The 72,089-nt window shown below is 39.7% G+C and overlaps 2 protein-coding genes and 1 long non-coding RNA gene across 4 annotated transcripts; 2 read left to right on the top strand and 1 right to left on the bottom strand.

Annotated features, from left to right (window-relative positions):
* The first annotated feature begins 19,901 nt into the window (after nucleotides 1–19,901).
* LOC104096305 (glycine-rich domain-containing protein 1-like) lies at nucleotides 19,902–26,353 on the top strand. 2 transcript variants are annotated; one of them, XM_009602661.4, is made up of 9 exons: nucleotides 19,902–20,063; nucleotides 20,619–20,798; nucleotides 21,368–21,485; nucleotides 21,580–21,834; nucleotides 22,316–22,771; nucleotides 23,358–23,896; nucleotides 24,324–24,522; nucleotides 25,234–25,389; nucleotides 25,475–26,353. In XM_009602661.4, exons 2-9 carry the CDS (start codon nucleotides 20,620–20,622, stop codon nucleotides 26,135–26,137), a joined length of 2,565 nt encoding a protein of 854 aa, XP_009600956.1. In that variant the 5' UTR covers nucleotides 19,902–20,063; nucleotide 20,619; the 3' UTR covers nucleotides 26,138–26,353. The 2 variants fall into 2 exon arrangements, with proteins under 2 accessions (XP_009600956.1, XP_009600957.1); XM_009602662.4 differs by having other exon boundaries at nucleotides 19,924–20,067.
* Nucleotides 26,354–29,181: 2,828 nt separating this feature from the next.
* Nucleotides 29,182–30,863, top strand: LOC138905646 (uncharacterized). Its single transcript, XM_070194169.1, has 4 exons — nucleotides 29,182–29,212; nucleotides 29,268–29,396; nucleotides 29,469–30,055; nucleotides 30,129–30,863. The coding sequence occupies exons 1-4, from the start codon at nucleotides 29,182–29,184 to the stop codon at nucleotides 30,861–30,863; spliced, it is 1,482 nt and encodes a 493-aa protein (XP_070050270.1).
* Nucleotides 30,864–60,947: 30,084 nt separating this feature from the next.
* LOC104096304 (uncharacterized) lies at nucleotides 60,948–62,000 on the bottom strand. The gene is made up of 3 exons (XR_686291.4): nucleotides 61,762–62,000; nucleotides 61,425–61,512; nucleotides 60,948–61,231 (listed from the first exon to the last, which is right to left on the bottom strand). It is a non-coding gene; the product is annotated as an uncharacterized lncRNA (long non-coding RNA).
* Between the last annotated feature and the right edge of the window lie 10,089 nt (nucleotides 62,001–72,089).

Genomic DNA, 72,089 nt, shown 5'->3' with positions numbered 1-72,089 from the left:
AAAGTCCAAAACTGAAAGAATCTTCAAAACCCTTGAATTTATCTTCTGTCCAAGCATCTCGTACCTGCGGTTCACTTAACCACTTCTATGGTCCCGCAGGTGCGGTTCAACATCCGCTTTTGCGATTTCTCTTAAGAACCCTTACCTTCGCTTCTGCGGACCAGACTCCGCTCCTGTGGAGTCGCACCTGCACCCTCGACTCCGCTTCTGCCCCTTGTAACATCCGCTCCTGCGCTCCACTTCCTGCATCTGCGATCACTCAGATGCAGACCAAAACTTCACACATGCGCATCGCTCCAGCCCCTGCAAAATTCGCACCTGCGATAGCCTGACCACTTCTGTGGTCTCGCACCTACGACCAAATCCTCACAAGTGCGATTGCACCAGACCTGCAATTCTTCAGCATTTCCTCAACTCCAAACATTAATCCGATTTTAATCTGAGTCACTCCCGAGGTCCCCGGGACCCCATCCAAACATACTAACCCATCCTAAAATATCATACGGACTTAGTCAGACCCTTAAATCACATAAACAACATCAAAAACACAAATCACACCCAAATTCAAGCCTATTAAAACTAATAGATTTTCAACTTCTACAATCGATGCCGAAATCTATCAAACAAACTCTGATTGATCTCAAAATTTTCACACAAGTCATAAATGGCACAACGGACCTATTCTTACTTTCGGAACCAAAATCTGAGCCCGATAACAACAAAGTCAACTCTTGGTCAAACTTCTCAACTCTCCAAACTTTAACTTTTCCAACTTTCGCCAATTCAAGTCAAAATGACCTATAGAACCTCCAAATCAATATCTGGACATATTCCTAAGTCCAAAATCACCATGCGGAGCTATCAATACCATCAAAACTCTATTCTGGAGTCATTTACTCATAAGTTAAACCGGTAAACTCTTTCAACTTAGGCTTCCAACGTTGGGACTAAGTGTCCCAATTCATTCCAAAATATCCCCGGAACCAAACCAACCACCCCGGTAAGTACATAACAACAAATAAATATAGAATAAGTAGTAAATGGGGGAACGAGATTACAAGACTCAAACAGATTGGGCGAGTCATTACAAGTACAATGCCTGAGCCAGTTGATGCATTGCCCTAAGATGTCACACATGGAGGTTGCTATTAAGGTGATTAAGTATGCGAAACATTTCCTAGACTTGGGTATTTTAATGTTAGTATAAGCTTCATCTCAAATTACAGCAATTTGTGAGGTTGATTGGGCCTCTTATCCCAACACCAGGAGATCTATCACTGGGTATTTAATTAAATTTGGGAGCTCACTGATTTTTTGGAAGTCAAAAAGGCAGGCCACCATATCTAGAAGTATCGAAGCTTGGCATCAATAGTAGCTGAAATTATTTGGGTGACCGGTTTATTTGAAGAATTAGGAGTGCATATTCAAAAACCTGTGTCCATATTATATGACAGTAAATCTATCATACAAATAACTGTCAATCGAGTTTTTTACGTGCGAACAAAACATATAGACATTGGTTGTCACTTCATTTGAGAAAAGGTGCAACTTGGACTTGTTCAACTTTTGCATGTTTCTTCTTTAGAGAAGCAATCCACATTCTCGCTAAAGGACTAGGTGTTACACAACATTGTTACCTACTGTCCAAGCTAGGCATGAAGAATGTCCTCATATTACCTAGCTTGGGTGGGGGTGAAGGAATTGGAGTGTCTTACTGTGCACCGAAGTCACCCGTAATTAGTTAGTGAGTTGAGTTAGTTAGTAGTTAATTATATAGTTAGTGAGAGTTAGGTGTACAACTGGCAATAACTGTTAGTTAGTTAGCAGGTAGTTGTTCACGGTATATATGTAGATGCTAGCTTACTCATTTTGTACCCATTTTTTATTTTGTAAAGAAAATCTTTCTAAGCTCAGCATGTGCTCTCAATTCTCTATGCTCTGTTCTTCCTCGTTTCAATGGTGATTGGAGATTCGATGGACTTTATCACGTCGTCCCGTCGTCAACTGCCAAACGGAAAATGCTTAATATAATTTTGTTAAAGAACCAACTTCGGACATTTCCTAATCGACCTTAATTGACTATTCATTAATTAAATAGACTACCTTCAAGTACTAATTAGTTATGGTGACTATTTGCATTGATTTATATCTAATTGGTCAGATAACTTATTATTTGAATAAATTAAATTAGTCACCTGGCAACTATATCTTTCTTTGTTGGAGTTTGGGATTAGTTATTTCAAAACATTACATAGACAAAATTTATGGTTGTTAAATCTTAGCATCTAAAAAATTAGAGTTATTACAATCCAAATTACGTCAATTTGGGTAAACGACAATCATAATTCTAACTTCTAGTACAAAATAAGTTCGTCATTGTTAAATTTAGTAATAAAAAATTGAAATATATTAGAAGTTGAGAGAAGAATAATAAAAAGAAGGGTTTATGTAATTGTTTTGACCCAGGTAACAAACATATGGTTGGATCCAGTAAGTGGATCGAGCTTAGACCCATTTTTTTAAAGCCTGAAATTGTCACGTGGCTCAGTAAAAAAATGCCCCCATCACTAAATTCAAGGCTCACCAATTCTCCCTTAGATGTGAGGGCGAATTTATTAATAAAATTAACGTCGTGCGCTTTTTAGGATGAATATATGGATGGAGGGTATTTGTAAACTATTTAACAAACAATAGTGGCAGTTTTGACCCTTTTTCGTACTTAGATAGACATAGCTAAACGAAATATACCAACTGAATTGTAACGACCCAACCGGTCGTTTTGAGCTCTAGCATGGCATTCGGCGGTTTGAGGCCTCGGGTAGCTTCAATTCATGTTTTATGACTTATACGTGTGGCCGGAATTCAATTTCGAGAAGTTCGGAGTTGATTCGGAAGGAAAATTCTCAATTCGGAAGCTTTAAGTTGGAAGAGTTGACCAATGTTTGACTTTTAAGTAAACGACCTCGGAATCGAAATTTGAAGGTTCCAATAGGTCTGTACGATGATTTCGGACTTGGGCGTATGTTCAAGTTGAGTATCGGGTGGTCCGGGAGCATTTCGGCGCTTATGATGGAATGTTGGCATTTTGAAGATTTTGGAATTTCCTAAGTTTAGTTTGAAGTGGACCTTGGTGTTATCGATTTCCGTTTGGGGTTTCGAGCCTTGGAATAGGAATGTATCGTGATTTATGACTTGTACGTAAATTTGGCGTCATTCCGAAATGTTTAGAAATGATTCAGACGCGTTCGGTAAAGTTTAAAAGCTTGAAGGTTGAAAGAATGATTTTAGCATTGATTCATAGTTTTGATAATGTTTGACGTGATTTGAGGCTTCGACTAAGTTCGTATGATATTTTAGGATTTGTGGGTATGTTTGATTGAGGTCTCGAGGGCCTTGGGTAGATTTCGGATGGTCAACGGATTAAAACTTTGACTTTGAAGATTTTCTTAAGTTGTTGATGTTTGTGCTTCTGGTTTCCTATGCGATCGCGAGTGGAAGTCCGTGATCGCGCAGAGTTGTTTGATAGTACTCGTACTATACTTCTACACTAAATGTGCAAGATATGAAAGGTTCATTTGGTGGTCATCTTGGCGCATAGGCGCAACTGCCGAGGAGACTTTATGGTGAGCTGCATTCCAGGTTACACATCGCATCCCACAAAGTCTCTATTGTATTATTTACTTTATCCTGTCTAAGGAATATTCCAGACAGTTGTTGTATTATTATTGTACTTTTTAATTACTCATGCACTTGTAACACCGGATTTTGGGATGTTCTATAATTTGTTTGTGGTTTTGCTTAGCATTTATACACTTTTATTAGCTATTCTATTTAAACGGTAAGTTTTCATGATTTTAATGCATTAACTTTTTTATCTAATAAAATTCACGATTTCAAAAATAATAAAATAAATAATTAAGTTGATAGTTCACAGTTGTCTTGCCTAACGGTGACGTTGGGCGTCATCACAACCTATAATGAATTTTGGGTCGTGACAGCTTGGTATCAGAGCTCTAGATTCACTTGGGTCTCACGAGTTCTCACGAGTTATGAGCTAATCTAGTAGAGTCTTGTGGATCAGTACAGAGACGTCTGTACTTATCTTCGAGAGGCTACATGGTTGTTATGAGCACTTCCCTTCTTGATTCCTCGTCGTGCGTTTTGATTTCATTGAAGCTTATGCCTTCATTTCCTTCCTACTCATTCTTATACTATGTTGAGCGTTCGTTACCAATTAAGCATCGAGGAATTATAGTGGTGCTGCAGATATGGTGCAGGATGTTTCTCCCTGCATATTTGAGCGGGCTATTATCGTCGTCTTGTGGAAGATTGCTCTGTTGTTTCAACCCAATGCTAGTGTTGCCTACAGCTTTGAGGCTATGCATAGTGTATTATGAGGTTCATGCGTTGCTATCGCACAGGTACTGGTGTAAATGGTAGAGTACTTATTTATATGCGCGGCGATGAATGATTCTAAAAGAGGATTACTCTGTTCATGGTTTAGAGGTTCGACATTTAATTTCAGCAGAGGAGAGGCAATTGGGCTATGGATGTTCAGGCCTTGGTTGACGGAGTAGCAAGACTTGATATTTTTGAATGAGGTGGAATTCTCATTTGTGACGTGGTGTCATCGTCCTTGTTGAAACGTATTAAGGCTCCTCGATGTTATGGTCTCCATTGAATTTCCTTTGGGGCAGGGTGTTGAGCTTCTGATAGCCCTCTCACATTCCTCCATTCACTAGAATCTTAAGCGATAGTTATCTGAGATGGCGGTGCATGGCAGCTTCAGAGTCTAATAAGGGCTTCTAGTGTTGATGGCTCGAGAGAGATGATCTTTATAGATGTAAGGCCCCGTAAACCTTTCGCCAAGGAATTCAAGTTTTGTGGTGTCGAGGTTGGGTAATATGTACGGATGTAGTAGTAATTATTTGTGGCGCGCTTGCTCGCAGCGGTACAGACTTTTTGGGCTGCAAAATGCATCGAGCTGTTGGTGGAAAATTTGTGCTGAAGGGCTAGTTATGTGATCAGATTCGCAACCGCATATCCATTCTACGGGCCACACAACCGTCGCAGAGTTTAGCAGAAAAATGGTTGAATTTTGAAGGTCGTTTTGCGGTCCAATCTGAGATCGCACATCCACTTCGCGGTCTGCATTTTCCATCGCAGATTTGGCTTGAAGAATTTTGTTGGATGATTCTGCGGTCCATTCTGCGGCCGCATAAGTGGTCTGCGAACCGTAGACCTATCCAGACCATTCTAGTTCTGGGCATCCATTTTGCGGTCCATTTTGCGTACCGCATATCTGTTATGCGGTCTATTCTGCAACCGCAGAACTGAGTTCGGAGGGTCCATTTTCTTATTTTTATAACCCGATCCCATTTTAAAAATAGCCTTAAGGGCTCATTTTGAAGCAAATATCTGATGATTTTAGAGAGAGCTAAGAGCATTTTAGAGAGAGAAGGAGGAAACCTACCATTCTAATCATCCAATCTTGCACCAACATTCAATAATCAAGGAAGTCACTCACTAGATTATCATCTATCCGGGTAAGTCCTACTCCTAAGCTTTCATGCAAGAGGTTATGAGTTCTAGTGTGTTGTGGGGTTGGAAATAGACCATTCATGTGACAATTAGTTGTATTATGTGGGGTTAATAAACTATTTTGGGTAGTTCTTGTTGAAATTGGTTGAGGAAGGAAAGGATTACCATTGTAGAGCTTTATAGTCTATTTTGCATACTAGGTGTTTGATAAAATTCCTAAGAGAGTTACACCATTAGAATTTTTCTAATTATTAACTGATTTTCGCTATCTTCCTATAGATTGTTATTGCTAGAAGTGTTGGGACATTGTAGTAATTTAACGAAAGCTTAAACAAGGTATGTTAGCTAAACTCCTCTTTTAGAATTAAACCCCACAATGGCCTTGTAAGTCTTGTGTTGCTCATTATAAATTGATTATTCTGAATAAGCCTTGTGTCAAAAGATATATGCGTTCAAATTGTATTCCAAACATTCTTGTATGTTGAGTTACTATTTGAGAAGGTGATTAAGCATGGGCTGTGTGTTAATATGTTATGATATAAAAACGTGTTTATAATGAAAACTAGCATGTCGAATTGTGTAAGAAATTATATGTGCCTAAGACCCTTAATTTAGTTGGTTGCTCAAATGTGTACTTATAATCTTGAGTAGAAATGCCTTGTTGTTGATAATCTATAAGGATGTTTGAAAGTGAAAGAAGTGGGTTGGAGATATAAAGTGTGGCCAACGTGCTAAGAATGGAAGTTATACTTGTGGTCAATGGTGTCGAGGAAATGAAATGATGTAAGAAAGGTTATGAAATAGGCCTTGATTCAATTGTTCCAAACTGACTTCGAAAATAGATATTCCTAAAACTTATGTACCCAAGTTATGCCTAAATATGGCTGTTTTAACTAATGCTATGCTTTGTAAGTATTTCCAATGTGTTTTGAGCTCTTATATCTTCATGAGTTGAAATTGTATATTGCCCTTTTAGGGAAAATTATTTCAAGAATAAATGATGTGTTACTCGTTTATGATTTTAACTTGTGCTTCAATTGTCAATCGTTTTACTCCATTTCTTGGAAAGAAATCCATTGTGTTTAAAGTCTTCGTTACTAATAAACCTAAAGTTGTGATTTTCGGAATATACTCTTTGTTGATATTTATGATGATGATCCATGAAAGTAAAGAAATAAAAATGTGGAATATGAAATACGGTCAACGTGCCATGAATGAAGAATCATAAGGGCTAAGAGAGCCAAGGAAATAACGATGTTATGAATAGTTGAAAGTACGAATGAAAGTATTTATAGTGTGCAAGATAATAAGGTAAATATAACATATGCTAGTATTTTTGTTTCCCTTGTGTGCAAAACAAAATATTTTTGGGAGTATCATTAGCAAATCGAGGAAGGGTGGGTCGTAAAGCCCATACCCGAAACTATACGTGCCGATGTAGGAGTGGATTGTGATTATTCCTCTTATTAGGGATGAGAATGAAATATTTATGTGATTGTGATTAATCCCCTTAATTGGGATGAGATTGTTGATAGCTCTGGATTTAATGTCGACTCACACGACATATGTGGGGAGACGACCTAGCTGGTCGGGTGGTGATCGGACACCATGTTGTGCACATGGTGGTACTACTCTTAGTAACACCCTTTTTCGTATCACATGTCGAACCACATTGTTCGTGGGGATATGGCCTACCCGATCGGGCGTGACCGGACTCTATGCTAAAAACATGGTGGTATATCGGTCCTAATGATCTCCTAACCAAAAATATATATTATTTTCGTATTTTAAAAATTGTTATGTTTTAACTAGACATTTGGATATAGTTGATTGTGACTTGTTGTTTCTATGGTTTTCCTTTTTCTTATATTGTCATTATATTTTGAAAGAGGACATTTAGCTTTACATACTAGTATTATTCCATATGTACTAACGTCCCTTTTGCCGGGGGCGCTGCATCTTCAATGGATGCAGGTGGTTCGTCAGCGGGCAGTTTTGATCCTCGTTAGCAGTTACTCTCTATTCAGTAGATTTTGGTAAGCCCTACTCTGTTCCGAGATTCATGTCATTTGACGTTGTACTTTATGTTTTGAGGTATAGCCGGGCTTTCTCATCGGCACTTTCATACTACTCTTCTGTTGTACTTAGAGGCTCTGTAGACAGGTTGTGGGTGGTGTTTGATATTGGGAATTAAACTAGTAAGTGTTGGTAATTGGGCAAACATGTTTTTTATCATATCTATAAACTTGTAATATTTTGGAAATCATAAATGAATATCCTTTAGTAAAGGAAAATATTACGGAACACTTGATTCTTCTCATGTCTATCACCTGACTGGTTCTTATATTGTTAATGGGCAAGGTTGGGTAGAAGGCATCTAGCAGGCTTGCTTAACCAAGGTATCTCGGCTGAACGCCGGTTGCACTCCCCGAGGTCGAGGTGTGATAATGGAGGCACAAAATTGGTGGCAATTTATCCGTTCGGGAGCTACAATGATGATATATGATTTGAGGTAGTATTTTGGCAACAAATAAGGAGGAATGACATGGTGGGCGGTGTCTCACGGTGGTTGAATTACTAACATGTTCAGTATGAACAATAGAGACTGAGTAGTTGCTTAAGGAGATGGTTTAACCGAAGTGGGAGTGGCAGAGTAGCATATGCATTTTGTGGTATGATAGCCACATTCTTTGAGAAAGTTTAGAGCAAGTTGGGGATCATGGTGGACAATGAATGAGTTTATGAATTTCATTCGGGATGGTGGCTCATGTACTGAGGGAGTTTGAATATGGCTGAAAGGAGTTTGCTTGGAATGATGAGGGAAGTGAAGGCTTGATTATCATTTTGGGATGCAACATGACTTCGAGTTTTGGAACGTATAGTTGGAACTTCAGTTGATTCTAATGGGGAGTGGAAAGACTCTTACAGCAGGTGGACGAGCATGGGCTCAGGAGGGTTTACTGATTTCGTGGTAGTTGTAACCAGGGCAATGTCACTGGAAGGTGTCGATCTGGATTTAGGTGATTGTAGCTTGAAGCTAAGTGTGGGAGCCCACCGTCAACGATGGGGTCATGTGGTTATGTGCCTTGGCAATATCGGGTTATCAGTTCATTGGTGGATTAATTATGACTAAGAAAAGAAAATATCAAGGGAAATTAGGTAAAGAACTTGATGAATGTGTTCTACATTTTGCCTTATCGATTCATGTTTCGATTTTGGGAAGACTCAGAGTTTATGCTTATTGTGGATGTAATGTACAAGGAAAAGAATTCATCCGGTTGCTTCTTTAGGAGTGTTCATATGCTAATAGAGCATTAGAGTTTGGTTATATTCGGGACCAGGTCATAGTGGGTGACTCACAACAATGGTTCTAATGGGTTCAAAAGTTAAAGTGTGGTATCTAAGGATTTTGGGTTCGTTATGTGGCGAAGGATTAGGTTTTGCAGTAGAGTGTGAAGAATACTTGGGGAATTTCTATGTTATCATCGGGTCTATAATGTAGTGTTAGAGAAATGGGAGAAACAACTTCGGATTCGCATGAGGTCTTTCAGGACGAGTATACTAGTTGGGGATACTATTGTGTGCATGAGGAGGGTATGAGATGGTTCATGGGTATTGAGACGATGTGGTCTCATGATTTGGGTCACTTGAGATGAGTGTTGTTGAGTTTCGTTATGTTTTTGAATGGAGCTATTATTATTTTGAAGGCAAGTCAAGAGTAAATTGGAAGAAGTTGGGTCAGTTAGTAATGGTTTGAATCAGGATGGTTGTGAAAATGGTCAATTCCTTCGGTGTGTTAATCTATGCAGGTGATTCGTGGTTGTACATGCGGTTTTGATAGCCACCACAATTTGATTGATTGGAGGTATTTGGTTCTTATGGCCTTGTTATGTGTAAATGGATCCAGGAAGAGTTATGGTAGTTTAGACCACGACTTGAGTTCTATTTCTTTTGCGGTTATAAGAAGTTGGTTGGGTGTTGCGATTTATCTTTTGAAATAAGTGGAGTGAAAGGACTCTAGCTGATGAAGTGTTTATTCTATTGGTGGTTCAGGGGTTATGATGTAATTTTTGTACTCTCACGTAGCGGCATGATAGGTGCAGTGAGCGTTATGGAAATTGGAAGTTGAGGATCAAGGTTGCGATTCGGTTTTGATGAGAATGTCACGAGCTTGGAGGAGCGGGGAGGATTTCAGATGTCCGAAATATGCTGGCACTATTTTCGGACAACTTGAGGACGATCTATTTGTGGAAAAAGTGTTGGGTATTGGAATGTGGATGCTTGACTAGCACTATAGAAATAGCATGGTTGATGACCATTGGTGTTCAGATTTTACTACCTGGTGTAGAAGGTTGTGGGAGTATATCCCACGAGAAGATCGTATAAGTATGACGTATTAGTCATTCGATTGTTAGAGATTAAAATTAGGTATGGATATTTTGGTACTGTCGCTAATGGGAGAGGTTATGACTGAGAGGCGCTTTATTCCTTTGGTTGTGGATTATGGGAGTTTGTTCTGGATTTGACGACTGCTTGTATGTGTCACAAATAGGGTTATTGTGGATCCTTGAAAGGTTATTGGCCCGGTATGGGATGATTGGAATCGTCTTGAGGTCCATTAGTAGATCTAATATGAGTGCATGCTCTACATCAGGTCGGATGTGTTCGTTCAGCATAACATTGCTTATGGAGGAGTCTTCGGGTGTTGGATGTTATTCTTGTCGTCAGTTATTGTATGTAATACTCTATTATGCCATGTGGGTTGTGAGACGACTTGATTATTCACACATGTGTTGTGATTCCGTGTAGCTTGTGGGTTTATATGAGCAAGATGGCTCTATTGATACAGGTCGTTTATAGCACCTTAGTCGTTCTCTAGTTTTGCAGCGCATGGAGCTATCTGTCTCCCTAGAGTTGTATTTATGCACTTGACATGCTTGTGATCGATATTTGGGCATTTTGTGGGTTTGAACATTATGACTTGATGTTTATTTCCTTATTTATTGTTATGTGTGGATCAGGTGGCACACCGCCACATGTATGTTGTTTGGATTAGGTTGCACGCCGCAAGGTGTCATTTTTGGATCGGGTTGCATGCCGCAACGGTGTCATGTGTGGAACAGGTTACACATCGCAACAGTGAGATGTTGAGTACGGTTCCTTATACTTATTTGTGTGCCTTATTTCTCATCTCTGAGATAGGTTCATAGCATCTGTTCGGCCGTTTTATTCATTACGTGGGTTGGGTAGTTCCTTGCCAAAGTTCATTCTTCTTTATGGGTCATATTCGAGTTGTAGCTTGTTGGAACATTGATGGTGTCATATGAGATTTTAGACTGTGTTTGGGGTGGCTTATTTACCGAGCATCTTGTACTTGGTGAGACGAGGTTATTGGACCTGAGATCCGTGCGATCGGATTCATGTAAGGTATATTAAAGAGAAAATACCACCATTCAGTTCAGAATGAGGTAATAGTTCTTGTGGAGCAGAGAGGCTCCATAATTTATTGTTTTGGCAGGTGGTTATGAGCTTCTACGAGTCGTTTTTGTCGTGGCAGTATTGCGAGAGGTGGAACATGGTTTATATGCGTTATAAGGTGTATTAGGGGCATCAGATTCGTGAAATTTCAGCTATTGTGGTTGGGGGATGTTATTATGGGCATACGACTTGTGTGGTGCATGGTGTGATTTCAGCATGGGTGTATGATCATGTTGTGGTACAGCATGTAGAGATTGATACGGAGTTCATATGTTAAAATCACGCCTCGTAGTGAATTCTGGATGCTGGAATTTGGTTCTAAGGCTTGTGGGCTAAGGTAGTAGGAAGGATCTTCAGTCCGGCTCGAGCAAATGTGCTCACATGGGTTGTGGTGGCACAAGCAGGTGCACGAGGTGTTAAACAATCATTTTGGGCAACTCCGGAACGATCCTTGGCACGTTCGAGGATGAACGTATGTGTAAGTGAGGGAGAATGTAATGACCCGACCGGTTATTTTAAGCTCTAGCGTGTCGTTTGGCGGTTTGAGGCCTTGGGTAGCTTCACTTCAGGTTTTATGATTGTAAGTGTGGTCGGAATTTAATTTCGGGAAGTTCAGAGTTGATTCGGAAGGAAAATTCTCAATTCGGAAGCTTTAAGTTGGAAGAGTTGACCAAGGTTTGGCTTTTTGAGTAAAGAACCTCAGAATCGGGATTTGAAGGTTCCAATAGGTCCGTATGATGATTTTGGACTCGGGCGTATGTTCGGGTTAAGTATCGGGTGGTCCGGGAGCATTTGGGTGCTTATTAAGAAAGGTTAGCATTTTGAAGGTTTTGGAATTTTCTAAGTTTGGTTTGAAGTTGACCTTGGTGTTATCGATATCCGTTTAGGGTTCCAAGCCTTAAAATAGGTTCGTATCATGATACATGACTTGTACGTAAAGTTGGGCGTCATTCCAGAATGTTTAGATATGATTCGGATGCGTTCAACAAAGTTTGAAAGCTTGAAGGTTGAAAGAATGATTTTATCGCTGATTCGTAGTTTTGATAGTGTTTGACATGATTTGAGTCTACAACTAAGTTCGTATGATATTTTAGGACTTGTGGATATGTTTGGTTGAGGTCTCGAAGGCCTCGGGTGGATTTCGGATGGTTAGCGGATTGAAAATTTGACTTGGAAGATTTGCTGAAGTTGGTGATGCATGTGCTTCTGGTTTCCTTATACGCGATCGCGAGTGGAAGTCCGCGACCGCGAAGAGTTGTTTGGGCGACTGGTGAAATTTTTCTATGCGGTCTCGAGATTAGGCATGCAATCGCGGAGCTATGGTCAGTTGTACTACGCGAACACGAGGGTTGTGCCGCTTTCGAAAAGAAGTAAGGAGAGGTGGCCTGAAGCTACGCGTTTGTTCATCGCGATCGCATGAGGAGGTGTGCGATCGCGAAAAGTTGAGTCCTTGTGCATCGGATTCGCGCTTGGGTTTCTGCATTCGCGATGGGTTAATTTTTGGCAGCTTGCATTTTTGTGCTTCGCAATCACGCAGCATTTTCCGCGATGGCGAAGAAGGACCTGGGCCGACCTGTTTTTAAGTCGGGATTTAGCTCTCATTTCTCTTATTTTGCACTTGGATGGACAAATTTGGGGAGCTAGTTTTAGGAGTTATTCATCAAGCAACACGAGGTAAGTGATTCCCACTTAATGCAAGTTAAATGCATGAGTTATATATAGATTTAAACATGGAAATTTATAGAAATTATGAAATTTTGGAAGAAAATCTAGAATTTGATATTTTTGTATTTTGACCACGAAATTGGACATGGAAATGGGAATAAATTATATATTTGAGTTTGTGGCATTATGGATAATGATTTCCTTCAAGAATTTTCGGAATTTGCGCACGTAGACCCGAGGGTTGACTTTGTTAACTTTTCGAGCGGAGTTAAGAATTATTATAAATTGATTAATTAAGAGTTTTTGGGTATATTTTGATTGGTTTGCACGTTGTTTGACTAGTTTTGGATCGATGGGCATCGGTTTGAGGTGTTAGAGAAACGTTTGAGCCGGTTATCAGATTTTGGAGTAAGGTAAGTCTCATGTCTAACCCTGTGAGGGGGAAACTACTCCTTAGGTGATGTATTTGATATGTGCTACTTGTTGTGGGGGCTTTGTAGAGCTAGATTCATGTTATGTTCGGGTAGACGTAGGCTTTTATTATGTTATTACTTGCACTATTTGAACTCAATTTGCTAGTTTAAATTGCTTGAATTAATAAATAAGAATTTGGTTAAAGATTATGTTAAATCGAGCTTCATTATATAAAGACTTGGCGGACTGTTAATCATTGATGAGAATTTATATTCTTTTATGGGTTTACCTTAAAGTTGTAAATATAAAATTCGCAAATCCGAAAAGTTTCTCTATTCCTATGGATCAGGCTGAATGCCTCGGCGATATATATATATATATATATATATATATATATATATATATATATATATATATATATATATATATATATTATTATGGGATGCATCTATGGATCGGAGCGTACGACCTCGACAGAATATACACGACTATATGGATCGGGCCGAACGACCTCGGCATAATTCATGCGTAAAATCGCTAAGTGTCCGAATACCCACGATATTACCCTCTTAATTAAACTTGGGAATTATGTAACATTCTCTTTATGATCGGAGATCGGATAGCTAATTGATGGTTCTTATTTGTTGAGATGGCAATATGGCCCTGGGGGCATTTAAACTGAAAATATTTATTAACGGATTTCGTTATCTATTGTTCCTTATTCTATTGACCATGTTGTACTTCATGCCTATTTATGATTCATGTACTCTATATATTGGACCACTAATAAGTGTCGATATTGACCCATCGTCACTACTTCTCCGGGGTTAGGCTAGATACTTAATGGGTACACGTTGATTTACGTACTCATGCTACACTTCTGCACTAAATGTACAGGATCTGAAAGGTTCATTTGGTGGTCATCTTGGCACGTAGGCGCAACTGCCGAGGAGACTTTATGGTGAGCGGCATTCCATGCTACATATCGCAGCCCAAAGAGTCTCCATCGTATTATTTACTTTATCCTGTCTAATGTACATTCCGAAGAAATATTGTATTATTATTGTACTATTTAGTAAATGCTCATGCACTTGTGACACTGGGTTTTGGGATGTTCTATAATTTGTTTATGGTTTTACTTAGCATTTACACACTTTTATTATCTATTCTATTTAAACTGTAAGTTTTCATGATTTTAATGCGTTAATTTCTTTATCTAATAAAATTCACGATTTCAAAAATAATAAAATGAATAATTAAGTTGGTAGTTCATCGTTGGCCTGCCTAACGGTGACTTTGGGCATCATCACGACCTATAGTGGGTTTTGGGTCGTGACATGAATAAATTATCAATATTGATAAACTTTAGGTTTATATCATGATGTGTGCAATTATCAATAAACTTTAAATTTATTATGATATAATTTTTATATCAAGAAACTTCTACCTTATTGTGGCTTTCTTTTATTTGTGTAATACAAACTAGAGAATAAAATAGGTAGCTTTTTACATACATATTACCCTGCGACAAGTTGTAGTAATAGCAGATATTAAATATTTCTTTTATTTATAATCTCAATATAACCAACCGCTTTCGCGAATATTTTAGTAACTCAATAAGTTTCATTGAGACTTACCACGATACAATACCTTATTGATAATCAATTTTCTTTATCCAAAATAGTATAATTGGCTCTTCCAAAGCTCTCAATTAATTTTGTACTACCACATATTCATCAACATTCATATGGTGAATATCTCTTTAAAGGAGAAAGTTATACCATTATAGTCATGGTCAAAATTATTATAAGCAAGATATATTTCTTCCATTATTTTTGCCCTGTAATAATTACATTGCCATAATATTTTGGCATAATCACAATGGGTAAGTGATCGATAGCCATTCATGCCATAATAATTAAATTATTTTCTTATTTCATCTCAAACTTCCTTCTAGATGTGAGTGTGGCATATTTACTACCACTAGCACGTTCATATTCTTCCAAAAATGAATATGTATTTATAAATCATACATCCACATCATCAATAAACCATAATCATATATATGTGATTTACAAAATCTCATGTCTAATCGATGGCAAATATTACTCTCACAGAGTGAAAGATTATTCTAAAAATCCTTATTGTTCTCATTACTACAATGATGACAATTATAATTTCATCTATTGCCACGTCAATATCCATTGATACCTTTACAATAATAATTTTATCTTTTTTCAGACTTATTACATATTGCTACCACATTCTCTTAAGGAAACGAGAATGAAGCAAATTCAATGGGACGAGTTTCCACTTCTTTTGCTCACAATCATACATGAATTTGATCATAGTAAGACATAGAAATTTTATCACTTCGGGTAGTTATAATTTCTTACAAACTCTATTAGAGTTATAATCAAGATTTATTGTCTTTGTTTGTATTTAAAATCAAATTATAGAATTTCAAGAATTTAAAAGAGAAAATAAGGTAAAATACTTACCTTAAATCCAGAATTTATTCCTGAATGAAGTTTATGGAGCATTTGACAATCATTATACTCAATATTATGTACAATTGAGCACCATGCACATATCCCAATGTCGGATGACCAAATCAGATGCCTAGTATAGGAATATCGACCAATGCATTCATGCAAGAGCCTCACACAAATTCCTATATTTTTTCTTCACGGGTGATTTAATTTCTCAAACATTAGACAACTAATTAATAGTATATCTACAAATTAAAGCAGTCACCCTTTACTCAATTGGTTAGAATTTCGTGCTGATAACTTATTATAAAACAATAAAAGAAGAAGAAGAATATTGTAAAGAAAAGTAGAGAGAGAGAGAGAGAGAATTCTTATTGATTTTAGATGAATTACAATGGAATAGAACCCCTCTATTTATAGGGATAAAGTGGCTTAGTCACAAAATAACAAACTTTAAAATCTCTCTAAAAGATAGACATTCACCACATATAAAATACTATTCATAACAAAAATATTATTTTCTTTTTTCCTCCCAAAAGGGAGTCTATTTTGAATTGTTCACATTCTATGTAAGCATTCCCCCCGATTAATATAGACTTACCTTCACATTTATTTTACATAACTGTAGAAATCAAATAAAATAGTTTCTTAATGACTCCACGTAAGCCGTATTTTGAGAGAGTCCATTATTCAGATGGTCACTCAACTATCCGAAATTATCTACCAAAATCATCTTTTTTTGATTGTAACAACAAAGTCACTTAACTATGCCTATAGCAATTAGAAGATCACTCTACTAGATTTCTCAAACTTTTGATCGCAACATACATATTTTACCCTCTAAATTATCAACTTTTATCTTATTTTTTATTTTTTTAGATTTTTAAGATTATATTTTTCTATCTTTTTAATTTATATTATGGACTTACCTTAGAATAAATAAATTTTATTTATAAATTTAAAAAGTAAAAATAGTACAACAACAGTAACATACCCAGTAATATCTCACACTGTGGGGTCTGAAAAAAATAGTATTTAAGCATATATAATAATGGAATAATAAATATTGAGCATAGTAGAAAGTTACTTAGAACAAAATGTTCGTAACAATAGTTTTGATATTAACAACAAAAAATTCAAAAAATTATTTACACAATTGAGAATGAAAGAAAATAATTTTAAAAAAATATATATTCCATGCATGTACTATTGAAAATAATTATTTAAAATAAAGGTATTTTTATAATATACTTTATATACTCTTGATAATTTGCAGGACCTTACTCCACCAGCCGCAGACAGCCACACTTTGACCACATCTACCGGGAGGCAAACGGTGCAGCAGACGCCCTGAAAAAATATAGCATACTCCTAACTCCTTCTGAAGGCTAATTGCAGTGGAGTCCCATACATTTTATGTCTCCCCCACCCTTTACGTTAGCTGCTTTCAATAAGGACCTTTCGGACGCTACTGTACCACGATTGGTCCCCCTTTGTAATAATGTTATTGTTTAGCTTTTAATATAATCGTATCCTTATTAGCAAAAATAAAAAGATAATTAGCTCAATTATATTATTATTATGACATTATATATGCTAGAAAATTAATTTTTTATTTTTAATTTTTAAATAAACTTTATTTGTTCTATCGGTAAGTCTATAATATTGATTAAAAAGAAAAAAATGATAATATTGAAAAAAAAAAATGAAGAAGATAAAAGTTGATAATTTAGAGGGTAAAATATGTATTTGACAATCAAAAGTTTGATAGGTTGAGTGATTTTTTGAGTGTTATAGGCATAATAAAATAATTTTTCTATTACAAACAAAAAAAAAGATGACTCTACAAGACAATTTTAAAAGTTGAGTGGCCATTTAAGTAATTGACTTTATTTTGAGATATATCTTAGGTAGGAAATTAAAAGTGGACAAAGGCAATTCGTACATTGTGAGAATTCAATTTCTCACCAACCGGTGCTGAATTACTTTATATGCATTATATTTGTGCCATTAATTTACATTAGTTAACTAGCTAATTTTATTCCACTAAAGAAAGATAAGGTGCAATCGTTTCTTTCAAAAGTCATGATTGTCCATTTAAAAGTTCTAGGCTCTATTATTCCTTAAGGTATGTACTTATGATTAAAAGGTGCGAATAATAATAAAATCTTGATAATAGTTCATAATCAAAGATTCAAAAATTTGAGGGGGGCGTCTGGGAATACATGGGGAGATTCAATCGTGAGAAGATCACTATACCTAATATATTGTACGAGAAACATCTGCGCTAGTATTGGTGAACTAATCGACACATTCCAAATGTAGTCAAGTGGCCCAGAAAAAGGAAGAAATCTGCTGACCTATGGGATATATCAGCCGAACAATAAGTTTCTTTAAATATTTCACGTGGAATCGTATATATCCTAATTCCTATTCCTGGCAAAAGGAAGGGCAAAACTAAGTGAAAAAACAATCATTCTAATCTCTCTTGTAGAGTCTTGAATTATATGTCTCTTGGTTGAATATTAAAGATTTAATTTAGTTTTGACTCTATCTTCTAATAAAATTATATATATCGGATCTTAAGCATAACATTAGGATCAAAACCTAAACAAACTTGTAATTAAGTAGATAAATTGAAAATTCTTTCAACAGGAATCGAACCTCCATCTTTCCCAACGAACCCACAACCTTTACCATTGAACCAAGACCCCTTTTGTTATTTGGTTCAGTAGTATATATTTATATAAATTTAGTAAATATTTCAATACAAATACAGGGTTCCGGAAAAAGTCACTGGGTTTGCCCGAACCCGCACCCACTATTGTAGATCCGCCACTAACGGTAACTAAAGATTGGTGACTCCATTTTCCATTTGATCAATGGTTAGCTGAGTGATCCCTGGACTTAATTAGGATTATAGCTGCTGCCGTACATGCCTTAATAAGAAATTATAGGGCGATCTTCTCTTGATTCTTGAATGAGGGGGATTTGTGAAACTAGTAGAGGAGGTTGACATAATAAGATGACTCATAATTTTTGGAAACATGCTTATTTCGTGTATTGAGTGAAGGCTGGCCACGGAACAAAACAAACTCTTCATTATTATTTTGCTTGTGCAGTCATTTACGTGAGCGAGTGTTGGGTTGTACTACACAAAACACAATGTAGTACAAACACATACAAAATGAGCAATAATACTTTTCGTATTTGCTTCTTCTTATACTTTCACTAAATTGGGAGTACTCTCTCCGAAACTGTAGTACTACTAATAATACTTGGATAATGTTAATGACGTTTAGTGTGGGCCTTACTTGCGTGTTAGGTGAAGGCGTGTGAAACTAAAAAAACAGTACTATCTTCGTTTCGATTTATTTAAATTTATTTTCTTTTTGATCCGTTTAAAAAAGAATTATTTTTTTTTAAATTTGAAAATAATTTTGCTTAAACTTACCATTCTACCCCCTTGATGACAAACTTTTATAACCACACAAATACTCTAGACCCCCTTTTTGAATTGTTTAAAATCACAAATTCCAAAAGTCTTCATTTTTTTCTTAAACTCCGTGCCCAATCAAACATGTTCACATAGATTGGGACGGAAGGAGTAATTAATAATGATATCATCATACAGTAGGAAATAGAAATAATGAAATTGAGCAATGAGCAATTAGCATGGTCTACCACCGAGGTTATCCACTAAAATTTACTAGTAAATGTATACAGTTTCTCAAGGTTAATTATGAACTTTGATTTATTCTGGTATTGATGTTCTCTTTGTATTTTATTTAAGTTGACTTTAATTAAACAATAACAGTTTTTTGTGAAAAGATAATACATTTCATGCATATTATTAGTTTTGTTTTTTGAACATATATCAGTTATGCTCGTGTAAGTTTTCTTTTGATTCGTATTGTTTCCACATCGTTTTGCTATTTCGTTTAATTTTTTTCTTTATTATTCAGAAGAGACAGATCTAAGATTTAAACTTGTGGGTTCGACTTTTAAGATTTTTAGTATTGAACCAATTATATTTTAAAGTTATAAGTTCATATCTATTATTTTTATAATTTTAATAAATTTTTACTCCGCATCAAAAGTTAAGATCCGCCCCTAATGTTCAGAACCAAGTAATAGGAATAAATAAATATCTAAAGAGGTCATTGTCAAACTTTTCTTCAATATCCTTGGAAGAAATTTCTGCTTGGTTTGTAAAGGGCAGTTTTGTCCGAACACAATATATATTGTAATTGGGCACGTCACTCTCAACTGATATCGTACACTTCATCGCACTGGCTTCGTCGCATATAAATATTCTAACTTCAAACCTGAACGATCATACAAATTGCTCAGTAAAACATCTTGCATTTCCCATTTCCACATCACAAAAGACGTTGAAACTTTAGTAACTAAATTAAGAACTCGCCGTCTCAGGTGGAGTTCTCCGGCGATCGTCGTCTCTTCCGTTTTCCGGTCAGTAAATAGACATAAACTTTTCTCTTTCTTCTGTCGTTGTTTATCTATCTTTCCGATTTGCTTTAGAGTATAATTGTTTTCTATTTGAGTCCTTGGTTTTACTATTTGCTACTCGAGATTCTTCCTAAGCTCTTTATCATATTAAGCGATTATACGCCTTTTTCTTTTCCTTTTTGCTATTTTTGTTAAAATGTCTCTCTTTTTCCTTCTGTTTATCTGTGAAGTTTTTCGCGAGCTGTTTTCATTTTTGTGATTTTGTCACTGAACGTTTCTATGAGTTCATCTGGATATTCAACAGCTGTGAAATTAATTTTAGTGCAGCGTGAAAGAGTCATCCACGTAATATAGCAATCATTTTAACTTGTAAAATTATTTTAAGGTATCCTTAAAATAAATGGAGAAACACTAGGAAAAGTAACCGAGTTTCTAATAATTTGAATTTATGTGCTAGAATTTGAGTGCTTTGATGAATTAATCCAAAACTTTGTTCTGTATTTGTTATACTTAATCCTTTTGATTTTGATACATCTTTGTGCTTCGATTTGGCAATAGAATGGTTATTAGCGAAGAAAGAATGGAGATGGAGCAACAGTTAGAGTGGAATGAAGCACAGAAGATTGTGATAAATGTGGACCTTGTTGCTGCAGCTAAAGAGCAGCTCAACTTTCTTGCCACCGTTGATAGGAACCGTTGGCTGTATGAAGGCCGTGGTCTGGATAAGGCCATTCATAGGTAATACTTAATTTGTATGTCTTTCTCTCAGGTTACTTGTTTTCTGACTATGATTACTGACTATTTGGAATGTTTACTTTATATAAGTCAATAGCGATGCCAGGAATTTGAGTAAGGGGATTTTAAAATGTAGAAATGTCACACTTAAGATTTGAACCTATGTTAAAGGGATTCAATAGTTTATATACATACAAAAAAAAAATTTAATTTTTAACCCTTTTGCACAATACAATTTTTATGCAAAGGGGATCAATTGAACCCCCTTCACCAAAGGTAGTTCCGCACTGTTATATGTCGTTTTTATTTTCTTCTGGTCCGAGATAATATTACAAGTTAATGTTTCGTTTCTTTAGAGTATTATGTTATATGACACTATGATAGTTACTACTACTATCATTTTTAGATTTTTCCCACACTTGCTTATCTTATATATTTGCCTATTGTCGATTTGTTATGTTGTGTGAACTTCAAAAAGGATTTGAGATTCTTTCTGCATCTAGGGAACTTGGGGTGGCTCACTTTATCCTTTTTCTATTTAGAGAACATGTATTATAAAATTGCAATTTCAGGTACTACTCATGTTGGCTACCGCTGTTGGCAAAACACTCCGAGTCCCCCTTCTTTGAAGGACCTTTGGTTGTTCCTTTGGATTGTGAATGGATTTGGCATTGTCACAGGCTCAATCCTGTAAGTGCCTAAACTAGTGAAACATTTGTTATATAACTTCTGTGACTAAAAGATTTTAGGTACACTTAAATGTCCCTTCTCCCTTCTTTTCCAGGTTAGATACAAGACTGACTGCAAGAAATTATATGGGAGAATTCTTGACAACCATGATGTTGTATCTTCTGTGAAAGCGGAATCAAAACAGGATACTGAAGAGCTCTGGCAACATTTGTATCCAAATGAACCTTATGATTTGGACTCAGAAAGAGCTCTTTTCGAAGATATCCATGTGAAACCTATACAGGCTGAACAGTGCAGTGATTATGACCTAGTCTCTGCTGTTAAGAGGCAATGCCCTTTCTTCTACCAGGTGAGCAAGAGGATGCTAACGCTTTTGTTTTGAGTCTAGCACAGGATATCAGCAGTCAGACTTGTAGAGTTCACTAGCTTCAGTTTTTTATTTGAAAGCTTGAGAACCATTTGGTTTATGCCGAACAATATGAACAGAATGGTTTAGCACACATTACGAAAGTGCTTAATAGGGAAATCCAGAGCTGGAAAGGTTAGGGGGCATTCCTTTTGCCTGTCATCCCATCCTTATGGTTAATATATGCCTTGGAGGCCGGAGAAAAAACTTCAGCTGTTTTCCTGCCAATTATTTTTAAAATCATATTATCCATGCGTGATTTTAGTGGCATTCATTTTATTATCTACTCCATTAAGCAGCAACATAGAACTCCTTTTTCTTTATATAGTTGCTTCAAGCATGATTCCTTTGATTTGAAATTTGATAAGGAGATCTAAGCAAGTAGGATGTGTTATTTTTAATTTTGCGTTATTCTTTCTTGCAGGTGTCTAGACCACACATGAACAATGATCTCTATCTTGAAGGTGCTGTGGCTCGATACAAGGGTTTCTTACATCTGATCCGGAGAAACAAAGAAAGATCGATTAAGAGCTTTACTGTTCCAACTTATGACATAGACCTTATCTGGCACACTCACCAGTTACATCCTGCTTCTTATAGCAAAGACCTTGTTGTCATTATGGGTAAGGTGCTAGAACATGATGATACTGACTCAGACCGAACGAAAGGGAAAAAGTTGGATACAGGGTTTTCTCGAACTACAAAACAGTGGGAGGAAACATATGGTTCAAGATATTGGAGGGCAGGCGCAATGTATAGAGGAAGTGCACCATCTCCTCTTAGGAATACTCATTGCTTCTCCAGAACTGTAAGCAAGAAGGAAGATACTTTGCACGAGCACCAAAAGATAATGCATTATCCTGGGATGGAAGCTGTGGAAGTAATTCTCTGCATCTTTCTACTTTTGTTTTTGTCTTCTCGAGATCGTTTATAATTTGAGATTTGATATTAGTGATATATTTGAGATGCTTACGTATTATGATTTCCGTTTCCAGCTTTATATCTGAAGTAATCAGTGCAAGGATGAGAAATCTGGAGTATGTGCTGAAACCTAATATATGTATGTTAAGAATGATCGTTGTTGTTCATCAGCATGCTGGTAAAGCTAGAGATCATAGGAGCCATTTCACTATATATAGAAAAATTTAAATCCAGTGTAGAAAGTTATTACAACTTTAACCCCTACGATGACATATAAAACAATCATTATCTGTCTCGTTTTTTGGAATGTGGGTATGGTGTCAATGCATTTAACTGTACCCTTGCCTATCTTGAGTGTTGCTGCTCTCTGTTACAAAAGACTTCAATGCGTAGCCTAGATTTCTAGATCACTGATCACTTAACAGAAACTACTTATTGCTTACAATTACACGGCTTCCATGTTTCTTGTTGAAGTGGTTTTATATTCAAATTAGTCACTCTTACAGTAATTTGGAACTTTTATTAACTTCTCTAATTATTTACAGGTTATGTTAGAGTTTGTAGATATCAGAAACTTACCAGAAGGGCGCAAGGGAAGCTTCTTCGTCTCATTTAGCAAGACTCAGCCTGATAAAATATTCAATGCAAAGAGGAAACTTACTATTTTGTCTATCAGTGGGGAAAAAAAGGTTGCTACTTTCCAGTGTGAACCTAATGGTCATCTTCTTCTTGATCTCATGTTCTACTCATCTTCTGGTTTGCCTATTCTGAATTCTGTGAAACCTATGGGTTCTGCTAAAGTCTCTTTAGAAGATTTAATTTGCCCAACTTCAAAACTTACAATGGAAAAATGGGTGGAAGTTGTTCCAAACTCTAAAATGGAAACACTAAAGCCAATCTATTTACGAGTAGCAATCTCAGTTACAACGCCTATACCAGCACCATATGTCTTTCACTTTGTTCGTTCTCGAGCATTCTCCAAAACTTCTTGCTTTTTCCCTCTTCCTGGGAGGATTCAGTATGCTAAGAATTGGACTGGTGTCATCGATGATGCTGGTGATGAGGTCATTAGCCTGCAAATGAGGTACTTAATGTTAATCATTTTATGCTGTCGATGCAGTTCTAGTTAGGGACTTTAACATAAATGTGCCTGTTATCTATACACTATCTGCTTTTTTTTCCGCTTGTATTTGTGATTAAATGTGTTTTCATGATAATGATTTCTTGTGGCTTCATCTGACATATTTGCGACTGTGGTGTCACCATCAAATTCTTCAGAATGCTTTTTTCTCTTTTAAACGAACTTGGGTGTAATCCTTTTATGAACCTAATTCAGTATTGGGGGACCTGTCTTATATTGAAAATGTGCGAGGACCTTTGTTTGTTGGTGAAAGTTTTAACCAAAACCGATAATTTCACCAAACATGTGGAAGTATGAGAAGTTAGGAAACTGTCATTACCTTTCCTCCTTGCTGCTTGAAATTCTGTTGAACATCATGGTTCCACTGTAGGGATTCGACGAAATCAAAGGGGAAAAATGATTCTACATTGCACAAGGAGGTGATTGGCATAAGCAAGTCTTGCGAGGTACATTCTTTTGCTGAGTTAGTAGGGAAAGAGTGGTTGCTGCTAGATGCTCAGTGGTCCCTTCAACTACAAAAATCCAGCAGTGATGATGGCCACCTTTTGGAGTTGGCTGGTCACAGGAATGTGAGTGTTTATCTGTTACGTCTTCCTTTTTTCTAGGGTTCAAAACAAGGGGAAAATAAGATTACCACTCTCATTTAATATCTACCATTGTCACTCTTACACTCATCTATTGAATGACTAATTTCCTATGAGATATGTCGGAATGGATCTTTGCTGAAAAACACCAATTATCTGTCATATTAGATTCATCTCACGTTCCCATTGGCTTTTCCTAGGAACATGGCTTTGCTGCTAACACTCTGTAACAGAGGCTCTACCTCTAAGTTCTGCTTAGATGGTTCCAGCCATTGTCGTGCTATTTTTTTCCTCGAGGAAACATTTTGTCGTGCTATTTTTTTCCTCGAGGAAACATTTTGTGTTTGGAACATTACAGAGCTTAGTATATAGTAAGTTATTGAATTTGGTAGTTGTTCTTGCTGCTGCAAAATGCTATTACACTAAGACACAACAATTTCAGTCACCGTAATAGCTATACACTTAACATCATTGTTGTGGCCTCTCAGCAATTTCAAGAGACTTTTGTGTTTATGATATTATGAATGAGTATTGCGGTTAAAGTTCTCTTGTACAGCTTCTCATTTACTCACTTATTTCAAAGTCATGAAATAGCTAAATCTGTTGGCTGATACCCATAATTCGTAATGATTCCAAAAGTTTACATTGTTCTGACTCTCCATGACTTAACAGTTTCCGCACTCATATGCTGTACAGGTGAAGTTCTTCCCTGGTCAGAAGCTGGATTATGAGCACAAGCCTTGCACAAAGCAAAGGAGTCCTGATGATTTTTTGACAGCTATAGAGTTCTCTGCACAGGACCCTTATGGGAAGGCATTGGCATTGATTGACTTAAAATTTGGAGTTATCAATGTAAGTTATTTGTTTATACTGGTGTTCCACTTTCAACTCGCGGAATCACATCTATCTAAGAAATATAATTTCTTTGTAAAATCAGGTAAAAGAGGAGTGGTTCCTATTGCCTGGTTCTATAACAGCTTTTGTACTTTGTGATACTTTGAGGAAGGAAGGGTATAGTAGCCTGGTAGGCAGTGCCAAACATTCCAAAGAGATTGATTTTTCAACTCAAGAAACTGACATGAGCCATGAAGAAGGCAACAAAGCTAATCTAAAATCTGAGTCAGAGAAGGGAATGCTGTTGGACCTGGAGGCTACCAAAGGAAACATTGCAGCACCAGCAAAAGGAGCAATTAGTGGAGGCTGCGGCAGTGGTTGTGGTAGTGGTTGCGGTAGTGTTATGAGGAGTGGGGCCTGCGGCAGTTGTGGTGCTGGTTGTGGAAACAAATTGGAGAGTGGTGGTTGTGGGGGGTGTGGCAGTGGTGGCTGCGGGGGAGGCTGTGGAAGTATGTACGAAAGCAGTGGGTGTGGTGGTTGTGGGGGCTACGGGGGCTGTGGTGGTATTGGTGGTTGTGGGTGGGATTCTGAAAGTAGGTCGAACAGCAGTGGTTGTGGAGGCTGTGGCGGCGGCGGCTGTGGTGGTGGTGGTTGTGGAGGAGGTTGTGGAAATAGGTTGAAAAAAAGTGGTTGTAGCAGCTGTGGTGGCGGCGGTGAATGTGTTGATGGTTTGGCATCTGGCAAAGCTGCTGAAGTTGATGCATAAATGACATCCCAAAGGAGGCTAATACTTTCATGCTTTTTATGTTTGTGGAACCCTTTTCCCATTAGTACACAATAAGCACTTCATGATACACCAGTGTCTTGTAATAAGGATTTTCAGCTGTTTGGCAATGTTTGTTGATATGCTGTTGTATTACTATGAATGTAAAAAGTAAATAAAGTGTCAAGGATGAATATAGTCATCTGGTTTAATTGGAAATCTAGATTTCTATATCGTACATTATAGGTTGTTCTAGTGACTGATTTATGTGTTTGTCTCTTATTACTATTACGGATTACGGAACAATGAAAAGGAATGCCGTTTCCCTCTCTTTACAATGCTTATTTATGCGCAAATGACTATTGCTCTGAAGCTGAATTAGTTGGTAAATCAATTATCTGCTAGTGTTGGTGGCTCGAACCAATCGATCTTAGATGTCAAGTTAATGATGCACAAGCTTCTCTAGGTTTTTCTCTGATCCTTTATCTTGTGGAATCGAATTTAAGAAACTAGCTCTGAAAAGCTGAAGAGAAACAAGAATCCTTATTGCTCCATATGAAGTGGTCATATTCTCATTTGACAGAATGGTTAATACGCAATTTCTCACATCATCTGTAATTGTCTCCCATTACACTAGTGATTACTTTGAAACAGAGTCAAGTAAGAAATATGGGGCCATAACTACTTGTTAAGGGATATCTGGCTGGAACAATTCAACCCAATAGAAAGTAGGCACACATTTATTTATTATGAGGTAATCATTGATTTTGTTAACAGCTTAACTGATGCGTAGAATTCATATGATCAGGTTACTCGAAAACCATCTGCAAGTAACTTTTTACAGTAAAAAATTACATGAAAAAGAGAATTGATAGCCTGTTGGAGCAGGTCAAAATCAAATCACACCAAGAATGTGAATTGTTTTTACACCATCATGATAAAAAAAATAACTTGAATTCTTCTGTGTCTGTTGATTAATCTCCATTTAATTATTTGGAGTCCAGTGTAATGCATGCCTCATGTATTAAAGGGTTAATCAAGGAAAGGTTCTCTTTGGTGGAACAATGTGGAACTACTCCTTTGTTATCACGGATAAATATTTTTTGCACAATTATATGGTTTACTTCATGAGTATATTACTTGGTAACTTCGGGTAAGTCTCCACGTAATGAGCTTTTCACGGACTACATTACGTAAATCAACTCGATTTTCCGCACTCAACACCTGAGAAGTCCATAGGGTTAGTAAATCCAACGCAAGTTAAAGTAAGTTTATGGCCTAATTGAATCTTGTTTGGGTAATTCTTTAGTTATGGGGCTTAGGGTGAAGGGGAGGTCTACTCATCACGTTGAAGTCCCAACATGTCTGCGAGGCTTAAAGTATTTTTCACATCAAATCAATATGTGACGTGTGTTTATCGGAAAAATCGAATAACGTTAGATTTTGTGTGTGGTTCTAAGGATATGCGATACGATTCGATATAAATCGTGTAGAGAAATAGAGATACGTATATTCTTGACTATGAGAATGCAAATAGTGGGCAATAACAATGAATGAGATAAAGTAAAGCAAACACAAAGGGATATCTTTCAAGCTGAAAAGTGATTTTTTTATCTCCGCCCTTTAGCTTACAAGGATTTTCCCTTTTATAGAAGAGGGTTATTACAAAAAATAATAAAATAAAACATATAGTGGAAAGCTCATGATGACTTGTCTCTTCCTTGATTCCCGCCAAGATTATCTCTCTTGGTGCGGTCGCAACGGCTCTTGTCTGTGAGCTCGATACTGGCTCGAGCTCGTTACTGGGTCGGGCCTTTCGGTCTTGGCTCGAGTCCGACCTTCGAGATGGGCATCGCGCATTTCCGACCTCGAAGCAGTGCCTTGCGGATCAATTCGGTCACAGGCTCGATAGAGTTATCGAGCCGACTCCTCGATCGACCTTCGGGCTCGACGCTCGTTAGTACCGACTTCGGAGCTCACTCCCAAAAATCTAATTCCAACTTTTTAACACTCGAACTCGATCGAACGTAGGAAAGCCGAAATCTATTTCGACCGTATACAGATAGTCTCCTCGTTTCTCACAAAGGATGCGGTGAGAATCGACGTGATTTTTGGTAGTTCGATCGGGTCATAAGCCGACGTTTTCACAGGGATCATTTATGACGTATGTGATAGCTGTCCTATCGATTCAACCTTTCAAGGTATTTAATGCTTGTCAGATGGCGGTCGGCCACCTGTGATATTGAACCGTCACGATATGAGCCTATAAATAGCTCTTCCATCTATCATTTACTTCATCCACGCGTTCACTCCCCCAAATTTTCTCATCTTTTCTTCCTTTCTTGCTGCTACCAGAGTTTTGGTGTCGTCAATTTTTCACTTTCCTTTGTCTTTCTTCTTCCCATATCAATGGCCAAGACTTCGAAAACTGTGCCTCAGAAGGAGAAAGTTTCTTCTTCACGGCCGTCCGGCGATAGGCGCCAGTGAAGCCGTCCACCTATGACTATATCCCCGGCCCGTGTACTCTAAAGATCGATTTTAAGGTTGAGAATCCTTCATCCGTCCCGGGTCGATGTGAGCACGTGTCGATGTATATGTTCTCTATAACGGAGGGTCATCTCGAGGCCGTTAGAAAAGACTGTAACTAGGGTTCCGAGGTTGTGTTGCAAATTCCATCCCCCGAAGAGAGTGTGGTCACCCATGTGGAGGGTTTTTTAAGTGTTTACATTTATCCCTTCACATTGGGTCCGGTCAACCCGGTGATCATCGATTTTTGCAAGAGATATCAAGTCACCCTAGGTCAGATTCATCCCTCTGTGTGGCGTATAGTAATCCTACTTCGCTTCTTCCCCACCAAAGCCGGGGGGCTGGATTTTACCCTGAATCACCTCATACGGTTGTATCGGCCTCAAATCTTTCAAGGATTAATCATACTTCATAGTCGGGCATCGAAGGCTTTGATGTCGAGCATCGACAAAGACAAGGATCGAGGTTGGATGGGGCGTTACATTCGGGTGAGGACCCATGACCTTATTCCGGAATAGAAGATGTCGTTCCCCGAGGAATGGAATTTCGATCGTAAGTTGTTTTCATAAATAAGAATTTTTTTTTGATGTTTCTTCCCGAAATACAGCTGCCCCTTGGATGCCACAAGCGGTGCCCGACCTCGAGGATTGGGTTCGGAAGTTAGCTTCGACTTCCTCTTATGCCGAACGCGCTTGGCGTGATTTGGCTAAAGGCAGATGGGAAGCCAAGAACCATGGTAAGGTTTTACTTCTCTTTTCCTTCGAAGCGCTCTTTGTGCTCCATTCGTTACCGATTTCCTTTCATGCAGGCGTAACCAAGGATGCCGTTTTGAGGCCTTCGAGCGGTGAAGAAGGAACCAAGTCCCCAGTCCCAAAACCGGGGAAAGACAAGAAGCGCAAAACTGCCTCTCGATCAGAGGGCCCCAAGCCCGAAAATCGAAGGGTGAGGAGGAAGGCAATTTCCCTTTCGATTGACTCGGTCCAACGACTGAGAGAAGAAGAAGAAGACAAAGAAGAAGAAGAAGAAGAAGAAGAAGAAGAGGAAGAAGAAGGAGGTGCCTCGGCCTTGGTGTCCCGATCTGGCAGAGCTATCGAGGTCACCGAAGCTCCTGAACCGATGTCAGCTGTACCAGTCGGGGTTGATTCCGGGATCCCGAGTCTTGATCGGAACGCCCCGAGTGATTCACTTGGGACTATGACAGTGGGTTATTCGCCTTCTCTTCCCACCTTTTTTGAGGAGGCGTTAAAGGAATCTCGAGAATTGAAGACCCCCGATATGGGCGGAGGCTCTAGTGCAAGGGATCCCTTTCGGTATTGCTTTACCGGAGTCGGTGATGCTTCCGATATCGGGGACGCTTCTCTTCTACTGGAAGAGGCCCAACGTTTCATTACTCGGGTAATGATTGTACTATACATGGTTTCTTTGTTCTTTTTCCGAATTTGACTCGTGTTCTTTCCCTACTGTGCAGGAGGTCGAGCTTCAGAATGTCTCGGGGGAGAGAGACGCCTTGCGGCTTCTTTGCAGCCAAAAGGACGAGGCTATAAAGGACCTCCAAGCGGATTTGGCTAAGGCTCACGAAGAAGAGGTCGAACTTGACAAGCAGGTGAGCCTCGTTCTGTTAAAGTATGGGTTTGACTCGATTGTGGAAGTTAACCCTTCGTTGTCTCAGCTGCAGCAAAAGGTTGAAATGATCGGGTCACTTCAGGAAGAAGTCGATCAAATCAAAACTGAATGTAATCAGTGGAAGGAGACTATCGATTGCCTGGCTGCAGAAAAAGAGACCATTTTGACCAACTTATTATCGGCCGATGTCCAGCTTCGAAACGTTAAGCAAAAGAGTTCGGCTCAAGCTAAGAAGATCGAGGAGCTTGAAGCCCAGCTTGCCGAGGCTAAGGCCGAGGTTGAGTCGTCGAAAATCTTGGCAGATAAGTCCATTTCCGTGTATCGGGCTGATGCCGAGGCTGCTCAAATTGAGGCACGAGAGGCGGCGGATACTGCCGACACCCGATCACACTGGATTGCTGAACTTGCCAAATGTAGGTCTCGGAGGGAGACCCTTGAGGAGATACATGTTCGGGGTTTCGACCTTACTAAAGAAATAAAAAAGGCTAAAGAGCTTGAAGCTGAAGCCTTGGCTTCTGATGGCGATGATGATGACGATGACGGTAGCAAGAGCGAATCCGAGGGTGATCAGGAAGATTAGTCCATAGTTATGTTTGTAATCATGTAGAAATTTTTGTATATAGACAACTTTGGCCGATTTGTGCAGACTTTATGCGTGCCTTTACAAATGTTTTCACAAGGATCTTAACAATTCAATCAAATTTGGACTTTATAGTCTCTATTATTGATTTGTTCGAAGTGACGAAGCCCTTGGGCTTACTAGTTGAGCTAGTGATTCGATCTTGAAGAAATATAATCCGTAGGCGTAATAGTTGAGTGAGTGCTTTGCTTGAACTTGAAGTGAAAGTAGCCCGTAGGCTTTAATCGTCGAGTGAATGATTCGAACTCGAAGTAATGTAGCTCATGGGCGTGATGGTCGAGAGAGTGATTGCTCGAACTCGAAATAAAAGTAGCCCGTAGGCTTTAGTCGTCAAGTGAATGATTCGAACTCGAGGTAATGTAGCCAGTGGGCGTGATGGTCGAGAGAGTGATTGCTCGAACTGGAAATAAAAGTAGCCAGTAGACTTTAGTTGTCGAGTGAATGATTCGAACTCGAGGTAATGTAGCCCATGGGCGTGATGGTCGAGAGAGTGATTGCTCGAACTCGAAATAAAAGTAGCACGTAGGCTTTAGTTGTCGAGTGAATGATTCGAACTCGAGGTAATGTAGCCCGTGGGCATGATGGCCGAATGAGTGATTGCTCGAACTCGAAATAAAAGTAGCCCGTAGGCTTTAGTTGTCGAGTGAATGATTTGAACTCGAGGTAATGTAGCCCGTGGGCGTGATGGTCGAGTGAGTGATTGCTCAAACTCGAAATAAAAATAACCCGTAGGCTTTAGTTGTCGAGTGAATGATTCAAACTCGAGGTAATGTAGCCCGTGGGCGTGATGGTCGAGTGAGTGATTGCTCGAACTCGAAATAAAAGTAGCCCGTAGGCTTTAGTTGTCGAGTGAATGATTCGAACTCGAGGTAATGTAGCCTGTGGGCATGATGGTCGAGTGAATGATTGCTCGAACTCGAAATAAAAGTAGCCCGTAGGCGTGATGGTCGAGTAAGTGATTGCTCGAACTCGAAATAAAAGTAGTTCGTAGGCTTTAGTCGTCGAGTGAATAATTCAAACTCGAGGTAATGTAGCCCGTGGGCGTGATGGTCGAGTGAGTGATTGCACAAACTCGAAATAAAAGTAGCCCGTAGGCGTGATGGTCGAGTGAGTGATTGCTCGAACTCGAAATAAAAGTAGCTTGTAGGCTTAGCAGTCGAAGTGAATGATTCGATCTCGTTTGGGATAAAACCGGTCTAAGGGAAAAAGAGTGCAACGCGTGCTTCCAAGCGAAAGATCCATTTTAGCCCTTGTTCGGACTTCTGCAGGGGTCAGTTTTAAAATATAAACGAATATGGAAAGATCGTACCTTAGTAGTAGTACCGTTTTAGATGTGATATATTCCAGCTGCTTGATAGTTGTTTGCCGTTTATAATGCCGAGCCTGTACGATCCCTTTCCGATGTTCTCGAGCACCTGATATGGTCCTTCCCAATTTGGTCCTAGTTTTCCTTCGTTCGGATTTCGGGTATTGATGGTAACTTTTCTTAACACTAAGTCCCCATGCTTGAAATGGCGGAGCTTGGTTCTTCGATTATAATATCTTTCGATTCGCTGCTTTTAGGCGGCCAATTGGATGAGAGCAGGTTCTCGTCTTTCTTCCGATAGTTCGAGGCTGGTATTCATAGCCTCGTTATTTGATTCTTCCATCGCGAATCGAAATCTGGCACTGGGTTCACCAACTTCGACTGGTATCAATGCTTCGGACCCATATACTAAGGAGAATGGGGTTTCCCCCGTACTAAATTTTGACGTCGTCCGATATGCCCAAAGGACTTCGGGCAGGATTTCTCTCCATTTTCCTTTAGCATCGTTCAACCTCTTTTTTAAGTTTTGAATGACAGTTTTGTTCGTTGATTCGGCCTGTCCATTCCCACTAGGGTGGTATGGCGTCGATAGTATCCTTCTTATTTTGTGGTCTTCGGGGAATCTTGTTACTTTGCTACCAACGAATTGTTTTCCATTGTCACACACTATTTCGGCGGGTATCCCGAATCGGCATATGATATGATCCCAAATAAAGTCTATAACTTCTTTTTCTCTTATTTTCTCGAACACCTGCGCTTCAACCCATTTAGAAAAATAGTCAGTCATAAATAAAATGAATTTGGCTTTACCTGGGGTCGATGGCAGAGGGCCAACGATATCCATTCCCCATTTCATGAACGGCCATGGGGATAGGACTTAGTGGAGTTGCTCTCGGGTTGATGGATTATTGGTGCAAACCTTTGACATTTGTCATATTTACGAAAAAATTCCTTCGCATCTTTGCCCATATCAATCCAATAATACCCTGCTCTCATTATTTTTCGAACTAATGTATCGGCTCCGGAGTGATTCCCGCAAGTACCGTCGTGCACTTCTCATAGGATGTAATCGGTATCTACCGGACCCAAGCATACTGCCAATGGTCCGTCGAATGTTCTTCGGTACAGCATTCCGTCCGAAGCCAACGTGAATCGAGCAGCTTTAGTCCGTAGGGTCCGATGAGAGTTTTCCGCTCTTTAAGTATTCAATATACTTGTTTCTCCAATCCCAGGTTAAGCTAGTAGAATTTATCTCGACGTGACCTTCTTCGATTACCGATATCGAAAGTTGAATAACATTCCCCGAGCCCAAGTCATCTACCTCGACCGACGATCCCAAATTCGCAAGCGCATCGGCCTCATTATTTTGTTCTCGTGGAACATGCCGTAAAGTCCATTGTTTGAAATGGTGCAAAGTGACAAGTAGTTTATCTAAATACCTTTGCATTCTACCTTCTCGAACTTCGAAGGTTTTGTTTACTTGACTCACCACCAGCAAAGAGTCGCAATTGGCTTCAATGACTTCTGCTCCCAAGTTTCTAGCTAGCTCGAGACCTGCAATCATGGCTTCATACTCGGCCTCAATGTTAGTCAACCTGATAGTTTTAATAGATTGCCTAATAGTGTTACTCATGGGTGGTTTCAAAACTATGCCCAGCCCGGGCCCTTTCACGTCCGAAGCCGCGTCCGTAAAAAGGATCCATACCCCCGATGATGTACCTAATTTCAACAGGAGTTCTTTTTCGACTTCTGGTACGAGGGTTGGCGTGAAATCGGCCACCAAGTCTGCTAAAATTTGAGACTTGATGGCCGTACGGGGTTAATATTCGATATCGTGCCCACTGAGTTCGACGACCCATTTGGCCAGTCGGCCTGATAACTAGGGTTTGTGCAAAATATTACGAAGCGGGTGAGTGGTTAACACGCATATGGGATGACATTGAAAGTACAGTCTTAACTTTCTAGAGGCGCTTATCAGTGCAAGTGCCAATTTTTCTAGGAGCGGATATCTAGTTTCCGCTTCTCCTAAGGTTCGACTCATATAATAAATGGGGAATTGCGTATCTTGCTCTTCTCGAACTTGGACACCGCTTACGGCGACTTCCGATACTGCCAAGTACAAACAAAGTTTTTCGTCTATTTTTGGAGTGTGAAGTAGTGGTGGGCTTGATAGATATCGCTTTAGTTCCTCTAATGCTTGTTGGCACTCCGGGGTCCAAGCAAAATCGTTCTTCTTTTTGAGTAGAGAGAAAAATTTGTGACTTCGATCAGATGATCTTGAAATGAACCGGCCTAAGGCTGCAATCTGACCTGTTAGCCTTTGTACAGACTTCACGCTATCCACAACGATGATGTCTTCGATGACCTTGATTTTATCGGGGTTAATCTCTATTCCCCGATGTGACACCATAAAGCCGAGGAACTTGCCCGAACCGACCCCGAAAGCACATTTTTCGGGGTTGAGCTTTATGTTGTATTTCCTCAAAATTTCGAACGTTTCCTGCAAATGGGTCAAATGGTCCTCTGCGTGCAGGGATTTAACTAGCATGTCATCAATATAAACTTCCATTGATTTTCCTATTTGTTCTTCGAACATTTTATTTACTAGGCGTTGGTAAGTAGCCCCTGCATTTTTTAGCCCGAAGGGCATCACATTATAACAATATGTTCCATATTTGGTGACAAATGAAGTCTTTTCCTGGTCCTCCGGGTTCATCTGGATTTGATTATACCCGAAATAGGCATTGAGAAAAGTGAGGATCTCGTGGCCGGCCATGGCATCGATCATGCGATCGATGTTGGGCAGCGGAAAGGAATCTTTGGGGCATGCTTTGTTCAAATCCTTATAGTCCACACATATTCTAAGTTTGTTCCCTTTTTTAGGCACTACAACTACGTTGGCTAACCATTCGGGATATTTCACCTCCCGAATGGACCCTACTTTGAGAAGCTTGGTTACCTCACAATCGATGTTTTAGTGCGTTTAAGCACTAGTCCCTGAGGGGTATCGATGCCGCCGATGATAATGTGAATGACGTGCTGCCGTTCTTCTTGCTCATTTTGCTTGCTGAAATCCCTATTTTTAAAATCGTTCTTCGCCCTATCACTCAGAAATTCCCGAAGGTGCCCTTTGTTAAATAAGCAGGCTATTTCCTCTCTTAGTTGCTTGCAATCTTCCGCTCTGGGGCCATGGGTATCATAATATTCGCACGTTTGATTGGGATTTCTTTGGGCAGGATCGGTCTGCATGGGTTGAGGCCATTTAGTATCTTTGATGCGTCCGATGGCCGACACGATAGCGGATGCACTAACGCTAAAGTTATATTCTGATAATTGAGGTGTTTCTATAGGATCGGCATATTTATCAAAGCCGCTCTTACTCATAAGTCCCCGAGAATTTTGCCCTCGATCAATCCTTCGATTGTTCTGAACTTTATTGCGTGCTGAACCGTTGTTCACCCGATCTGTGACGTACGGTCGATATCGGTCTCTGTTCGACCTTTGTTCTCTATCGATCTGCTTTTGGTTTTTAGTAGCTGTCCTGTTTTGATGCACGGGTCTGTACGGAGCTCCCAACTGATCATCCTCGACCCTAATTTTCGATTGGTATCGGTTGTGTACATCTGCCCAAGTTATCGCTGGATACTCGATCAAATTTTGTTTCAGCCGATGTGATGCTGTCGAACTTAGCTCGTTCAACCCTTGGGTGAAAGCTTGTACGTCCCAATCATTTGTGACCGGTGGTAATTTCATGCGTTCCATTCGAAATCGGGATACGAATTCCCTCAGCATTTCATTCTCCCTTTGCTTTACTTTGAAGAGGTCTAATTTCCTTGTTGCAACCTTTATGGCACCATCATGTGCCTTTACGAATGAATCTGCTAACATGGCAAAAGAATCGATGGAATTTGGTGGTAAATTGTGATACTAGATCATCGCTCCCTTCGAGAGGGTCTACCCGAACTTTTTCAACAACACGGATTCGATCTCATCGTCTTCCAAATCGTTACCTTTGATGGCACATGTGTAAGAGGTGACATGTTCGTTAGGATCGGTCGTACCGTTATATATGGGAATTTCGGGCATACGAAATTTTTTGGGGATTGGTTTTGGTGCCGCACTCGACGGAAAAGGCTTTTGTATGAAGTTTTTCAAATCAAGCCCTTTTATTATTGGTGGAGCCCCCGGGATTTGATCGACCCTGGCATTGTATGTTTCTACTCTCTTGTCGTTGTCTTCGACTCGTTTTGTGAGTTCCTAGAGCAATTTAGTAGTCCCCGATTCTTGCTCGTTTGATTTCACTATGGCGAGCTCTGTTCTGGGCGTGACTTCTCGAAGTGGATTGGAATCCGGCCTGCTTTGTGCGCGAGTTTGGCTCTATAACTGAGCTATCGCTACTTGTTGGGCTTGTAGCATCTCGAAGATTATACGTAAGCTGTCCCCGATTTCCCCCGCATTTTGGGTGTCTCGGGCTACGGATCGAGTACCGCCCTGAATGCTTCTTTCCGGTTCGGAATGTTGATTCGCCTCCAAAGCTATTTGTGAATTGACATCCAATGGTATTTTGGCTCGAATTTTGGGTACTTCGATTCGAGCCTCGGTGCCATCGTTAATTGGCCTTTCGGCCCCTGGTGCCAAGTTGCTGGTTTCATCTTTAAGGCCGGCTTCGTGGTCGATAAGTAAAGCCATTGCTGATTTGAAGTTGTAAGCTGGCGTGTACTTTAGATTTGCATCAAACGATCACTGTTACCCTTAGCCCCACGATGGGCGCCAAACTGTTTACCGAAAAAATCGGATAACGTTAGATTTTGTGTGTGGTTCTAAGGATATGCGATACGATTCGGTATAAATCGTGTAGAGAAATAGAGATACGTATATTCTTGACTATGAGAATGCAAATAGTGGACAATAAGAATGAATGAGATAAAGTAAAGCAAACACAAAGGGATATCTTTCAAGCTGAGAAGTGATTTTTTTTGTCTCCGCCCTTTAGCTTACAAGGATTCCCCCTTTTATAGAAGAGGGTTATTACAAAAAATAATAAAATAAAACATATAGTGAAAAGCCCATAATGACTTGTCTCTTCCTTGATTCCCGCCAAGATTCTCTCTCTTGGTGCGGTCGCAAAGGCTCTTGTCTGTGAGCTCGATACTGGCTCGAGCTCGTTACTGGGTCGGGACTTTCGGTCTTGGCTCGAGTCCGACCTTCGAGATGGGCGTCGCGCATTTCCGACCTCGAAGCAGTGCCTTGCGGATCGATTCGGCCACAGGCTCGATAGGGTTATCGAGCCGACTCCTTGATCTACCTTCGGACTTGAGGCTCGTTAGTACCGATTTCGGAGCTCACTCCCAAAAATCTAATTCCGACTTTTTAACACTCAAACTCGATTGAACGTAGGAAAGACGAAATCTATTTCGACCGTATACAATGTGTTTTTCACTTAAAGTTTTATAATGTCAGTTCAATTGATTACTTATCATAGTATATTAAGATTATTTTGTATAAACATAGAGTGTGAATAAGTATTTCCGCTGCTAAACAATCTTGTTAAGCGAGTAAATCAATAAATTGGGCCACCCATTGAGTGATGCTGGATGGTGGCTAATGTACAATCATGTGTAGAAATTATTTTATTCACGTCCAGGAGATCTTGGTTGTAACGACCCGATAGGTCATTTTGAACTTTAGCGCGTCATTTGGCGATTTGAGGCCTTGAGTAGCTTTACTTCATGTTTTATGACTTGTACGCGTAGTCGGAATCGAATTTCGGGAAGTTCAAAATTGATTCGGATGGAAATTCTAATTTCGGAAGCTTTAAGTTGGAAGAATTGACTGGGGTTTGACTTTTGAGTAAACGACCCCGGAATCGGAATTCGATGGTTCCAGTAGGTTCGTATGATGATTTCGGACTTAGGCGTATATTCGGGTTGAGTATCGGGTGGTCTGGGAGCATTTCAGCGCCTATTATGGAAAGTTGGCATTTTGAAAGTTTAAAAATTTCTAAAGTTTGATTTGAAGTGAATTTTGGTGTTATAGATGTTCGTTTGGGGTTCGAGCCTTGGAATATGTTTGTATCGTGATTTATATTTTGTACGTAAAGTTTGGCATCATTCCGGAATGTTTAAGTATGATTCGAACGCATTCGTCAAAGTTTGGATGTTTGAAAGTTAAAAGAAGGATTTTGATCGTTGATTCGTAGTTTGGATGTTGTTTGGCGTTATATGAGGCCTGGAGCAGGTTCGTGTCATGTTTTGGGACTTGTAGGTGTTCGGACGCGGTCCCGAGGAGCTCGGATGAGTTTCGGGGTGGTTTCGGACCATTTCTAGGTTATTTTTAATTGCTGGTTTTTTGCTACAGCAAAGTGCATCGAGATCGCGGACATTGGATTGCGTTCGCGAAGAGAAAAATGGGAGAAAGGTGTCTGTGAATCACGTTCGCGAAGGCAGATTCGCGTTCACGTAGAAGAAATTTCTGCTGTACAAGGCTCACTTTGGAAGCTTATATCTTGAAATCTATAAGGAATTTGGAGATGATCCAAAAGTGAAAGTTGTAGCCCTTGGTGTCTAGTTTGCAGAAAGTCAAACCATTTGTCATTCAGAATTGTGTACAAAATGTTATGACCATTATACTAGAGGTTTTCTGGAAGAGCTGGGCAGCTTGTTCTTCGTGATCACGATTGGTTTTCCGCGATAGCGAAGGGCAATTTTTAGCTTGAAAAAGTTGTGTTTCACGATCGCAAAGCATTTTCCACTATCACAAAGGGTAAATACCTGGGCAGAAGCTATATTTCCGGGGTTTGGCTCATTTTCACCTATTCCTTCCATGTGAGCCGCCTTTGGGCAATTTTGGAGTGCCATTTTTATCATCAAACTTTAGGTAAGTGATTTTTACACCTTGTGAGTTAAATACATGGTTTATATGTGGATTAAAACATAAATATTTATGAAAATTATGGAATTTTAAGATAAAAACCTAGAATATGGTATTTTCGGATGTTGACCAAGAAATTGGACGTGGAATTGAGAATTAATTATTTATTTGAGTTCGTGATATTATGGGTAAAGTTTATCTTCAAACATTGTCGGAACCCGAGCAGTGGGCCTGAGGGTTGACTTTGTCGACTTGTCGAGCGGGATTGAGAATTATTATAAATTGGTAAATTATACTCATTAGAGTATATTTTGATTGATTTGCATGTTGTTTGACTAGTTTCGGAACGTTTGGCTTTGAGTTGAGGTGTTAGAGAGGCGTTGGAGCTGGTTATGGAATTTCAAAGCGAGGTAAGTCTCATGTCTAACCTTGTGAGGGAGAAACTACCCCCTAGGTGATATAATTGTTATGTGCTACTAATTGTGGGTGCTACGTACGCACAAGGTGACGAGAGTCCGTACGTAGCTAAAACATGTTTATGCCCGGGTAGACTTAGGACTTTATCATGTAATATTTGAATTATTTGAACTCATTCTGTTATCTTAATTAATTGAATTTATAATTGAAATTGATTTAGAAATATATGTATATACTAGGCCGAGCCTTATCACCTTGAGTTGTTGGCAAGTTATTTGAGAACCAGTAAAGGTTATATTCACTGTGTGCTCATTTACTGTATTGTAAGCACATGTCTCGTAATTCGGTAATTTTTTTCCTTTCTTGTGGAGTGGGCCGAACGCATCAGCAGTATAATAGATGCATCTATGGTTCGTGGTGCTCGACCCTCGGCAGTGTACACATTATTTTGGATCTAGCCAAACGACCTCGGCATAATCGTGCGTTATTTTGCTGGCAGTCCGAATATTTAGGAGATTATCCTTCCACTGATGCCTAGACTTTTATATGGTATTTCTTATCCATTTGATACTGGCACTTGATATATTTGAGTTGTTGAGGTAGAATACAAGACTGAGAAATTCATACCTTTAAAAGAAATTTTTGGAAGATTAGGTAACTTATAGATTTACCTCATTATTATTGTGTGCTTCATATCTACTTATGATTTATTAAGTTGATTTATTGGATCTCTAGTAAGTGTCGATGTCGACCCACCGTCAATACTTCTCCGGGGTTAGGGTAGATATTTACTAGGCAAGCATTGATTTACGTACTCATGTTGCACTTTTACACTAAATGTGCAGGATCTGACATGTTTATTTGGTGGTCACCTTGGCGCATAGGCGCAACTGCTGAGGGGACTTTATGGTGGGCTGCAAATTCCATGCTACGTATCGCAGCCACAGAGTCTCCATCGTATTACTTACTTTATCTTGTCTTATTTACATTCCAGACAGATGTTGCATTATTATTGTACTCCTTAGTAAATGCTCATGCACTTGTGACATCGGGTTTTGGGATATCTAGTTGATGACCAAGGATTTGTATATTATTATCACCTTTCATTTCCTTTTTCAGACTATTAGTTATGTACGTACCTGTGATTTTAGAGGTGTAAACCTATTTACTTAATTGCAATTATGATTTTGAAAATAATAAAATGAATAATTAAGTTGTTAGTTCACCGTTGGCTTGCCTAACGACGACATTGGGCGCCATCGTGACCGATAATGGGTTTTAGATATGACAGCTTGGTATCAGAGCTCTAGGTTTACTCGGGTCTCACGAGTCATGAGCAAGTCTAGTAGAGTCTTGTAGATTGGTACAGAGACGTTTGTACTTATCTTCGAGAAGCTACTAGGCTATTAAGAGCACTTCCCTTCTTGATTCTTCTTCGTGCGGTTTGATTCCATTGGAGCTTATGCCTTTATTTCCTTCCTACTCAATCTTATGCGACGTGGATCACTTGTTATCAATTGGGCATCGAGGAGTTGTAGTGGTACTGCAGACGTGGTGCAAGATGTTTCTTCCTGCGTATTCGGGAAGGCTATTATCGCTGCCTTACAGAAGTGTGTTCGGTTGTTTTAGCCCAGTATCTATATTTTTTATGGTTTCGAGGCTATGCACGGATTATTTTGATGTTCATGCATTATTATCGCACAGTGTTGGTGTAATGATATGGTGCTTGTTTATGTGTCGAGGCAGTGAATGACTCGAAAGGAGGGTTTCTCAGTGCATAGTTTAGAGGTTCGGCATTTAATTCCAGCGGAGAATAAGGTAATTGGATTATGGATGTTCAGGTTTTGGTTGATGGAGTAACGAGACTTGATATTTTCGAGCATGGTGGAACTCTCAATTGTGATGTGGTGTCGTCGTCCTTGTTGAACGCATTAAGGCTCGTCGATGTTATGGTATTCTTGATTTGCCTTCGGGGCAGGGTTTTGTGAAATGGTGCCTGAGAGACGGTTGTCAGAGATGGCGGTGTGTAGCAGTTTCAGTATCGAATCAGTGTTTCTAATGCTGATGGCTCCAGAAAGTTGATCTTCGAGGAGGCTTAGATTTGGTAGAAAATTTATCAGTTCCGGTGCTATAGAGATGGATTTTGATTTGAGGCAGCAATTGGGCAGTAAAGAATGAGGAAGGACATGGTGGGAGGTGTCTCGCGGTGGTTGAATTAGTAGCAGGTCAAGTATGAAAAAGCAGAGGTCAAGAGGTTTCTTAAAGGATATGGTTTAACCGAAGTGGGAGTGGCAGAGTAACGTATGGATTCTATGGTAGGATAGCCACGTGCCTTGAAAACATTTATAGCGATTTGGGAGTCATGGTGGAAAGTGACTAGGTCTACGTACTTTATTTAGAATGGTGGCTACTGTACTGAGGAAGATTGAATACGGCAAAAAGGAGTTTGCTTGAAATAAAGAGGGGTGTGAAAACTTGATTATCATTTTGGATGAGACATGACTTTAAGTTTGGAATGTATTGTCGGACTTTCAGTTGATGTCAATGGGGAATGGACAGACTTGTACAGCCGGTGGACGAGCATGGGCTCAGAAGGGTTTACTGATTTCGTAGTAGTTGTACCCAGTGCAACGTCATGGGAAGATGTCGATATGGAAATTCAATAGGTGAGTTATCTTCCGTGAGCAGGTCAGCAGTTGCATGATTTCTGATGAAGCTTCTACGAGGAGTTCTACTTACTACCCAATTGGAGGTCGAATAGTCAATTGTGACTGATAATTTGGGATGTTTTAGGAAGAGTTTAACAAGAGATTTCTAGAGGTCTGGCGAGTTAATGGTGCGAGCTCATAGTAATTGGGAAGGAGGAATCTTTATGGATTCTAAATTTATATGCTTGTATCTTAAACATAAGTGAGGAAGTTGGGTCGGTTGATAATGGTTTGAATCAGCATGATTGTGGCAATAATCAGTTTCTTCGACGCGTTAAGCTATACAGGTGGTTGGTGGTTGTACGTGCAGGCTTGACAGCCACCATAATTTGATTGATTTGGGAGGTATTTGATCCTAATGGCCTTGTTATGTATAAATGGATCCCGGAAGAGTTATGATGGTTTTGACCAAGACTTGAGGTTTGTATTTTCTGCGATTATGGAGATTCTATTGCATGTTGCAATGATTCTTCTTAAATGAGTTAAGTGAAAGGTTCCTAGCCAATGGAGTGCTTATTCTACTAGTGGTTCAGGGGTTATGATGAATTCTTGTACTCTCGCATAACGGCATGATATGTGCATTGAGCGGCATGGGAATTGGAAGTGGAGGATCAAGGTTGTGGTTTGATGTTTACAAGAATATCACGAGCTCGGATAAGTGGGGGGGGGGTGATTTCAGATGTTTAGAGTAAGCTGGCATTATCTTAGTGTTGCCTGAGAACGGTGTCCGGGGTAAGAGGCATCGTGTATTGATTTGCGGATGCTTGACTAGCACTATGGAAATAGCATGATCGATGGCCATTAATGTTTGGATTTTACTACATGATGTGCAATATTGTGGGGGTATAGCCCACGAGGAGATCGTATAAGTGTAACATGTTAGTCACTTGATTATTAAAGATTGAAACCAAGTATGGAGATTATGGTACTATCGCTAATGTGAGAGTTTATGCCTGGAAGACACTCTATTCCTTTGGTTGTGGACTGTGGGAGTTTATTCCGGATTGGACGGCTGCTCGTGTGTGTCATGAATAGGGCCATTGTAGATCCTTGGAAGGTTGTGGCCCAGTATGGTATGATCAGAATCAGGTTGAGGTCCGTTTGTGGGTATAATGTGGGCGTGTGCTCTACGTCAGGTTGGATGTGTTCATTCGGCATAACATTTCTTACCGAGGAGTCTTCGGGCGTTGGATGTTATTCCCGTCGTCAGCTATTCCATGTAATACTCTATTGTGCCAGGTGGGTTGTGAGACGGCTTAATTATTCGCACATGTGTTGTGATCCCGTGTAACTTGTGGTGTTATATGAGCAAGATGGCTTTCGAGATGCAGGTCATTTATTTCACCTGAGTCGTGCTTGGGTTTTTGTAGCTTATGGCACTATCCGTCTCCCCAGGGTTGTATTATGCACTTGGCATACTTGTGATCAATATTCGGGCATTTCGTAAGTATAAGCATTTCGGCTTGATGGGTGTTTCCTTATTGATTATTATGAGTGGATCGGATGTCATGCCGCCAAGGGTATGTTATTTGGATCGGGTGGCACGCCTCCACGGGTATGTTATGTTGATCTGGTTGCACGCCGCAACAGTGTCATATTTGGATCGGGTTGCATGCCGCAACAGTGTCATATTTGGATCGGGTTGTACGCCGCAACAGTGAGATGTTAAGTACGGTTCCTTATACTTATTTTGTGTACCTTGTTTCCCATCTCTGAGATAGAGCCATAGCATCGGTTTGGCTATTTTATTCGTTACGCGGGTTGGATGGTTCTTTGCCAGAGTTTGTTCTTCCCTATAGGTCACATTAAGTTATAGCTAGTTGGCACTTTGATGACGCTGTATGAGACTTTAAACGGCGTTTGAGGTGGCTTATTGCCCGAGCAGATTGTACTGGGAGAGATGAGGTTATTGGACCTGAGATCAGTGCGATCCGATTTATGTAGGGTATATTAAAGAGAAGATATCGTTATTCAGTTCAGAATGAGGTAATTATTCTTGTCCGGTGGAGAGACCCCATGATGTATTTATTTTGCAGGTGGTAATGAGTTTCAATGCATCTCTTTCGTCGTGGCGGCATTGCAAGAGTTGGAACATTCCTTATATGTGTCCTGAGGTGCGGGCATCAGATTCGTGGAATTTCAGCTATTGTGGTCGGAGGATGTTATTATGGGCAAATGACTTATGTGGTGCATGGTGTGATTTCAGCATAGGTGCATGATCAGGTTTTGGTACAGTGTGTAGGGATTGATGCGGTGTTCGTATGTAAGAATCGGGTCTCCTGGAGAATTTCGGATGTTGGAATTTGGTTCTAAGGCTTGCTAGCCGAGGTTATAGGGAAGATCTTCAGTCTGGCTTGAGCTAATGTGCTCGCATGGATTTTGGTGGCACGGGCACGAGCACGAGGTGTTAACCAGTGATTTTGGACAACTCCGGAATAGTTCTTGGCACATTCGAGGACGAACATATATTTAAGCGGGGGAGAATGTAATGACCATATTTGCAACAAATTATTTGTGATACAAAATAAATTGCAACCACAATATAAATATGAAGATACATAATTTTATTGATAAAATGATGCGGGTACAATTCTATTTGTTCCCTTGATTCTTCTCTCTAGATCGTTCTCCGTAATTCGAGGGTTTAACCAGCGTATTTCTCGAACGTAGGATGATGCGAACTTCCTTAGGATGTATTTGATCTCCATGAAAAGAAAGAACATCCATTGATCACTTCGGCGACTTTGAGAAAGGCAATATTTGATGTCTTTGATCTCTTTGTGAATATTCTATGTATTTTTATGAATTTTGGGATGCTTTCGAAGGAAATATATGGTCCCTTTTTATAGGAGTACCTAGGATTTTGGGTAGAGTACCCTCCAACCTAGGGTTATAGGTAGAGTAGCCTCCAGGTTAGGGATTCAAATAGAGTAGCTTCCAAGAAAACCTTGATGGACTCTACTTGTAGTATCTTAAATTTAGGATTTTGCCCAAATTTCTAATGGATTTGATCCGATAAAATTTTAATATCTACAGACCCGACCGGTCGTATTGAGCTTTAGCACGTCGTTTGGCGGTTTGAGGCCTTGAGTAGCTTCACTTCATGTTTTATGACTTGTACGCGTAGTCAGAATCGAATTTTGGGAAGTTCAGAATTGATTCAGATGAAAAATTCTAATTTCGAAAGTTTTAAGTTGGAAGAATTGACTGAGGTTTGACTTTTGAGTAAACAACCTCGGAATCGGAATTTGAAGGTTCCAATAGGTTCGTATGATGATTTCGGACTTAGGCGTATGTTCGGGTTGAGTATCGGGTGGTCCGGGAGAATTTCGGCGCCTATTATGGAAAGTTGGCATTTTGAAAGTTTAAGAATTTCTAATGTTTGATTTGAAGTGAATTTTGGTGTTATAGATGTTCGTTTGGGGTTCGAGCCTTGGAATAGGTTTGTATCATGATTTATGTTTTGTATGTAAAGTTTGGCAAGATTCCGGAATGTATAAGTATGATTCGAACGCATTCGTCGAAGTTTGGATGTTTGAAAGTTAAAAGAAGAATTTTGATCGTTGATTCGTAGTTTGGATGTTTTTTGGCATTATATGAGGCCTGGAGCAGGTTCGTGTCATGTTTTGGGACTTGTAGGTATGTTCGAATGGGGTCCCGAGGGGCTCGGGGTGAGTTTCGGGGTGGTTTCGGACCATTTTTAGGTTATTTTTAATTGCTGGTTTTTTGCTGCAGCAAAGTGCATCGCGATCGCGGACATTGGATCACGTTCGCGAAGATAAAAATGGGAGAAAGGTGTCTGTGAATCGCATTCGCGGAGGCAGATTCGCGTTCGCGTAGAAGAAATTTCTGCTGCAAAAGGCTCACTTTGGAAGCTTATATCATGAAATCTATAAGGAATTTGGAGATGATCCAAAAGTGAAAGTTGTAACACTTAGTGTCTAGTTTGCATAAAGTCAAACCATTTATCATTTAGAATTGTGTACAACATGTTATGACCATTATACTAGATGTTTTCTGGAGGAGTTGGGCAACTTGTTCTTTGCGATCGCGATTGGTTTTCCGCGATCGCGAAGGGCAATGTTTAGCTTGGAAAAGTTGTGTTTCGCGATCGCAAAGCATTTTTCGCTATCACGAAGGGTAAATACGTGGGCAGAAGCTATATTTCGGGGGTTTGGCTCGTTTTCACCTATTCCTTCCATGTGAGCCGATTTTGGGGCGATTTTGGAGTGCCATTTTTATCATCAAACTTTAGGTAAGTGATTTCTACACCTTGTGAGTTAAATATATGGTTTATATGTGGATTAAAACATGAATATTTATGAAAATTTTGGGATTTTAAGAGAAAAACCTAGAATATGGTATTTTTGGATGTTGACCACGAAATTGGACATGGAATTGGGAATAAATTATATATTTGAGTTCGTGATATTATGAGTAAAGTTGATCTTCGAAATTTTTTAGAACCCGGGCACGTGGTCCCGAGGGTTGACTTTGTCGACTTTTTGAGCGGGGTTGAGAATTATTATAAATTGTTAAGTTATACGCATTGGAGTATATTTTGATTGATTTGCACATTGTTTGACTAGTTTTAGAACGTTTGGCTTTGAGTTGAGGTGTTAGAGAGGCGTTGGAGCCGGTTATGGAATTTCAGAGCGAAGTAAGTCTCATGTCTAACCTTGTGAGGGGTAAACTATCCCCTAGGTGATGTAATTGTTATGTGCTACTAGTTCTGGGTACTACATACGCACGAGGTGACGAGAGTTTGTACGTAGATAAAGCATGTTTATGCATGGGTAGACTTAGGACTTTATCATGTAATATTTAAACTATTTGAACTCATTCTGGTGGCTTAATTAATTGAATTTATAATTGAAATTGATTAAGAAATATATGTATATATTAGGCCGAGCCTTATCACCTTGAGTTGTTGGAAAGTTATTTGACAAATGGTAAATGCATCTATGGTTTGTGCTGCTCGATTCTCGACAATGTACATATTATTCTAGATCAGAACGAACGACCTCGGCATAATCATGCGTTATTTCGCTGGTAGTCCGAATATTTACGAGATTATCCTTCCACTACTACTGTAACGACCCAGCCAGTCGTTTTGAGCATTATAACCTTATTTCCCCATTTACTGCTCAATTTATGCTTTACAATCATTTTATAACTTACCGGATTAGTTGGTTCGGGTCCGGAAGGAATTCGAAGTGAAACGAGCCACTTAGTCTCATAATTGAAAATTTAAGTTAGAAAAGTTGATCAGATATGGACTTATGTGTAAACGACCTCGGATTTGAATTTTAATGATTCCAATAGCTCCGTTTGGTGTTTTATGACTTAGGAGCGTGTCCAAAAAATTATTTGGAGGTTCGTAGTGGAATTTAGCTTAAAATGGCGAAAATCAAATTTTTGAGAAGTTTGACCGGGGAGTTGACATTTTGATATCGGGGTCAAAATCCGATTCTGAAAATTTTAATAGGTCTGTTATGTCATTTATGACTTGTGTACAAAATTGGAGATCACTCGGACGTGATTTGATAGATTTCGGCGTTGTTTGTGGAAACTTGGAATTTCAAAGTTCATTAGGCTTGAATTGGGGTATGATTCTGGTTTTAGCATTGTTTGAGGTGGTTTGAGGGTTCGACTAAGTTCGTATGATATTTTAGGACTTGTTGGTATATTTGGTTGAGGTCCCAAGGGGCTCGGGCGTGTTTCGGATGGTATTCAGATTATTTTCCTTCATTTTTGCATTGCTGGTAGCTGCTGATTTCTGGTGTTTCAAACCTTTTTTACGATCGCAAAGATTGGGACGCGATCGCGTAGGCTTAGTTGGGCAGTGGAGCTTTATTCCATGCAATCGCGTGGGGATATACACGATCGCATAGGGTTAACTGGGGGGCTGCTAAGTTTTGTTTTACGCGATCGCGTGAAGAGGGATACGATCGCGTAGCTCTAGGATTTTGTGACTCGCGAACGCGTGAAGAGGGATGCGATCACGTAGAGCTGGAAGCTTGTGCTTCGCGATCGCGTAGGTATGTGAAGTTATGGATCACGATCGCATGGAAGAGTTCGCGAATGCGTAGAGTTAATTTGGGAAGTGGAAAAATTGTTCTTCGCGATCGCGTAGAGCAAATGTCTAGGAAGAGAGTTTAAGTTCTGAAAATTCGTCCCATTTTCCATTTTTGACGGATTGGAGCTCGGGAAATGGCGATTTTCGGGAGTTTTTCAAGGAAAATAATGGGGTAAGTGTTTTAACTCAATATTGGTTAAATTACCTGAATCCATGGTGGTTCTTAACATTTAATTGGTGAATTAAGTTGAAATATTGTGAAAACCCTTTTGGTTTAATTTGGAGATTTGAGGGTCGAGTTAATGTCGGATTTGAGTAAAATTTGTATGGTTGGACTCGTGGTTGAATGGGCGTTCATATTGCGTAACTTTTGTCGGATTCTGGGACGTGGGCCCCACGGGCGATTTTTGAGCTAAATTTTGGATTTTTATTGAAAAATAGCATTTTATTATGGAATTAATTCCAATAAATTTTATTGACTGAATCGAATTATTTATGACTAGATTCGAGGCGTCTGGAGGCCAATTCACGAGGAAAAGACATCACAGAATAAGAATTTCACGGTTTGAGGTAAGTAACAGTTATAAATCTGGTCCTGAGGGTATGAAACCCCGGAATTTGGTATCTTGTGATTACTTTGGAGGTGACGCGCATGCTAGGTGACGGGCGTTTGGGCGTGCACCGAGGGGATTGTGACTTGGTCCGTCCCGTGAAACTGTAAAGTTGAATAACTTGTTGTTAGATATTTGCTCTCTATGTGTTGTGGAAATTTGACTGTAAGTCATGTTAGAAATCATGTTTAGGCTATATGTTGGTACTGTTGGGACCCATAGAGGTCATGTACATGCTGAATTATCTTCTAAATTGATGTTTTATACTCAGTCACAGTTTACTTATTTTTTTATATCAGTCTCTATTGTTCATTATTGATGCATCATATTATTGTTATTTGGGCTGAGTATAATGACTATTGAGAGCCCGAGAGACTAGAGAGATATATGACTGAGCGGGGCCGAGGGCCTGATTGTGAGATATTATTGCAGCACGTGAGTTGTCCGTGCGGATCCAAATATTATTATAATATAGCACGTGAGTTATCCGTGCGGATCCAGATATTGATATTATAGCACGTGAGTTGTCCGTGCGGATTATAGCGCTTGGGCTATAGGAGCCCCTCCGAAGTCTGTACACCCTCAGTGAGTGCGGGTACCCATTGAGTGTGAGTGTTGGGGGCCGGGAGCCCAGTGGGTGATTATTGTCTTGAGAGGCTGTACTTGCTTTTCATTTGTGGTTGCACTTAGTTGCTATCTGTCATTGTTGAGGAAGTTTTTGAAAGATTTTATATCCGGAATACATGAACTTGAACTGTATAGAATTGATTTGACTTAAACTGCTGGATTTGAAAGCATGTCTATTCTTTGCTAGAATTACTGAAAGTGAACTATAAATGTGTAGCTCGTCACTATATTCAATTTCTTATTTATTATTATTACTTGCTGAGTTGGTTGTACTCATACTATACCCTGCACTTCGTGTGCAGATCCAGGTGTTCCCGGGCATAGCAGGTGTTGATTTTTCCGCGCAGTTGCTTTTTCGGGGATTCTGAGGTAGCTGCCGTGTTTCGCAGACCTTGCCTTTCCTTCCCTATCTCCTTGTTTGTTGTATTTGATCTCAGACTATTATAGACCATATTTTCCATACTTGTATTCATAATAAATGCTCACATACTCAGTGACACCAGGTTTTGGGAGTGTTCGTATCATTATTTGTGGGATTTTGTATTGTATTTAAATATTATGTTTTTCAAAATTAAAGGAAATCGGGGGTTATTGATGTTATTGACTTGCTTAGTATTGAGATAGGCGCCATCACGACAGGTCAGATTTTGGGTCGTGACAAGTTGGTATCAGAGCCTAGGTTACATAGGTCTCACGAGTCATGAGCAGGTTTCGTAGAGTCTTGCGGATCGGTAAGGAGACGTCTATACTTATCTTCGAGAAGCTGCAGAACCTTTAGGAAAACGTCACTTTCTTGTATTCTGTCGTGCGAATTTGTTTATTCCAGAAACTAAATCTATGTTATTTTATTCTCTCATAGATAGTGAGGACACGTACTATCGGATCGGACGGTCAGCCACCAGTGCCACTAGCTAGGGCCGCGAGAGGTCGGGGCCGAGGTAGAGGTCGAGGTGTAGCTCGTACCACAGTTAGACCAGCACCTGTGGTACCACCAGTTGCTCCAGCTTAGGAGCAGATTCCAGATATAGCTGAGCCGACAGGACCAGTTCAGGCACCAGATGTGCCCATTGAGATTCTAGGCCTTTAGGAGACTTTGGCCCAGATATTGACAGTTTGCACTGGTCTTGCTCAGGTGGTTTCTGCTTAGGCCACACCTGCCACTTCTCAGGCCGGGGGAGGTACTCATACTCCTGTTGCCCATACTCCAGACCAGGTAGTACAGGGACTTCATATACCGGGGGCACTACCAGCCCAGCCTATTGTAGTTGCTCAGGCCCTGGTAGTTCCTGTTATGGCAGATGATGAGCAGAGGAGACTTGAGAGATTTGAGAGGCTTCGACCTCCACCATTTAGCAGTACTGAGTCAGAGGATGCTCAGGGTTGTTTGGATAGGTGTCAACGGATGCTTCAGACAGCGGGTATTCTGGAGGCCAGTGGGGTCTCGTTCACTACTTTTTAATTTTCTGGGGCTGCCTTCATATGGTGGGAGGCTTATGAGAGGCGCAGGCCGGTTGGTGCAGTACCACTTACATGGCAGGAGTTCTCTGTTTTCTTTTTGGAGAAGTTTGTGCCGTAATCTCGCAAAGAGGAGCTGCATAGACAGTTTGAGTAGTTACGTCAAGATGGTATGTTTGTGATGCAATACGAGATGAGATTTTCTGAGTTGGCTCATCACGCAGCCTGGTTGGTTCCCACTGATAGGGAGAGGATTAGGAGATTCATTGATGGCCTCACTTTTCAGCTACGATTACTCATGACTAGAGAGAGAGTGTCTGGTGCTACTTTCGACGAGGTGGTCGACATTGCTCGTCATGTTGAGATGGTTCGCAGCCAGGAGAGGGTTGAGAGGGAGGCTAAGAGGCCTCGTGGTTCAAGTGATTTCAGCTGTGTTCCTTTAGGGGGTCAGTTTTACCGCGGTAAGGGTTGTTCTTACAGACATGCTCATACGGGTCGTCCAGCTCATCGTGGTGCATCAGCTAGCCACAGTTCTTACAGTACTCACTCAGGCCAGTCTTTATTCAGTGCACTACCAGCGTGGAGTTCTCATCATGCCTCGTCCGCTCAGGCTTCTACAAGTAATTCCTCGGGTTATCAGGAGCAGCAGTTCAGTCAAAGGAGGGGTTGTTTCGAGTGCGGAGAATTTGGTCTTTACAAGAGAGATTATCCTAGGTTGTTGAGTGGGGCTCCACAACAGAGTTCTCGACTGACAGTACCAGCACCAGCAGTTCCACTACCCGCCCAGCCAACTCGGGGTGGGGGTCAGGCAGCTAGGGGTTGCCTAAGAGAGGGAGGCCGATAAGGTGGCGATCAGGCCTATTTCTATGCTTATCCTGCCAGGTCCGATGTTGTTGCTTCAAATGCAGTGATCATAGGTATTGTTTCAGTGTGCCACATGGAGGCTTCTATATTATTTGACCCTAGTTCCATTTATTCATATATATCATCGTATTATGCTCGTTATCTGGATATGCCCTGTGAGTCCTTAGTTTTACCTGTTTGTGTATCTACACCGGTGGGCGATATTATTACTGTAAACCGTGTGTTTCGGTCATGTGTGGTAACTATTGGGGAACTAGAGACTAGAGTTGATCTCTTATTACTTGGTATGGTTGAATTCGATGTAATCCTAGGTATAGATTGGTTGTCTCCATGCCATACTATTCTGGACTGTCACACAAAAACCGTGACGTTGACGATGCCGGGGTTGCCAAAGGTTGAATGGAGAGGTTCTCTAAATTTTATTCCTAGCATGGTAATTTCTTATTTGAAGGCCCAACATATGGTGGGAAAGGAATGTTTGTCATATTTGGCCTTTGTGAGAAATGTTGATGCAGATACTCCTATTATTGATTCAGTACCGGTCGTGCGAGACTTTCTGGATGTATTTCCTACAGACCTACTGGGTATGCCACCCGATAGGGATATTGATTTCAGTATTGACTTGGTGCGGGGCGCTCAGCCCATTTCTATTCCCCCGTATCGCATGGCACTAGCTGAGTTAAAATAATTGAAATAGCAACTTCAGAAACTCCTTGAAAAGGGGTTTAGGTCTAGTGTGTCACCTTGGGGTGCACCGGTTCTGTTTGTGAAAAAAAAGATGGTACTATGCGGATGTGCATCGATTATAGGCAGTTGAACAAAGTTACAATCAAGAATAAATATCCCTTGCTGCGTATTCATGACTTATTTGACCAGCTTCAAGGTGCGAGGGTGTTCTCCAAAATTGATTTGAGATCTGGGTATCACCAGTTGAAAATTCGGGATTCAGATATTCTAAAGACGACATTCAAAACTCGTTATGGCCACTATGAATTTCTTGTGATGTCTTTTGGGCTAACCAATGCCGTAGCAGCATTTATGCATTTGATGAATAGTGTATTCCAGTCATATCTTGATTTATTTGTCATAGTATTTATTGATGATATCCTGGTGTACTCACGTAGCCAGTAGGAGCATGCACAATACTTGGGTATTGTATTACAGAGATTGAGAGAGGAGAAGCTTTATGCCAAATTCTCTAAGTGTGAGTTCTTGCTTAATTCGGTGGCATTCTTGGGACATATAGTGTCCAGTGAAGGAATTAAGGTGGATCCGAAGAAAATAGAGGCAATTCAAAGTTGGCCCAGGCCATCTTCAGTTACTAAGATTCGGAGTTTTCTCGGCTTAGCCAGTTATTATCGTCGCTTCGTGGAGGGATTCTCGTCTATTGCATCACCTATGACTAAATTGACCCATAACGGTGCTCCGTTCAGGTGGTCGGATGAATGTGAAGAGAGCTTTCAGAAGCTCAAAACAACTTTGACTACAGCTCCAGTATTAGTATTGCCTACAGGTTCAGAGTCTTATACTGTATATTGTGACGCATCGCGTATTGGTCTCGGCGCAGTGCTTATGCAAGACGGTAGGGTGATTGCCTATGTATCCAGACAGTTAAAGGTGCATGATAAGAATTACTCGGTCCATGATCTTGAGTTAGAAGTTATTGTTCATGCCCTGAAAATTTGGCGGCATTACTTGTACGGTGTCCAATGTGAGGTATATGCCGATAATCGGAGTCTACAACATTTGTTTAAATAGAAGGATCTTAATTTGCGGCAGTGAAGGTGGTTGGAGTTGCTTAAGGATTATGACATTACCATTCTCTATCATCCTGGAAAGGCCAATATGGTGGCTGATGCCTTGAGTCATAAGGCGGGGAGTTTGGACAGCTTAGCATACTTACCGGTAGCAGAAAGGCCTTTAGCCTTGGATGTTCAGGCCTTGGCCAATAAGTTTGTTAGATTGGATATTTTCGAGCCAAATCGAGTTTTAGCTTGTGTGGGTTCTCGATCTTCTTTATATGATCGCATCAGAGAGCACCACTATGATGATCCCCATTTGCTCATCCTTAAGGACACAGTTCAGCACGGTAATGCCAAGGAAGTCACTATTGGAGATGACGGTGTATTACGGATGCAGGGCAGGCTATGTATACCTAATGTAGATGATTTGCGTGAGTTGATTCTCCAGGAAGCTCACACTTCGCGGTACTCCATTCATCCAGGAGCCGCGAAGATGTATCAGGATTTGAGGAAGCACTATTAGTGGAGGCGAATGAAGAAAGATATAGTTCGATTTGTAGCTCGGTATTTAAATTGTCAACAGGTAAAGTACGAGCATCAGAGACCGGGAGGATTGCTTCAGAGACTTGAAATTCCGGAGTGGAAATTGGAGTGTATTACAATGGACTTTGTAGTTGGGCTTCCACGGACTTTGAGGAAGTTTGATGCGGTTTGGGTGATTGTAGATCGACTGACTAAGTCCACGCATTTTATTCCAGTTGGTACCAATTATTCTTTGGAGCGGTTGGCTGAGATTTATATCTGCGAGATTGTTTGCTTACACGGTGTGCCAGTGTCCATCATTTCAGATTGGGGCACGTAGTTTACATCACAATTTTGGAGAGCAGTGCAGTGAGAATTGGGCACACAGGTTCAGTTGAGTTCAGCATTTCATCCTCAGACGAACGGACAGTCCGAGTGCACTATTCAGATATTAGAGGATATGCTACGCGCTTGTATCATTAATTTTGGGGGTTCTTGGGATCAATTTCTGCCACTCGCGGAGTTTGCTTATAATAATAGCTACCAGTAAAGCATTCAGATGGCTCTGTATGAGGCTTTATGGGAGACGGTGCCAGTCCCCGGTGGGTTGGTTTGAGCTGGGTGAGGCTAGGCTATTGGGTACTGACTTAGTTCAAGATGCTTTAGAGAAGGTCAAAGTGATTCAGAAACGGCTTCGCACGGCACAGTCTAGACAGAAGAGGTATGCCGACAGGATGGTTCGTGATGTTGTTTACATGGTTGGGGACAAGGTTCTGCTTAAGCTTTCACCCATGAAGGGTGTGTTGAGTTCGGCAAGAAGGGCAAGTTGAGCCCTCGGTATATTAGGCCTTTTGCGATACTTAAGAAGATTGGAGAGGTGGCTTATGAACTTGCTTTGCCACCTAATCTATCATGTGTTCATCAGTGTTCCATGTATCCACGCTCCGAAAGTATGTCGGGGATCCGTCTCATATTCTGGATTTTAGTACAGTACAGTTGGACGGTAATTTGACTTATGATGTGGAGCCGATGGCTATTTTAGACTGGCAGGTTCGAAAACTGAGGTCAAAGAATATAGCATCAGTGAAGGTATAGTGGAGAGGCCAGCCAGTTGGAGAAGCTACTTAGGAGATTGAGCAGGAGATTCGGAGCAAATATCCACACCTATTGGAGACTCCAGGTATGATTCTAAACCCGTTCGAGGATGAACGTTTATTTAAGAGGGGGAGAATGTAACGACCCAGCCGGTCGTTTTTAGTATTATAACTTTTTTTTCCCCATGTACTTCTCAATTTATGCTTTACAGTCATTTTATGACTTACTGGATTTTTTGGTTTGGGTCCGGAAGGAATTCGGAGTGAAACGAGACACTTAGTCTCATTATTAAAAATTTAAGTTAAAAACGTTGACCGGATGTGGACTTATCTATAAACGACCTCGGATTTAAATTTTGATGATTCCAATAGCTCTGTATGGTGATTTCATATTTCGGAGCGTGTCCGAAAAATTATATGGAGGTCCGTAGTAGAATTAGACTTAAAATGGCGAAAGTCAAATTTTTGGGAAGTTTGACCTGGGGGTTGACTTTTTGATATCGGGGTCAAAATTTGATTCTGAAAATTTTAATAGGTATGTTATGTCATTTATGACTTGTGTGCAAAATTTGAGGTCAATCGGACGTGATTTGATAGGTTTCGTTGTTGTTTGTGAAAACTTGGAATTTCAAAGTTCATTAGGCTTGAATTGGGGTATGATTCGTGGTTTTAGCATTGTTTGAGGTGATTTGAGGGTTCGACTAAGTTCATATGATATTTTAGGACTTGTTGGTATATTTGGTTGAGGTCCCGAGGGGCTCGGGCGTATTTCGGATGGTATTCGGATTATTTTCCTTCATTCTTGCACTCCTGGTAGCTACTGATTTCTAGTGTTTCAAACCTTCTTCGCGATCGCGAAGATTGGGACGCGATCACATAGGCTTAGTTGGGAAGTGGAGTTTTGTTCTATGCGATCGCGTAGGGTTAAATAGGGGCTGCTGAGGTTTGTTCTACGTGATCGCGTGAAAAGGGAAGTGGTCGCGCAGCTCTGGGATTTTGTGACTCACGAACGCATGAAGAGGGCTACGATCGTGTAGAGCTGGAAGCTTGTGCTTCGTGATCACGTGAATGTGTCTGCGATCGCTTAGGTCTTTGAAGTTATACATCGCGATCGCGTGGAAAAGTTCGCAATCGCGTAGAGTTAATTTGGGCAGTGGAAAAATTATTCTTCGCGATCGCGTGTGAATGTTCGCGATCTCGTAGAGCAAATGTTTGGGCAGAAAGTTTAAGTTCTGAAAATGGGACTCCATTTTTGACGGATTGGAGCTCGAGAAGAGGCGACTTTAGGGAGTTTTTCAAGAAAAACAATGGGGTAAGTGTTCTTAACTCAATATTGATTAAATTACCCGAATCCATGGTTGTTTTTAACATTTAATTGGTTAATTAAGTTGGAAAATTGTGAAAACCCACTTAGTTTAATTTGGAGATTTGAGGGTCGAGTTGATGTCGGATTTGAGTAAAATTTGTATGGTTGAACTTGTGGTTGAATGGACGTTCATATTTTGTAACTTTTGTCGGGTTCCGAGATATGGAACCCACATGCGATTTTTGAGCTAAATTTCGGATTTTTATGGAAATTAGCATTTTCTTATGGAATTAATTCCAATAAATTTTATTGACTGAATCAAATTATTTGCGACTAGATTTGAGGCGTTTGGAGGCCAATTTACGAGGAAAAGACATCTCATAATAAGAATTTCATGGTTTGAGGTAAGTAACAGTTATAAATCTGGTCCTGAGGGTATGAAACCCCGGAATTTGATATCATGTGATTACTTTGGAGGTGACGCACATGCTAGGTGACGTGCATGTGGGCGTGTACCGAGGGGATTGTGACTTGGTCCGTCTCATGAAACTGTAAAGTTGAATAACTTGTTGTTAGCTATTTTCTCTCTATGTGTGTTGGAAATTTGACTGTAAGTCATGTTAGAAACCATGTTTAGGCTATATGTTGGTACTGTTGGAACCCACAGAGGTCGTGTACATGTTAAATTATCTGCTAAATTATTATTTTGTACTCAGGCACAATTTACTTGTTTATTTTATCTCAGTCTTTATTGTTCATTATTGATGCATCATATTATTGTTATTCCGGCTGAGTATCATGACTATTGAGAGTTCGAGAGACTGGAGAGATTTATGACAGAGCGGGGTTGGGGGCCTGATTATGAGATATTATTGCAGCACGTGAGTTATCCGCGCGGATCCAGATATTATTATATTATAGCACGTGAGTTGTCTGTGCAATACATGAGTTGTCCGTGCGGATCCAGATATTGATACTATAGCACGTGAGTTGTCCATGCGTATTATAGCGCTTGGGATGTAGGAGCCTCTCCAGAGTCTGTACACCCCTAGTGAGCGCGGGTACCCATTGAGTGTAAGTACTGAGAGCTGGGAGCCCAGTGAGTGATTGTTCTGTACTTGCTTTTCATTTGTGGTTGCATTTAGTTGCTATCTGTCATTGTTGAAAAATTTTCTGAAAGATTTTATATCCGGAATACATAAACTTGAACTGTATAGAATTGGTTTGACTTAAACTGCTGGATTTGAAAACATGTCTATTCTTTGCTGGAATTACTGAAAGTGAACTATAATTGTGTAGCTCGTCACTATCTTCAATTCCTTATTTATTATTGTTACTTGCTGAGTTGGTTATACGCATACTACACCCTGCACTTCGTGTGCAGATCTAAGTTTTCCCGGGCATAGCAAGTGTTGATTTTTCCGCGCAGTTGCTTTTCCAGGGATTCTGAGATAGTTGTCGTATTTCGCAGACCTTGCCTCTCCTTCCCTATCTCCTTGTTTGCGGTATTTGGTCTCAGACTACTATAGACCGTATTTTTCAGACTTGTATTCATAATAGATGCTCATGTACTCAGTGACACCAGGTTTTGGGAGTGTTCGTATCAGTATTTGTGGGATTTTGTATTGTATTTAAATATTATGTTTTTCAAACTTAAAGGAAATCGGGGGTTATTGATGTTATCGGCTTGCCTAGTATTGAGATAGGCGCCATCACGACATGTCAGATTTTGGGCCGTGACAGCTGCCTGGCATTTTATATAGTATTTCTTATCCATTTGATACTGGTACTTGATACATCTGAGTTGTTGAGGTAGAATACAAGACTGGGAAATTCATACCTTCAAAAGAAATCTTTGGAAGATTATGTAACTTACAGATTTACCCCATTATTGTTGTGTGTTTCATATCTGCCTATGAATTATTATATAGCTTTATTGGACCTCTAATAAGTGTCGATGTCGACCCCTCGTCACTACTTCTCGGGGGTTAGGCTAGATACTTACTGGGTACGCGTTGATTTACGCACTCATGCTGCACTTCTGCACTAAATGTGCATGATCTGATAGGTTTATTTGGTGGTCACCTTGGCGCATAAGCGCAGCTGCTGAGGGGACTTTATGGTGAGCTGCAAATTCCAGGCTACGTATCGCAGCCCACAGAATCTCCATCGTATGACTTACTTTAGCCTGTCTTATTTACATTCTAGACAGATGTTGCATTATTATTGTACTCCTTAGTAAATTCTTATGCACTTGTGACACCGTGTTTTGGGATGTTCTAGTTGATGACTACAAATTTGTATATTATTATCACCTTTCATTTCCTTTTTCAGACTATTAGTTATGTACGTACCCGTGATTTTAGAGTTGCAAACCTCTTTACTTAATTACAATTATGATTTCGAAAATAATAAAATGAATAATTAAGTTGTTGACTTGGCTAACGGCGACGTTGGGCGCCATCGCGACCTATAGTGGGTTTTTGGTGGTGACATTGATCTAATTATTTTTTTTTAAAATCATTAGTGCCAACATTTTAATGCAAAGTAGAGGATATTAACTAGTAACTAGAAAAAACCTGGAAAAAACAAAAACAGAATCACACCTATTTTATATTGGGGCTGTACGTCTTTGACAGTTTGAACATTGAAGATAAATTCCAGTGGATTCGCTGTGAGTGGCTAAAATTCAAAACGATTCGCTTGGAGTATGTGTTCCTTTTGTTGGTTCCTCCCTTACTTTCCATTGCGTAAATGGTGGTATTAACTTCGTTAAAAAATCAGCCTTCATTATCTTTTTTGTCAGGTCTGAATTAAGTGGAAATAAATGAAGTGGAATTGTGGAAAGCAGAGACCAATTTGAAAAGAGTGGCATGTTATCTACTCTTTCGATTGTTTGTGATTAGAAATACTTTAATTTGATTGAGAATTCAATTTTTTGTTGCAATATAATTAGTCGAGTCATACAAGAAAAAAGTACATCTGGTTTCTTCATTGTGGCAGCGACCTTTCTGAAACGAAAAATCAAAAAATGATCGAGACATGGAGGGACCAACCCCACTTATTAATGGGACGGATTAATAAGACTTTTAACCCTCTCGTCGAAACTTAAAAAGTATTTGTACTTCTTTTTTCTGTATTTCCCTTCCTAAACTTTAAACAAATAAAAAGAAAAAACATTTAGGGGTCATTTGGTTCATATACTATTGTGTGAAGATCAAATATAACTTAGGGATTGTTTCTGTGATAAATAATGCTCCATGAAGACCAAGAATTAGAATCTTTTAGACACATTTCAACAAAACATTTTTGCAATATTACAAAAGATCATGCACCTAAAATAACTAAAAAGAAATATGAACCAAGACACTTCATATTTAAGTTTACTCCGACTACTTTGTGCTTCTCTGTTACATGGCGAAACTAATGGTATAGACTAAAGGCCTAGCCATTTAGGACCATAATATGCTTTTCGGTTGGTTTCACTCAAGCTTTTGGGTACAACAAACACACAATTATGAATAAAGTCTTACGCGCAGATAATATTATATCATGTTAAGAATATCTTTTGGACTATTTTACTCCAACAACAAGTTGGGTGAGCATTTGAACTTAGATTCATCAGTTGCTTTGGAGATGACATGGTTCAATCAACTTGCTAACAAAGTTGGTTTCTTGTTTCAAGCTTATAATTAAAACTTGCGACGAGAGTGGATTAGTGTTGGAATATGTCCTTTTTTTTTTGTTTCCCCTTAATACAATTTATAGCTTAAACTATGGTTTTAACTTCATGGATACATCAGCCTTCCTTATCTTTTTAACAGTGCTAAAGTGGAAAGATGAGGTGTAAAGTTGACCAATTTGTGCATGTTGTCTATGTAATGCCTGCAATAATGTGTTACGGCCCTCCTTATCTTTCAATCTAATCTTTTGTGATTAGAAACATTTTTCATTTGATTGCGAATTCAAATTAATTTTTGATGCAAAAAAAGTCTACTTCTACAACTTCAAGAAATTTTTTATCCTGTTTGGAAAATTCAAACTAGATGAAGACATGGAGGGACCCAACCCTACTGGCTACTGCTTAAGTTTACTTTCAGCCTGAGTAATGCTTTCACCGAAAGTTGAAAGGTATTTGTAACCTTTTTATTTACCTTCCTAACTTTTTTTTAACAACTCCGTATTCGAAAAGCGTTACTAATCTGAATTCACATAGTCTACAAAAAGAGTAAAACGCTCCCTATCAAGAAGATGTAAATTGTTAGGACTCCCTTCCTAAGTTGTAATAACAAAATAAAAGGCATTTGTAAATTATTGAACACACCGGTTTAATGAACTTGGTCAAGAGAAGAAAAACAATAAAGAAAAGATAAATTTAAATTTCCAGATTAGATGAGCTTGAAGGACAGTATGATTCTGTAAATGAAGAAAATAGGATATATATTACTACTATTAAAAGGTGAGTAAAGTTTACAGGGTCTGATCTCTAATTATAAAGACAATTATGTAGATTTATCTACGGAAACAGGCTGATTGATACAACTTTGAAGCAAGGAAAATTAAGAGATTGTTTAACACGTACAATATATTATATCTTCTCATAAGAGAGATAGCTAGAAATTAAATACTAAATATCAACAGATGAAGAGGATGGAAGGGTCGCAGCAACACTCATCAATCAGGAAACAACAACACAGAGCTGCCAGACTGCATCAACACATCATTTTAAAAACTTGTATTAAATACTTTTAGGCCTTTTTTCCCTCAAAATAAATACACACAACAGAGACGAATTCAAGATTTAGATTTTAAAATTTTCTTTTATATATGTAATTATAGTTGGAGCTGAAAGCAAACTCTTCTAAAAAAAGAGCCCAAAAAAAAAAAAAAAACCACTTACCATCCCTCAAGAAAGCCAGGTTCCCTTCTGGGGGGAGGAGCTGTATAATATTGTGGTGGCGGCATCACTGGAGGACCTTGATAATACCCTAGCAACATATATATGTTTCCATTTAAACAAAATCAAATAAATTATGTTATGGGACAAAAGAAAAAAAGGATTGAAAGAGCTAGCTAGTACTTCAGAGTTATGGGAAGGTTGATTTTACCAGAAGAACAAGAACTAAAATTAAAGTACGTCAGTCAAGAATAGGAAATTAAAAAAACATCAAATTGAAGTTAAACAAGACACCCTACAACTTTATGTTATTCACCAAGCTAGAGTTAAAGGGATTTACCTTGAGAAGGGTAGGGATACGCGTACTTTGGTGGCTCACTCATCCTCGATACCCTCTCACAAAATCACAGAGATATGTTCCAAATAAACAGAAGAAGAGTAATTCCAATTTCTAACTTGATAATCAGATAAGTACCGATTTATACGAGCCTAAAGTTTCAAGGGTCAGACCATGACTTATTAATTATTAGCCTCATCAGGAGATTTGAAATGTATTCCTCCCTTACTGCAATACTGTATGCACTTTTTTGTCATTAAAAACTATTTATACATAGTTTACCTATCGACCTGTTACCTAAATCCCTCTTACACATCTGTTCACCATGGAATAATATTACGCACTCAAACCATTTCAGCTACGTGGCATCTGCGTGTTCTTCACATAAAACAGAAGCGTAAATGCTATAACATTTATGTCAGAAGTTTTATAAAAAATCCACATATCTAATTTTTAAGTTTTTTTTTCCTTTTTACACCAATTAAAAAATTTAAAAAATAATAAAAATAACCCCTCCCACTCTTGTCTTCTTCCCCACCCCAAGCCCCCACCCCGGTCTTCTTCCTAGTTCCAAACCTCTCCATCTGTATTATATTCTCTAAATGCCCTTCCATCCACGCTGGTCCACGCCCCGAGTCGATCGGCGGACCGGCTCCCCACCCCTCCCCACCCCAAGGTTTCGTCTCCGCTCCCCCTATTTTGTCTTCTTCCCCGATTCAACCTTCTCCCATTCCATTTTCTTTTGTTTGCTCAAGATCCAAAATTTCTCCGGAAATTTCTTGGTGGTAGTTATGTGAATGAGAAGAGCAGAATTGCAGAAGAAGTTAAGTTTTCAATTTCTTGTTTTGGAATTTTGTTGACAAAGTGGTCTTTGTGGTTCTTTCAATTGTGCCAAATAAAGATCTAAAAAAATTTCTTTCCGTTATTTTCTTATGACTCATCATTATTGAGTTTTGTAAAAAAGAATAGATAATACCAGAAAGAAGGGATGGTCGGAGATGGAGTTTCAGGCAAAATTCCGGCCGGTGAAGTTTTTTTTGGATATGTTATTTGTGTGCATCTATTTGGGTGTTACAACTAGTATTTTTGTGTTAACTCTGGTAGAGTATTTTTTTTTACAAAGAAGAAGGGGTTGCAATGGTGGAGAAGGTGGTGCAGTGGTGGGGAAGGTGGTCCACTGGTTGTTGGTTTTTTTTTATTTGAGCGGGTCAGATCTTTAGAAGGGTTGGGTGATTAAAAGGGTCCTTTTAATTTAGAGACGCGCATGTTATACACAGCATAGACTAGTACTTGGACTGGTCAAAAGTGGTGTGTTATTGACACACTTCTGAAAGATCTGAGTGTGTAATATTGTCCCCGTAGTGAATATGTGTGTAAGAGAGATTTGGGTACAGGGTCGATGGGTAAACTATATATTTTGCCTAAAAATTATCATAATTATATGTATATCAAGTCAACATTAAGGAAGCCTTTGAAGGCTGCCACGTGTTGTCAACAAGATACAATGATTTGGCTTCAAAAGGTCGATGTCATGAGAAAACGACACGTCGTCGACGAGGTCGAGGTGGCTCAACATAGGATAAAGGAGAGGATGAGTACTCCCTTTATTAAAGTAGTAACAACTAGTTCTGTGATGATGGTTCCCCAGAGAATATTCCAGTGAATATTCCTCTCAGTCGTACTATTTAGAGTGTTGTAGCCCATGTATTCTTATAATTAGAAATAAATATAGTTATAGACAGGATATGATATTTGTTGTAAAGAACAATACATTGACATTCTCTGAATATTCTTTCTTTATCATACACATACAAAGTTCACCTTTTTCTCATATATTTATCTATCTTTTCTCTATCGATCCAAAGAGTATCTGAATATTCAAAAGCTTATCATTATCTACCCTTGTCAGAAAGATTATTGAGGAATCTCACCTTTTTCGGGTGACCTCTATCTATTTATTTACTTAAATGTCATTTACTATTATTTATTTATATCTTCCATATTCTTGAATCATTTACTATTTTATTATTGCCGTCATTTATTGCCACTCAATAGCACACGTGAGATCTTACTACAAAAATATTTAGTCCATCTTTTGGATATTAATATTAGCTAAGATTAACCCTACTTTATTATAAAATTTAATTGTATAAACCTAGATCTAAATTTTGGGTCATACAGTTTGGCGCTATCTGTGGGGATCTTCTCAGCCAAAGTTTTGGTTTCCATTAGACCCATAACTCACGTGACTTGTTAATCTAAGAAACCACAAAGTTTATCTTTTTTCTCTGTGCGTACAAAAATCTCCATGGCATGTAAACAAGGAAACGGAACGAGGGCAACAGATAATGTTCCCCTCAACCTCATGAGTGTCATCAATGAAGGCTATGACACCCAAGATGAGGAGGTGACACCTATGACTTCTCCCAGATGAGAGAGGTCGCCTGCACATTTCTGCAGTACAACAAAACCAAACGGGATAGGGGCCTTCATGTCCACGGGAGAGGGGGCGCCACCGGCTATGAAAAATCTTCTCGAAGCATGGCTAACTGATACTCTAGTCAGCGTGCTCAGTAAATAAGCCCCATGCACGACCACAAAAAATCACGAGAATCCATGAAACATAACGCATGAACGAATACGACGACCAACCAAACCCTTTGATTTCATGTAAAATTCACACTATTACTGATAGTGTAAGTGATAGGGTCCTCGCCGCTATACTGAAAAAGAATGGAAGAAATGGAAAATGAGAACAGAGCGCTCAAGGACCAAATAAAAGAGCACCAGGAACGGGTAGACAAAATACCAGGTGTTGCCAAATTATTACCATAAAGAGATGCCGGCAGGTTTGTGGAACAGTCGTACATGGAAGAAGCGGATCCATACGCCATACCAAAGACCTTCAAGATGCCCCTATATCTCAGAATCTACGATGGAACGACCTATCCTGAAGATCATGTAACCTATTACGTCACCGCCATGAAAGGCAATGACCTCACGAAAGAGCAGGTGTCCTCCATCTTGCTGAAAATGTTCGTGAAACTCTCACTAGAGGAGAACTGACGTGGTACTCATAACTGCCAGCTTATCCACAGAAACATTCGAAGAAATGACCGACAAGCTCGTATCGGCGCATGCTGGGGCAAAGAAAGCTAAAACAATGGTGAATGATATCTTCGCCATCAAGTAATCTCCAAGAGAAAGATTGAGGAACATCATATCCCGATTTAACAGGGTGAGGATGACCCTACCAAACGTCTCTGAAGGGATGGCTGTGGCGGCCTTTCAGAATAGATTGAGCAGAGAGGATTCGAGGGCGACCAAAATGCTTTGTGCCGAGGTCAGAGCAGATGACGACGACCTCAATGGACCAACTCGACAACTCACCTCGGTACAATACGACCCCAGGAAAGAACGTAGGGATAACATAAGGAGAGATCACCCAGTATCGAGGTCAGGCGGGGAACGACACCAACCCTATGTCAAGATGCATGTTCCCTCCTTTTGTTATGAAGATGACCCATCTAGGCAAAGAATAGGCACTCAAAGGAATGATTGAGGTATGCCGCCCTTAACATCTGCTCAAAACTTTTGTGTATCACCTACACATGTGGTCTACGCTCCTGAGAAGCTTGGAACAAAGGTAAAATGGCTACCGAAGATGAGGTTCAACCCAAGCACCAGGAAATATGACGCCCTCTACAAGTTCCACCAAGAATGTGGAAAGAAAATAGTGTCACACCCCTTTTCTATCCTCCAAATAGATAATATGTTATTATGGATTGTGGGTTAAAGAGTTTCTCCAATTAAAGTGACAAACTTGAATAGGAATTATTTTATTTACAGAGTCGCCACTTGGAATTGATTTTTTGGGTGTTCTAAGTCACATTTTATTTGAATCCCTAGTCAAAGGAAGATTTGACTCTATTATTATTGGTCTGCGAAAATAAAGTGCGGGTAAGGAATTCTGTTAGCCGGAAAAAAGGAGTAAGGCATTCCCCGAATCCCGTGGTTCTAGTAAGGTCGCTTTATTGACTACAACTTGGCTTGGATTAATTTTGGACATAATATGATTTATTGGTTTTCATATTTTATCTATCCGCTTTTAATTATTAAAATATAGAATAATCTTTGAAACGGATCACATGTGTGTAAATCCATTTTATTTAGTGCGCTAAAATCATGCTACGCGCACGTGTACATAATTAATCATGCTTTATTATTTACTAAGATTATTTTTGGCCAAAGTCGTGCAAACGTGTACCTTGATTTATTTTGGAAATAATAATTATGTCACACGAACGTATACATAATCATGATAATAAGTTTAAAACGCGCCTAAAAGTGTACTAGCGGTATTCATTATTATTCCTAAACTTTAAGATTATTGCAAGGCTATTGAATTATGGATATAACACTGTGGAAAGATATGTAGAGTTTCACTAACACTTGACCCACTTAGTAGATGAGGACATCTTATGTATTTGGACAAATCGGTTTATGAAATTGGCCCAGCATGATTCAACGTTATTTGAGCCCATTGTTTCTTAGAGTATTAAACCAACAGATGGTCCATCAATTAACTTCAGATACTAAATCTAAAAGGCAAAGATGGATTTTCTTTATTTCTTTTTAGAAGGAAATCAAAATCTAGCACATCCTTATTTTGTACTAAGCTGAACAATGCTAAACTCTAGTAAATATGAAATTGAAATAACCCTCAAGCACACCCTCCTCTTTCTTTTCTAAAGAATCAAATAAAGGAAACTAAGGGGAAATTTTCAACATGACCAATGTTCATCTAATTAAAATGATTAATCAAATAGCGAGTAAAGCAAACAAATCAAAACAAAGAAAATATTCACGAAGAACTAACCACGGGAAATAACAAAGAATCTAAAGGAACATATTAAGAATTCGCAATAAGAAGCTAGCTCAAACCTCCGAATAAAGCAGACTACAAACTTTAGGAAATAGACCAACAGAACGCCGACTTTCAACTTTTATTAGATGAATGTTCAAGCCAACGTACAGAGAGTTCTTTTTTGAATAAGCCAAGACCGGAACCTATGCCGTCGACCTCAAACTAAGATCTGGACAAAAATTATACCGACTCGACTAGATTTGGACAACTATTTTAAGTGTAAAAAGGAGGTAGTTTCGAGGGATGTTTTTGGCTGGTTTTGGACGATGTTTCGTCGGATTTTTGGTGTTGATTTTGGGACAGCTTTTCTGGGATTTTCGCTCTCGTTTTTCAGCAATTTCGCAGTTGGTTTGGCTGCTCTTTGGAGCTATTTTGCTAATAGTTTTTGGGGCTAGTTTGGGTGACATTTTGGGTTGAGTTTGAGGACTGTTTTGAGGAGGTTTGAGAAGGCTTTAGAGCTGTGTTTTTTGGGTCGTTTATGGGACTATTCGCAGCTGTTCTTGCTGCTGTTTTGGGGTGTTCTTGGTGAAGAAAGCAACCGGTTTTTGGAGGTTTTGGGGTGCTTTAATGGCTAAAAGAAGTAGCTGGTTCCTTGGTATTTGTAGGTGGTCACATAGCTATTGAGGGGTGCTTTTTGGAGCTGCTACATGGCTGTGAAGATGGGATATTCGAGCGGCTCTAATGGAGGAAATAGAGATGATTTTTTGTGAGAGAAAAACAAGATAAGCGGCTGCGGTAGTCTTTTTTTTTCTAGAGCTTTAGGGTTCCTCTAAGGGGGATGTTATGTCCATTTCTGCTGAAGAAGAAATGAGTTAGGGGTTGTTTTAATGGGTAGGGAGAGTGGTATGAAGTTTGTGAGTGGGGGACAAGCATGTGAGATAAGGAGCGGGGGACAAGGGAAAGTGGAGTATAAAGAGTAGGGGACAAAGAATGGGGATCAAAGGAAAGTGGAGTGGGGACACGCGTGGGAAGGTGGGAGCGGGGATGATGGAGTTGGAAGTGAGGTATTGGTGAGATGAGTGGGGAAGAAATTCAAGCATGCTCAAAAATTAGGTACCCACAGCATGCCCCTCTTTGCTTGAAAACACGAAGAGTTTTCAGGGAAAGAAAAAATGAGCGATATGACTAATTTTTGGCCATACCATTATTCAAAAAAGAAAAGATAAGAGAAAAAGAGTGCGATCGAGTCTTGGTTATGGATAGCCTACATATCCCGGGTTATAAGGGAATTAGGTCGCGTGTAGTTCAAGGAAAAGGATGGAATGCTGAGTTGGAGAGTCGAGTGAGGTTCCATCGAGGCTCCGACATGTAGTCCTGTTATTACATCAAAATCAAAAGAAACTAAACAAGCTTATCAGCTATCAGTTACAAGATTCATATCTATAAGTCTTCTAAAAATTGATCTTGAGTCTTGACTGGTTCTTCACGCATACTCTGATCTGAACCTTGATGCTTGCTAGCTGCAGGTGCTAGTTCATTCTTCTACGACTTTTATGATCAAAACGAGAAAATCCAATGCTCGTGACCTTAGTCATGTCTTGAGCAGTCCACATCCTTTCCATCTGCTTCTGCATTTGGATTCACTTCTCTCTCTTTTTATTCATTTATTTTGGATTGAGACTTCTTCTTTTGTTCATCTCGAACCCTGTGCCTCGAGGTAAAACCTGCTCAGACACCAAAACAATCAAACGAACGAAATTTATCTGCCCCACTTTTCACTAGGAAAATTTCATGAGTTTTTGTAACAAAATTCTAAACTACTTCTTTATTGAAAGCAATAAAAGATCGAGAATCGTGTACCCTGAAACGATCATGATGATTTTTTTTTGGATGGTGTTCCTTTATTTTCCAAAAGAATGTCTCAACTAAGGATTGGTGTACCTTATGTTGGGAAAATGTGGCCAGGGAATGGTATACCCTATATTGGCAATGATATCAGTGAGTGGTGTACCCTGCATTTAAGATCAAATCAACTAGGGAGTGGTGTACCCTGCATTGGAAAACACAGCTAGGGATTGGTATACCCTATACAGGTGAGGAGACCAGGGAGTGGTGACCCTATGTCAGAAAGTACAACTAGGAATTGGTGTACCCTGTATTATAAAAAAAGAATGTAATCAGGGGTTGGTACCTTGTATTACTGGGAAAAAAATGTAACCAGGGTTGGCGCCTTGTATTACTGAAAAGGAAAGTAACCAGGGGTTGACGCCCTGTATTACTGAAAAGGAAAATGTGACCAGCGGTTGGCGCCCTGTATTACTGAAAAGGATATATACCCTGTATTACTGAAAAAGAAATGTAACCAGGGGTTGACGCCCTGTATTACTGAAAATGAAATGTAACCAGGGGCTTGCGCCCTGTATTACTGAAAAGGAAATATAACCAGGGGTTGGCACCCTATATTACTGAAAAGGAAATATAACCAGGGTTTGGCGCCCTGTATTACTGAAAAGGAAATGTAACCAAGGGTTGGCGCCTTGTATTACTGAAAAGGAAATGTAACCAGCGGTTGGCGCCCTGTATTACTGAAAAGGAAATGTAACCAATGGTTGGTGCCCTGTATTACTGAAAAGGAAATGGAACTAGGGGTTGGCGCTCTGTATTACTGTAAAGGAAATGTAACCAGGGGTTAGCACCCTGTATTACTGAAAAGGAAATGTAACCAGGGGTTGGTGCCCTGTATTACTGAAAAATTGTTGAATCATCTTAGGCGAAAAAAGGTTCTAACTTGATTTAAACTACGAAAAACAAACTTGGGCTAAGAGTACTTCTACCCCGGAGATATGAGCTGGATCCCCTTAGTCGAAAAGGTTCTACCTGGGTTAAGAACCGAAAAACAAGCTTGGGCAAAGAGTACTTCTACCCGGAAATATGAGCTGGATCCCCCCTAGAAGAACAAGTTCTACCTGGGTTAAGCTATGTAAAACAGCCTGAAGGAAGAGTACTTCTACCTGGAAATATGAGCTAGATCCCCCTAGGAGAAATGGTTCTACCTGGGTTAAGCTTCGTAAAACAACCTGAGCGAAGAGTACTTCTACCCAGAACTATGAGCTGGATCCCCCTAGGCGAAATGGTTCTACCTGAGTTAAGCTATGTATAAAAACCTGAGCAAAGAGTACTTCTACCCGAAAATATGAGTTGGACCCCCTAGGCGAAATAGTTCTACCTGAGTTAAGCTATGTATAAAAACCTGAGCGAAGAGTACTTCTACCCAGAAATATGAGCTGGATCCCCCTAGGCGAAATGGTTCTACCTGAGTTAAGCTATGTATAAACATCCTGAGCGAAGAGTACTTCTACCCGGAACTATGAGCTGGATCCCCTAAGCAAAATGGTTCTACCTGAGTTAAGCTATGTATAAACATCCTAAGCGAAGAGTACTTCTACCCGAAACTATGAGCTGCATCCCCCTAGGCGAAAAGGTTCTACCTAGGTTAAGCTACGTAAAACATCCTGAGCGAAAAGTACTTATACCCGGAAGACGGAACTATGAGCTGGACTCCCTAGGCGAAAAGGTTCTACCTTGGTTAAGCTACGTAAAGCAAGTCTGGGCGAAGAGTACTTCTACCCGGAACTATGAGTTGGATCCCCCTAGGCAAAAAGGTTCTACTTGGGTTAAGTTGCGTAAAACATCCTGAGCGAAGAGTACTTCTACCCAGAACTATGAGTTGGATCCCCCCGGGCAAAAAGATTCTTCCTAGGTTAAGCTACGAAAAACATCCTGAGCAAAGAGTACTTCTACCCGGAACTATGAGTTGGATCCCCCTAGGCGAAAAGTTTCTACCTGGATTAAGCTACATAAAACATCCTCAGCGAAAGAGTACTTCTACCCGGAACTATGAGCTGGATCCCCCTAGGCGAAAAGGTTCTACCTGGGTTAAGCTACGAAAAACAACCTGAGTGAAGAGTACTTCTACCCGGAACTATGAGCTTGATCCCCTACGCGAAAAGGTTCTACCTGGGTTAAGCTACGTAAAACAACCTGAGCGAAGAGTACTTCTACCCGGAACTATGAGCTGGATCCCCCTAGGCGAAAAGGTTCTACTTGGGTTAAGCTACGAAAAGGAGAGGTATGAACAGTAGTGATGCATGCTAAAAATAAAGGAAAGTGGAGATTTTAAGAAAACTTACCTTTGGTGACATTCGTCCTTTAGGAATCGCCATTCTGCACTGCTTTGTTCCTGTTGTAAACAAAGAAAAATTGTGAGTTTTAAAAGTTGTGGTTTGTTTGTGGCCTTGATGTCTTTGGTAGCTTGACTATGTGTACATCTTCTTTTGATGATTATTTCAACCTGACACTAAATAGTTCACGAATACCACTTGTATTTCTGGCCCAGAGAGCCTTTGACTTTTCAAACATTTACATGACGGTTGGTCGCATGGGATTTAACCTTTTCAACTTTATTTTGCCTTTGTGGCAATTCACTTTCGACTTCTTTCTTCAAAAACTCTCAATTTCGGAGCATTGGGGAACCTTTGGCTTTTCAAACTTTGCCAAAACGGTTAGCCACTTGGGACTTAACATTTTCAACTTCATTTTGCCTTTGTAGGCACCATCAATTCGATTTCCTCCTTTTGAGAGTTTTTGATTTCAAAGCATCAACCACCATGGCCAGTCGGGGTTGACTTGATGCCCGTGCTGAGGCTGGGTGCCTCTTGAATATTAGCTTGTATCAAACAAAAGCCTTGTAAATCAGTCTTGCCATCCCTTCTTCGCCTTAGTTTTGGAACAGAGTTAGACCGAAAGGGATTCAAAGAACAACATACAATGGAATGGACAATGAATTTAGACAAGAGGTATCCCTTTTGGGGAAAGGAAAGAAGGACTTATCTGGAGTAATGCGGACTTCAATGAGCATGACATGCCTTTTGGACTAAATGCATGATCTGTGTAAACCGTCTGACTCTAAGAAATTCATCATAACATTTTCCTCGAAATCGAGAAACCTTGACCAGGACTGTGTCGATGCCAATGGCTGTTAGGGTCCTCTTTTCGATCAGTAGCGTCCTTTGTGGGTTTTCACCAGTTGACCTCTCTCTTCTCATCATCGCCTTATAGTGCTCATTGGGAGTTTTCACTAAAAAGACTCTTATTTTAGTTTCTTTGCTCACCATTGCCTTACGGTGCCCATTAGGGTTTTCACCAATAAGACTCTCTTATTTTATTTCTCTCATTTGGTTGTATCATATCCAAGTAAATGTATCCTCCAATTCTTGAACATTCTCGTTGATTGATCGAAAAGACTTGAAAAGGATTTGGGTAAAAAAAGATTTGGATTGAATTACAACTTTGGAACCTTTCCGGCGAAACCATCGCCGAACCAATTGTAACATCTGCCCCAGTTTCTTTTTTTTTTTTGGAATGTAGATTTTTATTTTGGTGTGATTGAACCCCAGAGAGAGGT

This window comes from Nicotiana tomentosiformis, chromosome 2 (assembly GCF_000390325.3).
Source record: "Nicotiana tomentosiformis chromosome 2, ASM39032v3, whole genome shotgun sequence".
Lineage (NCBI taxonomy): Eukaryota > Viridiplantae > Streptophyta > Magnoliopsida > Solanales > Solanaceae > Nicotiana > Nicotiana tomentosiformis.
This window is presented reverse-complemented; position numbering and strand designations above follow the sequence as displayed.

Coding starts and splice junctions, on each gene's coding strand:
- LOC104096305 (XM_009602661.4), top strand. CDS start 20,620: ATGGTTATTAGCGAAGAAAGAATGGAGATGGAGCAACAGTTAGAGTGG. Junction 20,799..21,367: donor CTGGATAAGGCCATTCATAG/GTAATACTTAAT, acceptor TTGCAATTTCAG/GTACTACTCATGTTGGCTAC. Junction 22,772..23,357: donor CTGGGATGGAAGCTGTGGAA/GTAATTCTCTGC, acceptor AATTATTTACAG/GTTATGTTAGAGTTTGTAGA.
- LOC138905646 (XM_070194169.1), top strand. CDS start 29,182: ATGTCGTTCCCCGAGGAATGGAATTTCGATC. Junction 29,213..29,267: donor CGAGGAATGGAATTTCGATC/GTAAGTTGTTTT, acceptor CCCGAAATACAG/CTGCCCCTTGGATGCCACAA. Junction 30,056..30,128: donor CCCAACGTTTCATTACTCGG/GTAATGATTGTA, acceptor CCTACTGTGCAG/GAGGTCGAGCTTCAGAATGT.